The sequence below is a fragment of the Thermobia domestica genome, chromosome 9 (genome assembly GCF_964235325.1).
Source record: "Thermobia domestica chromosome 9, izTheDome1.hap1.1, whole genome shotgun sequence".
In the NCBI taxonomy this organism is placed as follows: Eukaryota; Metazoa; Arthropoda; class Insecta; order Zygentoma; family Lepismatidae; genus Thermobia; species Thermobia domestica.
In genome coordinates this window covers 259,787,529-259,859,617 of record NC_137462.1, presented here as the reverse complement: position 1 = coordinate 259,859,617, position 72,089 = coordinate 259,787,529, and the positions used below count along the sequence as shown (strand labels likewise).

At 37.4% G+C, this 72,089-nt stretch overlaps 3 pseudogenes; 1 reads left to right on the top strand and 2 right to left on the bottom strand.

Annotated features, from left to right (window-relative positions):
• Window positions 1-8,478: 8,478 nt before the first annotated feature.
• LOC145661203 (NADH-ubiquinone oxidoreductase chain 5 pseudogene) lies at window positions 8,479-9,951 on the top strand (annotated as a pseudogene).
• A 2,842-nt stretch (window positions 9,952-12,793) lies between these two features.
• On the bottom strand, window positions 12,794-13,471 carry LOC145694254 (cytochrome c oxidase subunit 2 pseudogene; annotated as a pseudogene).
• Window positions 13,472-13,485: 14 nt separating this feature from the next.
• LOC145661202 (cytochrome c oxidase subunit 1 pseudogene) lies at window positions 13,486-64,947 on the bottom strand (annotated as a pseudogene).
• Window positions 64,948-72,089: the final 7,142 nt, after the last annotated feature.

Genomic DNA, 72,089 nt, shown 5'->3' with positions numbered 1-72,089 from the left:
AGTCAATATTTATGATGTCGGACTGCAATTCCGGAGTAGTAGTTAATATATACTAAGACCTAAAAGGTTGCCTTTTATTTATAGCTTTGAAGGCCATTAGTTTTTTTAACTTAAAGTCTTTGTTTAAAGGATGTTGACAGTTAGAGGTAAAATAATTATGCCTCTTAATGAGATAATAATAAATATTGATCTAATTGATGTTTCTAGGCTTTTTTTCATTAAAGATGTTCATGTTTGATTATAATGATTAATGATGAAAGCAGCATAGGCAATTCGTATATAATAGAAAAGAGTAATTAGTGCTGTTATTACTATTAGGGTGAGAATAATAAATGATATTTGCTCAGCAGTTTTTATAATGATAATTCACTTAGGTAAGAATCCTAAAAATGGCGGAAGACCTCCCAAAGATAAGAGGCTAGTAAAGATAGCTAATTTTGTTGTTACAATGATTTTATTAGAGAAAGTTTGATTAATATGGAATATTTTGTTTATTGCAAAAAGGGTGACTGCTATTATTGAAAGTAAAGTGTAGAATAGGAAGTAGAGAGATCATGCTATGTCACTTAGTAGAAGGGCCATGAGTATTCATCCAGTGTGGTTAATAGATGAAAATGCTATAATTTTGCGTAGTGATGTTTGATTTAAGCCTCCGATTGAGCCTACTACTAGAGATAAGATTAAGGTTAGATAGATTAGATTTGTAGGATTTAAGCTGTAGGATAATAGACCGAGGGGCGCTAGTTTTTGTCATGTTATTAAAATAATGCAGTCTATTCAGAGTATAGCCTCTATTACTTCGGGCATTCAGAAGTGAAGAGGGGCTGCTCCTATTTTAAAAAGTAAGGAAATAGTGATTAAGTAATATGTAGTTTGGAGTCCTATATAGAGTAAGATAATTGCTATTAAAAGTAAGGATCTTGCAATGGCTTGTACTAAAAAGTATTTTAAAGCAGATTCGGTGTGACGTTGATTGTTGGTCTTTGAAATTAGGGGGATGAATGATAGAAGATTAATTTCGAGACCAATTCAAGTACCAAATCATGATGAGGAAGTTAAGGAAATAAGGGTTCCTAACACAAGTGTTGTAGAGAATAAGAGAGTTTTAGGGTTAGTGAGCATTAGAAAAAGAAGAGTAATCTTCATATGCGGGGTATGAGCCCACTAGCTTATCTTAGCTTATCTTTCTACGCTTTAGTGTATGATGCACGTTGATTTTTGATATCGAAGGTGAAAGTTTAATTCTTTTAGGTGTAATAAGAGTATATTGAAATACTTGATTTATCCTATCACGATAATCCTTTAATCAGGCATCTTATTATTTAATAATTATTTATAAAAGTATTTGAGAATTTAAATAGATGAGTATTGTGTTATAATAATTAAATTTAGAAATATTATATATTAATAATAATTAAAACTTGAAAATCTATTAAATCCTCTTAATTAGCCTGAGATACCGGCTAAAGGTATATTAATAAGCTTAACGTATCCAGAATATGCTAGTTTTTACAGCATATGTGTAAGGAGAAAATAAATATACTTGTATAGGATACAATTTTGTTTGAAGGGGGAAAAAAACAAAATTGTATCCTAGACAAGGGGGAGACAGGTTTTAATTAATACTAATTTTTATCAATTGGATTAAATACATAACTAATAATTATTTATTTTAGCGTTATAAGTTAATAATAAAGTATTATCCTGGCTTTTCTTCTCTTGTTTATCTAGTTGTACATGTAATCTTTTGAATAAGAAGTAAGTATTATTTATCTTAAAGGTAAATAATGAGGTATAATTGGTCGCAGTACTTGGTTTTGTTTATTAATTAGTGTTTGAAACAGTTAAGGTTTAGTAAGACCCGGCGAAATTCGTGCCAGCTGCCGCGGTGAGACGAGGGGGCCGAAGGGAAGAGTATTGACGGTTAAGGTGTAGTTATAAATTTGAGCTATAGGATTTTGTCTTTTTATTTTTAGGTGAAATTATTATTTAATAATAATGAATTCTATGTTTGAAGCTATGAAATTATTTGTTAAACTAGGATTAGATACCCTATTATTTTTAATGTAAAATGTAATACCTGGGTAATAGTAGTTATGTTCTTGAAACTCAAAGGATTTGACGGTATTTTAGACTGTTCAGAGGAATCTGTCCCGTAATCGACAATCCACGATATATTTTACTTACTATTGTTGGCAGTTTGTATACCGCCGTAGTTGAAGGTATTAAGGAGAGGTCATAAACCTTCATTATCTTTATTGAGAAAGACTTCAGGTCAAGGTGCAGCTTATTGGTAAGAGGAGATGGATTACAATAGAATGTTTATACGAATTTTATTATGAAATGATTTAAATGAAGGTGGATTTGAATGTAATATTGGTTATATTGCTATTATGAGTAGGGCTCTAGGATATGTACACATCGCCCGTCGCTCTCATTTGTTTAGGTGAGATAAGTCGTAACATAGTGGGTGTACCGGAAGGTGTGCCTAGATTGAATTGATAGCAAAATAGAGCTTGTTAGTTGAGCTATTCGTTTACATCGAGGAGGTTTCTGTGCAATTCAGATTATTTTGATTGAAGGATATACTTATTTATATAAATTTAATTTTTATTGGAATTAAGTGAATCAACTTTAATTGGTGTTATTGTATAGGGTATAGAGTTAATATGTTGATATTATAGTTAATTAGTACCGTAAGGGAATGTTTAAATAAGTGAAATTTTATTTGAGGAGAAGAAGATATGGAATGTTGTACCTTTTGTATCAGGGAACACTAAATAATATTATTATATAATTATTTCCCGAAATGGAAAGAGCTAAAATATTATGGTATTATAGGTAGCATATTATTTGTAAATTTTATTTTAGCGGTGAGATGCCTTTCGGTTTCCATTATATCTGGTTGTATAGGAATTGAATTTAATTCAGCCGCGGCTAGACTTGTTGTAGACTTAATTTTTGTAGTTTTGCCGTGAGTAATAGTAAGGGGGATTTGCTCTTTACTTGTACTATTTATAATGTGGTTTTATATTAAATGAAAGATGTGGGCTTAGAAGTAGCCATCATTTGTAATTTTGTTATAACTTATTTGAGTTATTTATCATATTTTACTACATTTAATTTATTACTGTACTTTTGCTTTGAATTAGTTAAGGCGATTTATAATGGTGTTATTAGTATATTAGAGAGGATGATTAAAGGAATTCGGCAAAGATTTCCTCCGCCTGTTTATCAAAAACATGTCCTTTTGTTAAAATAAAAGGTCTGACCTGCCCAGTGAGGTTTTAAACGGCCGCGGTATCTTGACCGTGCGAAGGTAGCATAATCATTAGTCCTTTAATTGTGGGCTTGTATGAAAGGTTGGACGAGTGGAAGACTGTCTTTATTCGTAATATTGAATTTTACTTTTGAGTGAAAAGGCTTAAATAATTTAAAAGGACGATAAGACCCTGTAGATCTTTATATTTAGGTAGTAATTTTTGTAGTTGACAATGAATGAATTTGCTATTTAATTGTTGCGTTGGGGCGACGAGAAGATAAAATAAACTCTTTTTTATATAATTACTTTTAAGTATTTTTATGATCCTTTATTAATGATTGTTAGACTAAGTTACCTCAGGGATAACAGCGTAATTTTTTTTGAGAGTTCATATCGACAAGAGAGATTGCGACCTCGATGTTGGATTAAGATTTTATCTAGGTGCAGAAGCTTGGTGTATAGGTCTGTTCGACCTTTGAAATCTTACATGATCTGAGTTCAGATCGGCGTGAGCCAGATCGGTTTCTATCCTTTATTAACAATAGTATTTTAGTACGAAAGGACCAAGTACTAGTAATATTTATTTTTAGGGAATAAAAGTAAATGAGGATTACTTTGGCAGATAAGTGCATTAGATTTAGGATCTAATAATGGATGAATTGAGTCCAGGTAATAATGTATTATGATTATATTATAGGTGTGGTTTCTTATTTGATTTTGATTATTTGTGTTTTAATTGGTGTTGCATTTCTAACTTTATTAGAACGAAAGGTTTTAGGATATATTCAAATTCGCCGGGGGCCTAATAAGGTGGGTATTTGTGGCTTGCCTCAGCCTTTTGCAGATGCAATTAAGCTGTTTACTAAGGAGCAGGTTTTCCCTACTATATCTAATTATTATCCTTATTATCTAGCTCCTGTTTTTAGTTTGTTTTTATCCTTGTTAGTATGATTAAGAATTCCTTATTTAAGTGTTATGTTGACTTTTTCTTTAGGTTTATTATTTTTTTTATGTTGTACGAGTATGGGTGTGTATACTGTAATAATTGCTGGTTGATCTTCTAATTCTTCATATTCTTTGTTAGGAGGTCTCCGAGCAGTAGCACAAACTATTTCTTATGAGGTTAGTTTGGCTTTAATTTTGTTATCTTTTGTATTTTTAGCTGAGAGATATAGATTGCTGAATTTTGGTTATTATCAAGAAGAGTTATGGTTTTTATGAATCACGTTTCCTTTGGCATTAGTTTGATTTGCTTCTTGTTTAGCTGAAACTAATCGTACTCCTTTTGATTTTGCAGAAGGTGAGTCAGAACTTGTCTCTGGGTTTAATATTGAGTATAGAGCAGGGGGATTTGCTCTTATTTTTATAGCTGAATATGCTAGTATTTTGTTTATGAGAGCCTTATTTAGCGTTTTGTTTTTAGGGTATGATATTTTTTCTGTTTTATTTTTTTGTAAGGTAGTATTTATTTCTTTTGGGTTTATTTGGGTACGAGGGACGTTACCACGGTTTCGGTATGACAAATTAATATACCTTGCTTGAAAGTGTTTTTTGCCCTTGTCCCTTAATTATCTTTTATTTCTAGGGGGCATAAAGCTTCTTTTTATTTCTCTTTTAATTTAAGTGTATTAAATTGAGAATAAGTTCTTAGAGCTTTGCTCTGTTGTATGTTTTCAAAACATATGCTTATTCTCAGCCAAAGAACTAAGTTTTATTTAGTAAGAAATCTCATAAGGAGGAGAGATATGGAACAAATAAGAAGTAAGCGAAGTAGATAACTGTAAGAATTTGACCTGTTAGAATGTAAGGATCTTCGACTGGTCGAGCTCCAATTCAAGTTAAAAGTATTACAGTGCTAACTATAATTCAGAATATAATTTGGTTAATAGGATAAAATTGTAGTCCTCGTATTTTTCTAGTATGAAAAAATGGCATAATTATTAGAATGAGGATTGATATTACTAAGGCAATAACCCCCCCAAGCTTATTAGGAATGGAACGAAGAATGGCATAAGCAAATAGAAAGTATCATTCTGGTTGAATATGTACTGGTGTGACTAATGGATTTGCAGGCGTGAAATTTTCAGGATCTCCTAGTATATAAGGATTTCAAAGGGTAAGTAATATTAAGGCTGTTATTATTGTTAAAAATCCAATAGTGTCCTTAGTCGAAAAGTAGGGGTGGAAGGGAATTTTATCTTGGTTTCTGTTAAGGCCAAGAGGGTTGTTAGATCCTGTTTGGTGGAGAAATAGAAGGTGTACCATGGACATGGCAGCTACAATAAAAGGTAAGAGAAAATGGAAGGCAAAGAATCGATTTAAAGTGGCATTATCTACAGCAAACCCCCCTCAAATTCATTGTACTAACATTGTTCCTAAGTAGGGAATAGCTGATAATAGATTCGTAATAACTGTTGCTCCTCAAAAAGATATTTGACCTCAAGGTAGGACATAACCCACAAAAGCAGTTGCTATTACTAGCAGTAAAATGGCAACTCCTACTCTTCAAGTATGAAGGTAAAGGTAAGAGCCATAGTATATTCCTCGACCAACATGTAGATAAAGACAAATGAAAAAAAAAGATGCTCCATTAGCATGCAAAGTACGTAAAAGCCACCCAAAGTTTACATCTCGACAGATGTGAATTACTCTGTTGAAAGCTAATTCAATACTTGATACATAGTGTATTGCTAGAAATAGTCCAGTAGCAATTTGAATAATTAAGCATAAGCCGAGAAGAGAACCAAAATTTCATCAATATGAAATGTTGATAGGAGCTGGAAGGTCTACCAAAGCGTTATTAGCAATTTTAAAAAGAGGGTGATGTAAGCGAATTGGTGTTGACATATGACTTAGAGGGCCGAAGAGGGCCTTGGTATAGTGAAGTGATCTTTACTACTGCAATTAGTGTAATAAATAGATATGTTGCTAATATAATAGTATTTATTAAGATTGATGTTATATAAAATTTTATGCCGGGAATTTCTTGATAATTAGTTGTGTAGTGCTGTGGGTCTGGTAATGAAATTATATTTGGAAGTATAAGAGGGTCAATAATTATTATAAGAATTAGGAGGAGAGGAGCTAAAGAAATTAGTAAGAAAAGGTTAGGTGTTAGAGTAAATATTTCATTTGATGCTAGTCTTGTAACATAAATAAATAAAACTAATATACCTCCTAAAAACACTAGAAATAGGATGTAAGAAAATCAAGGGGATTCTCTTATGGTTGAAATAATTAAGCAAGTAGTAATGGTGTTAATAATAAGCATTAGTCCTATTGAGAGGGGGTGAGATATTTGAATTAGAATGAATCTTAAAACTACTAAAATTATTAGTAATATTCAGGTTATTTTAATTTCAAGAGGTAGTTTATTAAAATATTAGTTTTGGGGACTAAAGATAGGTTTGTACTTTCTCTTGATGCTTTTAGAATTTTGTTCATTAATGGTTTACAAGACCAACGTTTTAATTAAACTATAAAAGCTTATGAAAATATTATTTATTTTATTTTCTTGTTTTCTAGTTATTTTAGGAATAGCTTGTTTTGTTATTCAACGTAAGCATTTATTGATGGTTTTATTAAGACTTGAATTTATTGTGTTGATAAGTTTTTTACTTCTATCTTATTCTTTAGGTAGCCTGTATGTTGAAAATTATTTTTGTTTATTGTTTCTAACTTTTAGTGTTTGTGAGGGTAGTTTGGGTCTATCAATTTTGGTATCTATTGTGCGAACTCATGGAGGTGATTATTTGAATTCTTTAGTTGTGTTACGATGCTAAAATATTTAATATTTATATTGTTTTTGATACCTTTAGGTTTTAATTTTAAATTATGGTGAGTTGTTCAGTTTTGTCTTATTGGAGTTTGTTTTTTATTTATAATAAGAAATAGTATAGGATTAGTTCCTTGGCAGGTGGGCTATTATTTGTGAAGTGATAGTTTGAGCTATTCATTGATTTTATTAAGTATTTGAATCGTTATTCTTATAATTATGGCTAGAGAAGGTGTCTTGAGAAGTTCATTTTATAGTGCAAGCTTTATCAGTTTAGTTTTATTACTACTTATTTTACTTTACTTGAGATTTTCTTCTTCTAGATTGTTTATATTTTATTTTTTTTTTGAGGGTTCTTTAATTCCTACATTATTTTTAATTTTGGGCTGAGGCTATCAGCCCGAACGAGTACAGGCAGGTATATATTTATTATTTTATACCCTGTTTGCTTCACTTCCACTTTTGATTGGTATTTTCTATTTAGAATATATTAAGGGTAGTTTATTAATAATTAATATGAGAAGTGTAATAGATTTAGGAATTACATATTATATGTGATATTTTGCTTTAGTTATTGCTTTTTTAATTAAAATGCCTATATTTTTAGTTCATCTTTGGCTACCTAAAGCACATGTTGAAGCACCTGTAAGTGGTTCAATAATTTTGGCTGGGGTCTTATTGAAGCTAGGAGGGTACGGGCTATTGCGTATTATGTATTTTATAGAAAATGTAGCTGTAAGCATAAATTTAATTTGATTTGGTATTAGAGTTGTGGGTATTTGATCAGTTAGATTAGTATGTTTACGACAAGTTGATGTAAAGTCTTTAATTGCTTATTCTTCTGTTGCCCATATAGGCTTAGTGTTGATAGGCTTACTAACGATGGGATTATGAGGATTTAGAGGTGCTCTTACATTAATAATTGCTCACGGCCTGTGTTCTTCAGGATTATTTTGTCTTGCTAATATTTCTTATGAGCGTTTAGGAAGTCGAAGACTGTTAATTAATCGAGGAATACTATCTTTTATACCGAGTTTAGGGTTGTGATGATTTTTATTAAGAATTGCTAATATAGCTGCACCACCAACATTAAATTTATTAGGAGAAATTAGTTTGTTAAATAGAATTGTTGGTTGATCTTGATTGAGTATGTTAGGATTAGCTTTGCTTTCTTTTTTTAGAGCTGCCTATAGACTATATTTATATTCATATACCCAACATGGAATACCTTATTCTAATTTATATTCTTGTTGAGGAGGGAGTGTGCGAGAATATTTGTTATTGATATTACATTGGTTGCCTTTAAATTTATTAATTTTTTTTGCAGGACCAAGATTCTTATGACTGTAACTGCTTGAGTAGTTTAGAATAAAATTTTAGTTTGTGGAACTAAAGAAGGTTTAGTTGCCCTTAGGCCATGGTTTGACCTTTTTCAATTTGTATGACTAGATTTGTCTTTTTAAATAGAATAAGTATTCTTTTATTCATAATGGGCTTGAGTTTTTTAATCAATAGATATAGTGTATTTATTGAATGAGAAGTTATTTCTTTTAATAGAAATAAAATTATTATAACTTTTCTATTTGACTGAATGTCATTTATATTTATAAGATTTGTACTTTATATTTCTAGAATAGTAATTTATTACAGTGAACAGTATATGGGATCCGAGCGATATCTTAATCGGTTTATTATGCTCGTATTAATATTTGTTCTTTCAATAGTTTTATTAATTGTTTCCCCTAATCTAATTAGAATCCTACTTGGTTGGGACGGGCTAGGGTTAGTATCATACTGTTTAGTAATTTATTATGAAAATGTGCGGTCTTATAATGCAGGTATGTTGACTGCCCTTTCTAATCGTATTGGAGACGTAGCAATTTTATTAGCTATTGCTTGAATATTAAATTATGGAAGTTGAAATTATGTTTTTTATTTGCATAGAGTTTTAAATAAAAATGAGATAGTAATTATTTCTAGTTTGATTATTTTGGCAGCAATAACGAAAAGTGCACAAATCCCTTTTTCTGCGTGATTACCAGCAGCAATAGCTGCTCCTACACCAGTATCAGCATTAGTTCACTCTTCCACACTTGTAACTGCTGGAGTTTATTTGTTAATTCGTTTTAGAGATGTTTTATTGAGTGTTTATATAGGAGATGTATTGCTTTTATTGTCAGGATTGACAATGTTTATAGCCGGCATTGGTGCTAATTACGAGTATGACTTAAAGAAGATTATTGCTTTATCTACTTTAAGCCAGCTTGGTCTTATAATAATAATTTTGTCTATGGGATTTCCTGTATTAGCTTTTTTTCACTTATTGACACATGCCTTATTTAAGGCGTTACTTTTTTTATGTGCGGGAGCAATTATTCATGGTGTGGGTGATACACAAGATATTCGTAGAATAGGAGCACTTGTAAGTCAGATACCACTCACTTTATCTTGTTTAAATGTAGCTAATTTAGCTTTATGTGGCATACCATTTTTAGCTGGATTTTATTCTAAGGACTTAATTTTGGAAATTTCTTCTTTGTCTTTAATTAATGTAGTCAGCTTTTTCTTATTGTTTTTTTCTACGGGCCTAACTGTATGTTATTCAGTACGTTTAAGATTTTATTTAACGGGAAAGGGCTTTGGAGGTGCTAATATTCATTCTATTAGTGATAATGAAGGTTGAGTGATATGTAAGGGAATATTAGGATTGGTAGTAATAGCAATTTTAGGAGGTGCGACATTAAGTTGACTAATTTTTCCTGGTGTTAATTGTGTTGTTCTACCTTTACATCTAAAAATGGGTGCTCTACTTGTGAGTGTAGTAGGTTTGTGGGTTGGTATTTTATTATCAAGCTATTCTATCGGACAGTCTTTAGTGTGTATGAAATTTTATCTTAGTTCTACGATAATAGGAAGCATGTGATTTTTACCTTATTTATCAACAAATTATATTATTAAATTACCTTTATATATAGGGGGTGCATATTATAATAGTATTGATCAAGGGTGGAGAGAATGTCTTGGTGCTCAAGGAATGTATAGTAGTTTTAAGGACGGTTCAATATTAATTCAACATTCACAAGATAATTTATTTAAAATGTATTTATTAATTTTTTTAATCTTTACAATTTTCCTTTGTTTCTTTATATTTGTGTATTTGGGTAGCTTATACTGAAAGCATAGTATTGAAGATACTAAGAAGAATTATATTCCCTAAATATACTCCCTGAGAAAGAGCACTCTCTTTTTTACCCCGAAAAGGTAATGTAATATTTATACTAAGGGGGCTATAATTATTTATATTAAGAGATGTTAACGGTACAATCCGCTAAAGATAAAGTTAGCAGCTTCTTCTTGATTATTCACATCTCCTTAGTTGGGGTGATGAAATACCCAATGGTATCATTAACAGTGAAATGCCTCTTTTTGGCTTCAACTAACAAGCAGGGGTCAAGAGACCAGAGGTTCAGGTCGAAACTGAGTGCAATTGTTTGCTTCCTACTTATGAGATAAGTTGACAGCAACACCTTTTGGATGCAAACCAAATATTATATTTAACTATTATCCCATTTTATTAATCGGCTCATGTTAGTGATCCTTGATTTCATTCATGGTAAAGGCCCACTAAGAGAATTACTAGGAATGTTAATCTAACGAGAGATCAAGATAATGTATTAGTATTGTTAATAGTAATTGTTATTGGGAGTAGAAGGGCAATTTCTACATCAAAGATGAGGAAGATTACAGCAATAAGGAAGAATCGTAATGAGAAAGGAATTCGGGCCGATGATTTAGGGTCGAATCCGCATTCAAAAGGGGAATTTTTTTCTCGGTCATTAATAACTTTTTTGGAAAGGAGGGTTGAAATAGTTATAACGATTAGGGAAATAATGATAGTTAATAGACCTGTTGTTAGAACTGTATTAATTGCCTATTTCATTTAAATGATCTTTTTGATTGGAAGTCAAATATACTATATATATTAAATAGGCTAACCTCCTCATCAATAAATAGAAATATAAAGGAATAGTCACACTACATCTACAAAATGTCAGTATCAGGCAGCAGCTTCAAATCCAAAATGGTGCGTAGGAGAAAAATGTGATAAGAGGTGACGTAATAAACAAGTGGCTAGGAATGTAGAACCAATGATGACGTGAAGACCGTGGAAGCCTGTTGCTATAAAGAATGTTGAGCCGTAAACAGCGTCTGCAATAGTGAATGGGGCTTCATAATATTCGTATGCTTGTAGTGCAGTAAAATATAGGCCAAGGAGGATTGTGAGTAGTAGACCTTGAGTGGCTTGAGTGTGATTACCTTCTATTAATCTGTGATGTGCTCATGTTACAGTAACTCCTGAGGCGAGTAGGATTGCAGTGTTGAGTAAGGGAATATGTATTGGGTTGAATGGGACGATGCCTGTTGGAGGTCAGAAAGATCCAATTTCTACTGTTGGTGCTAATCTACTATGAAAGAAGGCCCAAAAAAATGAAATGAAAAAGAATACCTCAGAAATAATAAATAGGATTATGCCTCACCGAAGTCCTAATGTGACTTGCATAGTGTGTAATCCTTGATATGTTCCTTCTCGAGTCACATCCCGTCATCATTGAATTATGGTTAATAGTGTAATTAGTATCCCTAGGAAAAATAGGGAAGGGTCATATTGATGAAATCACTTAGTGAGACCTGTGGTTGTAATTAAGGCCCCTAGAGCTCCAGTAAGTGGTCAGGGGCTTTGATCAACAAGGTGGTAAGGGTGATTTTGTGGTGCTGACATAAGTAACTTCTCTTGAATATAGTGTGACTAGAACGGCGAATACATATGATTGGATTACTGCGACAGCAGATTCTAGTATTAGAAGAGTAATTTGTCCAATTATTAGTAATGAAAGCATGGAGAGAGATAAAGAAGGGCCTGTATTACCTAGTAAAGTTAAGAGGAGATGTCCCGCAATTATATTTGCTATTAATCGAACAGCTAGGGTGCCAGGTCGAATGATGTTACTAATCATTTCAATGCATACTATAAAGGGTATGAGAGGGGCTGGAGTCCCAGAAGGAACGAGATGTGCAAATATATGTTGGGTGTGGTTAATTCAACCATAGATTATGAAGCTTATTCAAAGGGGCAGGCCGAGAGTTAACGTAAAAGTTAAATGTCTAGAGCTGGTAAATACATAAGGGAATAGACCTATAAAATTATTAAATAGAATGAAGGAGAATAAAGAAATGAATAGGAAGGTTCTTCCCTGATGACTAGTAGGACCAAGAATAGTCTTGAATTCCTTATGAAGGGTTAGGGTAATTTTATTTCATAAAATGTTTGGACGTCCTGGCAGAAATCAAAATGGGATTGGAATAATTAGAAGTCCAATTACTGTTCTAAGTCAATTAAATGACATATTTATAATTGAAGTAGAGGGGTCAAATGTTGAAAAAAGATTTGTTATCACTTTCAGTTTATAGTTGTTTTTTTAATGTTAGTGCTATCTAAGGAAGGATGAGGGGTGTTTGAATTAAAATATATAATAGATGCAAATAAGAGGTAGCACAAGGAAAATATAATAAATAAGATGAGTCATTTTAGGGGAGATATTTGTGGAATAGAAAAATACTATTAAGTAGTAATTTAAGCTTGACATGCTTATGTTATAATTTAACTAATTTTTCCATTAGGAGTAATTGTTAGTTTACTATTTTTTGGTTTAAGAGACCATTGCTTACTTTCAGCCACCTAATGAAAGTTCTTGTATTATTTTTGTTATTCAGTTAATAAATACTGAGTGAGGGCAGGCCTCAACAACAATTGGTATGAAACTATGATTTGCACCACAAATTTCTGAGCATTGACCGAAAAATAAGCCTGTGCGTGTAATATTAGCTGCTACTTGATTTAAACGTCCTGGGGTGGCATCTGCTTTAATGCCAAAGGCAGGTATAGCTCATGAGTGAAGAACATCAGCAGCGGTAATTAGAATACGAATGTCAATATTAATAGGCAATACGATGCGATTGTCTACATCTAGAAGACGAAATGAATTAGGATTTATTTCATTGATGGGTACCATGTAAGAATCAAATTCTGTTAAGGAGAAGTCGGAATATTCATAACTTCAGTATCATTGGTGTCCAATTGTTTTAAGGGTAATTGCTGGCTGGTGAATTTCGTCTAGTAAGTATAAGAGTCGTAAAGATGGGAGGGCGATAAAGATTAGTGTAATAGCAGGCAAAATTGTTCAAATAGTTTCTAGGGTTTGGCCTTCTAATAAATTACGGTTAATATATGTATTTGGTAGGAGAGAGGCTAGTAGATAGCCTACGAGGACTGTAATTATAGTTACAATGAGTATTGTATGATCATGAAAAAATACTATTTGTTCTATTACAGGGGACGCTGCATCTTGAAGTCCTAGTTGATTTCAAATGGCCATTTCTAAAGAAGATGTTTATTCTTATGTTTGGGGCTTAGGCCCAATGCACTTATCTGCCACCTTAGAAGTTTGTTAATAAGGGAAGTTCTGCATAACTATGCTCTGCTGGCGGCAAGTTCTGGAATCATTCTAAGGATGTTGTTTGTTGGTCCGAGAAGACTACTGGTCGAGCTCTCGCAAAGGCTTCTCACATAATAATTACAAGTACTAATACGGCGACGAAGGAAAGGAATGAGCCAATACTTGATACTATATTTCATGTAGTGTAGGCATCTGGATAATCTGAGTACCGGCGAGGTATCCCACTTAAACCTAAGAAATGTTGAGGAAAGAATGTGATGTTTACTCCTATGAATATTACTAAAAATTGAATTTTTAGTCATGTAGGATTTATTGTTGTTCCTCTGAATAGGGGGAATCAATGGATAAGTCCTGCTATGATAGCAAATACAGCACCCATAGATAGTACATAATGAAAGTGTGCTACTACATAATAAGTGTCATGGAGAACAATGTCTAAGGATGAATTTGCCAATACAACTCCCGTGAGGCCTCCAACAGTAAATAGGAAAATAAAACCTAAAGTTCATAAGATTGAAGGTGAGTAGGTTATTTGTGCTCCATGAAGTGTGGCAATTCATCTGAATACCTTAATTCCTGTAGGAACAGCAATGATTATTGTGGCAGCAGTAAAGTAGGCGCGAGTATCAACGTCTATACCAACAGTGAATATATGATGAGCCCAGACAATAAATCCTAGGAATCCAATTGCCAGTATTGCATAAATTATTCCTAAACATGGAAAATGTCGCCTTTTTCGTGATATCGGAATTTTCCCATTACTCACATCCCATGACGAACAAGTATGCAAAATTTGGTGTTTGTATGTTTTGTGGAAGTACGCAAACAATTAAGTGTGTTTCCGATTATAGAGGTATATAATTCCAGAGACGCGGGCCCGCTACGTACCAGTACTATGTGAGCAGTAGGTAGGAAATCCAGAATCTAAGGAATTGAGTAGTGTAGGGGAACGACGTGAGCCTACTAGGCGGGAGACCTGGGTTCGATTCACAACAAGTTTTTCTGTCACTTTTTCTTTCTTTGAAAGTTTAGTTTTATAGCATAGGTGATTAAGGAAATGACACTCACCTATGTATATGATAAGCTTGACTCTATCATATACGGCATTTCATTCCAACCGGACCCGCAACTAAAACTATTAAATCGAAAAGGGCACTTTCCCACGTATCTTATATATTATAAATATGTACGCTGCCGACGAGACAATTTTCAAGAGGGGCCCATTTGTGTGTGTGTATGAGCGTGTGTGTGCAGTGGCGTACGCAGGAATTTATTTCGGGAGGGGTCCAAACTCAATATCTGTGTATTTTATATTGAAATTCCTAAACTTGTCCCAAAAATTAGGCTACATTTACACAAAAGTTGGAATTTCGGGGGTGGTCCGGACCCCCAGGAACCACCCCCTGCGTACGTCCCTGTATGTGTGTGTATTTCCTTAAAATTAATATTTTATACTTTCCATTTGTGGTATTCACTCCAAATTTGGTATACGCAGGTATCTTAACGAGGGACATAAAAGGGGAGAGAGATATTTTGCAATCGTTTCCGGTTTGAAGTAGACACTGTTGTCGCGAGACAAAATGTATTGTTGTCTTGTATGGACACTATATCGTGAAAAAGATGCCCATTGTTTCTTTCAGACTCTTTTTGGGGAACACCGCCTCCTCAGAGCGCCCCTGGCGAGATCAAAATAATACGTATATAATACAATAACAAATAGAATGTTATCAGCAGTGCCCCCGGGGTAATACTCCCCCCCCCGAACATTGCTTCCGATAGAGACACTGGTGATGCTCCATTTCCAATGCTACATATGTTTGATTTTAAATAATTCAGTATCGTCTCGAAACTTTACACGAACATACTGCCTAGTTTCGAGACCATCTCAACAGTTAGCGTATAAATATATCCTTTCCGTCTATGTCTGTAATAACGAAAATATTTTGTTCACGCAATGCCAACAGAAATTATTTTGATAAAACAAAGCAACGTGATAAGAAAAAAAAACGCAAGATAAAACAAGGTCGGCGGGGATTCGAACCCAGACCTGCTACTCAGAAACCAGACACTTTACCGCGGAGCTAACTTACTACGTTGAATTCTACTTGTTCTATTCTCCTCAATATACCACATAAGAGGCCAAATGAAGGCAATTCAAAAATATGGCAATTTTGAATTCAAGATGGCGACTTCTCCAATGATTTGTTTCTTCACTTAAACTGAACTACGTCCTTAATAACATAGCGAAACCTGGCTTACCTACCAAGAGCACAACTTACAATTTTCATGGTTAACAATTTTTGAGCCGCCATTTTGAATCGAAGATGACGACTTTTCCAACATGTCGGAATTTTCCCCTCACATGCGCTGTACTATACACACTTGAACGCAATTTCGTGATTCCACCATATCTACAAATTGTGTAGAATTAGACGCACCCTTATAATATTCCTAGCACTTTCTTACACCGAACGTGACTATTTTTTTCAACTTTAAGGGCGGATTCGCAAACTACGCATCAGAATAAACATCACCTCGAAATTTCTACCTCCTAGATACAGCCATTACAAATTTCACATTTTTACGATTTGCGTCGCGAAACAAAAACGAATTTTAATGCTCTTTTTTCTATCATAAACTATGTTCCTAGCTTCACTGCCTGACAAAATATGAAGTTTCTATGGTGTGCGGAACTACTCTAAAAACTAGCATTTCAAACCGACGAAAAATTTCAACACTTCATTTACATGGAAAATGTCGCCTTTTTCGTGATATCGGAATTTTCCCATTACTCACATCCCATGACGAACAAGTATGCAAAATTTGGTGTTTGTATGTTTTGTGGAAGTACGCAAACAATTAAGTGTGTTTCCGATTATAGAGGTATATAATTCCAGAGACGCGGGCCCGCTACGTACCAGTACTATGTGAGCAGTAGGTAGGAAATCCAGAATCTAAGGAATTGAGTAGTGTAGGGGAACGACGTGAGCCTACTAGGCGGGAGACCTGGGTTCGATTCCCAACAAGTTTTTCTGTCACTTTTTCTTTCTTTGAAAGTTTAGTTTTATAGCATAGGTGATTAAGGAAATGACACTCACCTATGTATATGATAAGCTTGACTCTATCATATACGGCATTTCATTCCAACCGGACCCGCAACTAAAACTATTAAATCGAAAAATGCACTTTCCCACGTATCTTATATATTATAAATATGTACGCTGCCGACGAGACAATTTTCAAGAGGGGCCCATTTGTGTGTGTGTATGAGCGTGTGTGTGCAGTGGCGTACGCAGGAATTTATTTCGGGAGGGGTCCAAACTCAATATCTGTGTATTTTATATTGAAATTCCTAAACTTGTCCCAAAAATTAGGCTACATTTACACAAAAGTTGGAATTTCGGGGGTGGTCCGGACCCCCAGGAACCACCCCCTGCGTACGTCCCTGTATGTGTGTGTATTTCCTTAAAATTAATATTTTATACTTTCCATTTGTGGTATTCACTCCAAATTTTGTATACGCAGGTATCTTAACGAGGGACATAAAAGGGGAGAGAGATATTTTGCAATCGTTTCCGGTTTGAAGTAGACACTGTTGTCGCGAGACAAAATGTATTGTTGTCTTGTATGGACACTATATCGTGAAAAAGATGCCCATTGTTTCTTTCAGACTCTTTTTGGGGAACACCGCCTCCTCAGAGCGCCCCTGGCGAGATCAAAATAATACGTATATAATACAATAACAAATAGAATGTTATCAGCAGTGCCCCCGGGCTAATACTCCCCCCCCCGAACATTGCTTCCGATAGAGACACTGGTGATGCTCCATTTCCAATGCTACATATGTTTGATTTTAAATAATTCAGTATCGTCTCGAAACTTTACACGAACATACTGCCTAGTTTCGAGACCATCTCAACAGTTAGCGTATAAATATATCCTTTCCGTCTATGTCTGTAATAACGAAAATATTTTGTTCACGCAATGCCAACAGAAATTATTTTGATAAAACAAAGCAACGTGATAAGAAAAAAAACGCAAGATAAAACAAGGTCGGCGGGGATTCGAACCCAGACCTGCTACTCAGAAACCAGACACTTTACCGCGGAGCTAACTTACTACGTTGAATTCTGCTTGTTCTATTCTCCTCAATATACCACATAAGAGGCCAAATGAAGGCAATTCAAAAATATGGCAATTTTGAATTCAAGATGGCGACTTCTCCAATGATTTGTTTCTTCACTTAAACTGAACTACGTCCTTAATAACATAGCGAAACCTGGCTTACCTACCAAGAGCACAACTTACAATTTTCATGGTTAACAATTTTTGAGCCGCCATTTTGAATCGAAGATGACGACTTTTCCAACATGTCGGAATTTTCCCCTCACATGCGCTGTACTATACACACTTGAACGCAATTTCGTGATTCCACCATATCTACAAATTGTGTAGAATTAGACGCCCCCTTATAATATTCCTAGCACTTTCTTACACCGAACGTGACTATTTTTTTCAACTTTAAGGGCGGATTCGCAAACTACGCATCAGAATAAACATCACCTCGAAATTTCTACCTCCTAGATACAGCCATTACAAATTTCACATTTTTACGATTTGCGTCGCGAAACAAAAACGAATTTTAATGCTCTTTTTTCTATCATAAACTATGTTCCTAGCTTCACTGCCTGACAAAATATGAAGTTTCTATGGTGTGCGGAACTACTCTAAAAACTAGCATTTCAAACGGACGAAAAATTTCAACACTTCATTTACATGGAAAATGTCGCCTTTTTCGTGATATCGGAATTTTCCCATTACTCACATCCCATGACGAACAAGTATGCAAAATTTGGTGTTTGTATGTTTTGTGGAAGTACGCAAACAATTAAGTGTGTTTCCGATTATAGAGGTATATAATTCCAGAGACGCGGGCCCGCTACGTACCAGTACTATGTGAGCAGTAGGTAGGAAATCCAGAATCTAAGGAATTGAGTAGTGTAGGGGAACGACGTGAGCCTACTAGGCGGGAGACCTGGGTTCGATTCACAACAAGTTTTTCTGTCACTTTTTCTTTCTTTGAAAGTTTAGTTTTATAGCATAGGTGATTAAGGAAATGACACTCACCTATGTATATGATAAGCTTGACTCTATCATATACGGCATTTCATTCCAACCGGACCCGCAACTAAAACTATTAAATCGAAAAGGGCACTTTCCCACGTATCTTATATATTATAAATATGTACGCTGCCGACGAGACAATTTTCAAGAGGGGCCCATTTGTGTGTGTGTATGAGCGTGTGTGTGCAGTGGCGTACGCAGGAATTTATTTCGGGAGAGGTCCAAACTCAATATCTGTGTATTTTATATTGAAATTCCTAAACTTGTCCCAAAAATTAGGCTACATTTACACAAAAGTTGGAATTTCGGGGGTGGTCCGGACCCCCAGGAACCACCCCCTGCGTACGTCCCTGTATGTGTGTGTATTTCCTTAAAATTAATATTTTATACTTTCCATTTGTGGTATTCACTCCAAATTTGGTATACGCAGGTATCTTAACGAGGGACATAAAAGGGGAGAGAGATATTTTGCAATCGTTTCCGGTTTGAAGTAGACACTGTTGTCGCGAGACAAAATGTACTGTTGTCTTGTATGGACACTATATCGTGAAAAAGATGCCCATTGTTTCTTTCAGACTCTTTCTGGGGAACACCGCCTCCTCAGAGCGCCCCTGGCGAGATCAAAATAATACGTATATAATACAATAACAAATAGAATGTTATCAGCAGTGCCCCCGGGGTAATACTCCCCCCCCCGAACATTGCTTCCGATAGAGACACTGGTGATGCTCCATTTCCAATGCTACATATGTTTGATTTTAAATAATTCAGTATCGTCTCGAAACTTTACACGAACATACTGCCTAGTTTCGAGACCATCTCAACAGTTAGCGTATAAATATATCCTTTCCGTCTATGTCTGTAATAACGAAAATATTTTGTTCACGCAATGCCAACAGAAATTATTTTGATAAAACAAAGCAACGTGATAAGAAAAAAAAACGCAAGATAAAACAAGGTCGGCGGGGATTCGAACCCAGACCTGCTACTCAGAAACCAGACACTTTACCGCGGAGCTAACTTACTACGTTGAATTCTGCTTGTTCTATTCTCCTCAATATACCACATAAGAGGCCAAATGAAGGCAATTCAAAAATATGGCAATTTTGAATTCAAGATGGCGACTTCTCCAATGATTTGTTTCTTCACTTAAACTGAACTACGTCCTTAATAACATAGCGAAACCTGGCTTACCGACCAAGAGCACAACTTACAATTTTCATGGTTAACAATTTTTGAGCCGCCATTTTGAATCGAAGATGACGACTTTTCCAACATGTCGGAATTTTCCCCTCACATGCGCTGTACTATACACACTTGAACGCAATTTCGTGATTCCACCATATCTACAAATTGTGTAGAATTAGACGCCCCCTTATAATATTCCTAGCACTTTCTTACACCGAACGTGACTATTTTTTTCAACTTTAAGGGCGGATTCGCAAACTACGCATCAGAATAAACATCACCTCGAAATTTCTACCTCCTAGATACAGCCATTACAAATTTCACATTTTTACGATTTGCGTCGCGAAACAAAAACGAATTTTAATGCTCTTTTTTCTATCATAAACTATGTTCCTAGCTTCACTGCCTGACAAAATATGAAGTTTCTATGGTGTGCGGAACTACTCTAAAAACTAGCATTTCAAACCGACGAAAAATTTCAACACTTCATTTACATGGAAAATGTCGCCTTTTTCGTGATATCGGAATTTTCCCATTACTCACATCCCATGACGAACAAGTATGCAAAATTTGGTGTTTGTATGTTTTGTGGAAGTACGCAAACAATTAAGTGTGTTTCCGATTATAGAGGTATATAATTCCAGAGACGCGGGCCCGCTACGTACCAGTACTATGTGAGCAGTAGGTAGGAAATCCAGAATCTAAGGAATTGAGTAGTGTAGGGGAACGACGTGAGCCTACTAGGCGGGAGACCTGGGTTCGATTCCCAACAAGTTTTTCTGTCACTTTTTCTTTCTTTGAAAGTTTACTTTTATAGCATAGGTGATTAAGGAAATGACACTCACCTATGTATATGATAAGCTTGACTCTATCATATACGGCATTTCATTCCAACCGGACCCGCAACTAAAACTATTAAATCGAAAAGGGCACTTTCCCACGTATCTTATATATTATAAATATGTACGCTGCCGACGAGACAATTTTCAAGAGGGGCCCATTTGTGTGTGTGTATGAGCGTGTGTGTGCAGTGGCGTACGCAGGAATTTATTTCGGGAGGGGTCCAAACTCAATATCTGTGTATTTTATATTGAAATTCCTAAACTTGTCCCAAAAATTAGGCTACATTTACACAAAAGTTGGAATTTCGGGGGTGGTCCGGACCCCCAGGAACCACCCCCTGCGTACGTCCCTGTATGTGTGTGTATTTCCTTAAAATTAATATTTTATACTTTCCATTTGTGGTATTCACTCCAAATTTGGTATACGCAGGTATCTTAACGAGGGACATAAAAGGGGAGAGAGATATTTTGCAATCGTTTCCGGTTTGAAGTAGACACTGTTGTCGCGAGACAAAATGTATTGTTGTCTTGTATGGACACTATATCGTGAAAAAGATGCCCATTGTTTCTTTCAGACTCTTTTTGGGGAACACCGCCTCCTCAGAGCGCCCCTGGCGAGATCAAAATAATACGTATATAATACAATAACAAATAGAATGTTATCAGCAGTGCCCCCGGGCTAATACTCCCCCCCCCGAACATTGCTTCCGATAGAGACACTGGTGATGCTCCATTTCCAATGCTACATATGTTTGATTTTAAATAATTCAGTATCGTCTCGAAACTTTACACGAACATACTGCCTAGTTTCGAGACCATCTCAACAGTTAGCGTATAAATATATCCTTTCCGTCTATGTCTGTAATAACGAAAATATTTTGTTCACGCAATGCCAACAGAAATTATTTTGATAAAACAAAGCAACGTGATAAGAAAAAAAACGCAAGATAAAACAAGGTCGGCGGGGATTCGAACCCAGACCTGCTACTCAGAAACCAGACACTTTACCGCGGAGCTAACTTACTACGTTGAATTCTGCTTGTTCTATTCTCCTCAATATACCACATAAGAGGCCAAATGAAGGCAATTCAAAAATATGGCAATTTTGAATTCAAGATGGCGACTTCTCCAATGATTTGTTTCTTCACTTAAACTGAACTACGTCCTTAATAACATAGCGAAACCTGGCTTACCTACCAAGAGCACAACTTACAATTTTCATGGTTAACAATTTTTGAGCCGCCATTTTGAATTGAAGATGACGACTTTTCCAACATGTCGGAATTTTCCCCTCACATGCGCTGTACTATACACACTTGAACGCAATTTCGTGATTCCACCATATCTACAAATTGTGTAGAATTAGACGCCCCCTTATAATATTCCTAGCACTTTCTTACACCGAACGTGACTATTTTTTTCAACTTTAAGGGCGGATTCGCAAACTACGCATCAGAATAAACATCACCTCGAAATTTCTACCTCCTAGATACAGCCATTACAAATTTCACATTTTTACGATTTGCGTCGCGAAACAAAAACGAATTTTAATGCTCTTTTTTCTATCATAAACTATGTTCCTAGCTTCACTGCCTGACAAAATATGAAGTTTCTATGGTGTGCGGAACTACTCTAAAAACTAGCATTTCAAACCGACGAAAAATTTCAACACTTCATTTACATGGAAAATGTCGCCTTTTTCGTGATATCGGAATTTTCCCATTACTCACATCCCATGACGAACAAGTATGCAAAATTTGGTGTTTGTATGTTTTGTGGAAGTACGCAAACAATTAAGTGTGTTTCCGATTATAGAGGTATATAATAATTCCAGAGACGCGGGCCCGCTACGTACCAGTACTATGTGAGCAGTAGGTAGGAAATCCAGAATCTAAGGAATTGAGTAGTGTAGGGGAACGACGTGAGCCTACTAGGCGGGAGACCTGGGTTCGATTCCCAACAAGTTTTTCTGTCACTTTTTCTTTCTTTGAAAGTTTAGTTTTATAGCATAGGTGATTAAGGAAATGACACTCACCTATGTATATGATAAGCTTGACTCTATCATATACGGCATTTCATTCCAACCGGACCCGCAACTAAAACTATTAAATCGAAAAGGGCACTTTCCCACATATCTTATATATTATAAATATATACGCTGCCGACGAGACAATTTTCAAGAGGGGCCCATTTGTGTGTGTGTATGAGCGTGTGTGTGCAGTGGCGTACGCAGGAATTTATTTCGGGAGGGGTCCAAACTCAATATCTGTGTATTTTATATTGAAATTCCTAAACTTGTCCCAAAAATTAGGCTACATTTACACAAAAGTTGGAATTTCGGGGGTGGTCCGGACCCCCAGGAACCACCCCCTGCGTACGTCCCTGTATGTGTGTGTATTTCCTTAAAATTAATATTTTATACTTTCCATTTGTGGTATTCACTCCAAATTTGGTATACGCAGGTATCTTAACGAGGAACATAAAAGGGGAGAGAGATATTTTGCAATCGTTTCCGGTTTGAAGTAGACACTGTTGTCGCGAGACAAAATGTATTGTTGTCTTGTATGGACACTATATCGTGAAAAAGATGCCCATTGTTTCTTTCAGACTCTTTTTGGGGAACACCGCCTCCTCAGAGCGCCCCTGGCGAGATCAAAATAATACGTATATAATACAATAACAAATAGAATGTTATCAGCAGTGCCCCCGGGCTAATACTCCCCCCCCCCCGAACATTGCTTCCGATAGAGACACTGGTGATGCTCCATTTCCAATGCTACATATGTTTGATTTTAAATAATTCAGTATCGTCTCGAAACTTTACACGAACATACTGCCTAGTTTCGAGACCATCTCAACAGTTAGCGTATAAATATATCCTTTCCGTCTATGTCTGTAATAACGAAAATATTTTGTTCACGCAATGCCAACAGAAATTATTTTGATAAAACAAAGCAACGTGATAAGAAAAAAAACGCAAGATAAAACAAGGTCGGCGGGGATTCGAACCCAGACCTGCTACTCAGAAACCAGACACTTTACCGCGGAGCTAACTTACTACGTTGAATTCTGCTTGTTCTATTCTCCTCAATATACCACATAAGAGGCCAAATGAAGGCAATTCAAAAATATGGCAATTTTGAATTCAAGATGGCGACTTCTCCAATGATTTGTTTCTTCACTTAAACTGAACTACGTCCTTAATAACATAGCGAAACCTGGCTTACCTACCAAGAGCACAACTTACAATTTTCATGGTTAACAATTTTTGAGCCGCCATTTTGAATCGAAGATGACGACTTTTCCAACATGTCGGAATTTTCCCCTCACATGCGCTGTACTATACACACTTGAACGCAATTTCGTGATTCCACCATATCTACAAATTGTGTAGAATTAGACGCCCCCTTATAATATTCCTAGCACTTTCTTACACCGAACGTGACTATTTTTTTCAACTTTAAGGGCGGATTCGCAAACTACGCATCAGAATAAACATCACCTCGAAATTTCTACCTCCTAGATACAGCCATTACAAATTTCACATTTTTACGATTTGCGTCGCGAAACAAAAACGAATTTTAATGCTCTTTTTTCTATCATAAACTATGTTCCTAGCTTCACTGCCTGACAAAATATGAAGTTTCTATGGTGTGCGGAACTACTCTAAAAACTAGCATTTCAAACCGACGAAAAATTTCAACACTTCATTTACATGGAAAATGTCGCCTTTTTCGTGATATCGGAATTTTCCCATTACTCACATCCCATGACGAACAAGTATGCAAAATTTGGTGTTTGTATGTTTTGTGGAAGTACGCAAACAATTAAGTGTGTTTCCGATTATAGAGGTATATAATTCCAGAGACGCGGGCCCGCTACGTACCAGTACTATGTGAGCAGTAGGTAGGAAATCCAGAATCTAAGGAATTGAGTAGTGTAGGGGAACGACGTGAGCCTACTAGGCGGGAGACCTGGGTTCGATTCCCAACAAGTTTTTCTGTCACTTTTTCTTTCTTTGAAAGTTTAGTTTTATAGCATAGGTGATTAAGGAAATGACACTCACCTATGTATATGATAAGCTTGACTCTATCATATACGGCATTTCATTCCAACCGGACCCGCAACTAAAACTATTAAATCGAAAAGGGCACTTTCCCACGTATCTTATATATTATAAATATGTACGCTGCCGACGAGACAATTTTCAAGAGGGGCCCATTTGTGTGTGTGTATGAGCGTGTGTGTGCAGTGGCGTACGCAGGAATTTATTTCGGGAGGGGTCCAAACTCAATATCTGTGTATTTTATATTGAAATTCCTAAACTTGTCCCAAAAATTAGGCTACATTTACACAAAAGTTGGAATTTCGGGGGTGGTCCGGACCCCCAGGAACCACCCCCTGCGTACGTCCCTGTATGTGTGTGTATTTCCTTAAAATTAATATTTTATACTTTCCATTTGTGGTATTCACTCCAAATTTGGTATACGCAGGTATCTTAACGAGGGACATAAAAGGGGAGAGAGATATTTTGCAATCGTTTCCGGTTTGAAGTAGACACTGTTGTCGCGAGACAAAATGTATTGTTGTCTTGTATGGACACTATATCGTGAAAAAGATGCCCATTGTTTCTTTCAGACTCTTTCTGGGGAACACCGCCTCCTCAGAGCGCCCCTGGCGAGATCAAAATAATACGTATATAATACAATAACAAATAGAATATTATCAGCAGTGCCCCCGGGCTAATACTCCCCCCCCCCGAACATTGCTTCCGATAGAGACACTGGTGATGCTCCATTTCCAATGCTACATATGTTTGATTTTAAATAATTCAGTATCGTCTCGAAACTTTACACGAACATACTGCCTAGTTTCGAGACCATCTCAACAGTTAGCGTATAAATATATCCTTTCCGTCTATGTCTGTAATAACGAAAATATTTTGTTCACGCAATGCCAACAGAAATTATTTTGATAAAACAAAGCAACGTGATAAGAAAAAAAACGCAAGATAAAACAAGGTCGGCGGGGATTCGAACCCAGACCTGCTACTCAGAAACCAGACACTTTACCGCGGAGCTAACTTACTACGTTGAATTCTGCTTGTTCTATTCTCCTCAATATACCACATAAGAGGCCAAATGAAGGCAATTCAAAAATATGGCAATTTTGAATTCAAGATGGCGACTTCTCCAATGATTTGTTTCTTCACTTAAACTGAACTACGTCCTTAATAACATAGCGAAACCTGGCTTACCTACCAAGAGCACAACTTACAATTTTCATGGTTAACAATTTTTGAGCCGCCATTTTGAATCGAAGATGACGACTTTTCCAACATGTCGGAATTTTCCCCTCACATGCGCTGTACTATACACACTTGAACGCAATTTCGTGATTCCACCATATCTACAAATTGTGTAGAATTAGACGCCCCCTTATAATATTCCTAGCACTTTCTTACACCGAACGTGACTATTTTTTTCAACTTTAAGGGCGGATTCGCAAACTACGCATCAGAATAAACATCACCTCGAAATTTCTACCTCCTAGATACAGCCATTACAAATTTCACATTTTTACGATTTGCGTCGCGAAACAAAAACGAATTTTAATGCTCTTTTTTCTATCATAAACTATGTTCCTAGCTTCACTGCCTGACAAAATATGAAGTTTCTATGGTGTGCGGAACTACTCTAAAAACTAGCATTTCAAACCGACGAAAAATTTCAACACTTCATTTACATGGAAAATGTCGCCTTTTTCGTGATATCGGAATTTTCCCATTACTCACATCCCATGACGAACAAGTATGCAAAATTTGGTGTTTGTATGTTTTGTGGAAGTACGCAAACAATTAAGTGTGTTTCCGATTATAGAGGTATATAATTCCAGAGACGCGGGCCCGCTACGTACCAGTACTATGTGAGCAGTAGGTAGGAAATCCAGAATCTAAGGAATTGAGTAGTGTAGGGGAACGACGTGAGCCTACTAGGCGGGAGACCTGGGTTCGATTCCCAACAAGTTTTTCTGTCACTTTTTCTTTCTTTGAAAGTTTACTTTTATAGCATAGGTGATTAAGGAAATGACACTCACCTATGTATATGATAAGCTTGACTCTATCATATACGGCATTTCATTCCAACCGGACCCGCAACTAAAGCTATTAAATCGAAAAGGGCACTTTCCCACGTATCTTATATATTATAAATATGTACGCTGCCGACGAGACAATTTTCAAGAGGGGCCCATTTGTGTGTGTGTATGAGCGTGTGTGTGCAGTGGCGTACGCAGGAATTTATTTCGGGAGGGGTCCAAACTCAATATCTGTGTATTTTATATTGAAATTCCTAAACTTGTCCCAAAAATTAGGCTACATTTACACAAAAGTTGGAATTTCGGGGGTGGTCCGGACCCCCAGGAACCACCCCCTGCGTACGTCCCTGTATGTGTGTGTATTTCCTTAAAATTAATATTTTATACTTTCCATTTGTGGTATTCACTCCAAATTTGGTATACGCAGGTATCTTAACGAGGGACATAAAAGGGGAGAGAGATATTTTGCAATCGTTTCCGGTTTGAAGTAGACACTGTTGTCGCGAGACAAAATGTATTGTTGTCTTGTATGGACACTATATCGTGAAAAAGATGCCCATTGTTTCTTTCAGACTCTTTTTGGGGAACACCGCCTCCTCAGAGCGCCCCTGGCGAGATCAAAATAATACGTATATAATACAATAACAAATAGAATGTTATCAGCAGTGCCCCCGGGCTAATACTCCCCCCCCCCCGAACATTGCTTCCGATAGAGACACTGGTGATGCTCCATTTCCAATGCTACATATGTTTGATTTTAAATAATTCAGTATCGTCTCGAAACTTTACACGAACATACTGCCTAGTTTCGAGACCATCTCAACAGTTAGCGTATAAATATATCCTTTCCGTCTATGTCTGTAATAACGAAAATATTTTGTTCACGCAATGCCAACAGAAATTATTTTGATAAAACAAAGCAACGTGATAAGAAAAAAAACGCAAGATAAAACAAGGTCGGCGGGGATTCGAACCCAGACCTGCTACTCAGAAACCAGACACTTTACCGCGGAGCTAACTTACTACGTTGAATTCTGCTTGTTCTATTCTCCTCAATATACCACATAAGAGGCCAAATGAAGGCAATTCAAAAATATGGCAATTTTGAATTCAAGATGGCGACTTCTCCAATGATTTGTTTCTTCACTTAAACTGAACTACGTCCTTAATAACATAGCGAAACCTGGCTTACCGACCAAGAGCACAACTTACAATTTTCATGGTTAACAATTTTTGAGCCGCCATTTTGAATCGAAGATGACGACTTTTCCAACATGTCGGAATTTTCCCCTCACATGCGCTGTACTATACACACTTGAACGCAATTTCGTGATTCCACCATATCTACAAATTGTGTAGAATTAGACGCCCCCTTATAATATTCCTAGCACTTTCTTACACCGAACGTGACTATTTTTTTCAACTTTAAGGGCGGATTCGCAAACTACGCATCAGAATAAACATCACCTCGAAATTTCTACCTCCTAGATACAGCCATTACAAATTTCACATTTTTACGATTTGCGTCGCGAAACAAAAACGAATTTTAATGCTCTTTTTTCTATCATAAACTATGTTCCTAGCTTCACTGCCTGACAAAATATGAAGTTTCTATGGTGTGCGGAACTACTCTAAAAACTAGCATTTCAAACCGACGAAAAATTTCAACACTTCATTTACATGGAAAATGTCGCCTTTTTCGTGATATCGGAATTTTCCCATTACTCACATCCCATGACGAACAAGTATGCAAAATTTGGTGTTTGTATGTTTTGTGGAAGTACGCAAACAATTAAGTGTGTTTCCGATTATAGAGGTATATAATTCCAGAGACGCGGGCCCGCTACGTACCAGTACTATGTGAGCAGTAGGTAGGAAATCCAGAATCTAAGGAATTGAGTAGTGTAGGGGAACGACGTGAGCCTACTAGGCGGGAGACCTGGGTTCGATTCCCAACAAGTTTTTCTGTCACTTTTTCTTTCTTTGAAAGTTTACTTTTATAGCATAGGTGATTAAGGAAATGACACTCACCTATGTATATGATAAGCTTGACTCTATCATATACGGCATTTCATTCCAACCGGACCCGCAACTAAAACTATTAAATCGAAAAGGGCACTTTCCCACGTATCTTATATATTATAAATATGTACGCTGCCGACGAGACAATTTTCAAGAGGGGCCCATTTGTGTGTGTGTATGAGCGTGTGTGTGCAGTGGCGTACGCAGGAATTTATTTCGGGAGGGGTCCAAACTCAATATCTGTGTATTTTATATTGAAATTCCTAAACTTGTCCCAAAAATTAGGCTACATTTACACAAAAGTTGGAATTTCGGGGGTGGTCCGGACCCCCAGGAACCACCCCCTGCGTACGTCCCTGTATGTGTGTGTATTTCCTTAAAATTAATATTTTATACTTTCCATTTGTGGTATTCACTCCAAATTTGGTATACGCAGGTATCTTAACGAGGGACATAAAAGGGGAGAGAGATATTTTGCAATCGTTTCCGGTTTGAAGTAGACACTGTTGTCGCGAGACAAAATGTATTGTTGTCTTGTATGGACACTATATCGTGAAAAAGATGCCCATTGTTTCTTTCAGACTCTTTTTGGGGAACACCGCCTCCTCAGAGCGCCCCTGGCGAGATCAAAATAATACGTATATAATACAATAACAAATAGAATGTTATCAGCAGTGCCCCCGGGCTAATACTCCCCCCCCCCCCGAACATTGCTTCCGATAGAGACACTGGTGATGCTCCATTTCCAATGCTACATATGTTTGATTTTAAATAATTCAGTATCGTCTCGAAACTTTACACGAACATACTGCCTAGTTTCGAGACCATCTCAACAGTTAGCGTATAAATATATCCTTTCCGTCTATGTCTGTAATAACGAAAATATTTTGTTCACGCAATGCCAACAGAAATTATTTTGATAAAACAAAGCAACGTGATAAGAAAAAAAACGCAAGATAAAACAAGGTCGGCGGGGATTCGAACCCAGACCTGCTACTCAGAAACCAGACACTTTACCGCGGAGCTAACTTACTACGTTGAATTCTGCTTGTTCTATTCTCCTCAATATACCACATAAGAGGCCAAATGAAGGCAATTCAAAAATATGGCAATTTTGAATTCAAGATGGCGACTTCTCCAATGATTTGTTTCTTCACTTAAACTGAACTACGTCCTTAATAACATAGCGAAACCTGGCTTACCTACCAAGAGCACAACTTACAATTTTCATGGTTAACAATTTTTGAGCCGCCATTTTGAATTGAAGATGACGACTTTTCCAACATGTCGGAATTTTCCCCTCACATGCGCTGTACTATACACACTTGAACGCAATTTCGTGATTCCACCATATCTACAAATTGTGTAGAATTAGACGCCCCCTTATAATATTCCTAGCACTTTCTTACACCGAACGTGACTATTTTTTTCAACTTTAAGGGCGGATTCGCAAACTACGCATCAGAATAAACATCACCTCGAAATTTCTACCTCCTAGATACAGCCATTACAAATTTCACATTTTTACGATTTGCGTCGCGAAACAAAAACGAATTTTAATGCTCTTTTTTCTATCATAAACTATGTTCCTAGCTTCACTGCCTGACAAAATATGAAGTTTCTATGGTGTGCGGAACTACTCTAAAAACTAGCATTTCAAACCGACGAAAAATTTCAACACTTCATTTACATGGAAAATGTCGCCTTTTTCGTGATATCGGAATTTTCCCATTACTCACATCCCATGACGAACAAGTATGCAAAATTTGGTGTTTGTATGTTTTGTGGAAGTACGCAAACAATTAAGTGTGTTTCCGATTATAGAGGTATATAATAATTCCAGAGACGCGGGCCCGCTACGTACCAGTACTATGTGAGCAGTAGGTAGGAAATCCAGAATCTAAGGAATTGAGTAGTGTAGGGGAACGACGTGAGCCTACTAGGCGGGAGACCTGGGTTCGATTCCCAACAAGTTTTTCTGTCACTTTTTCTTTCTTTGAAAGTTTAGTTTTATAGCATAGGTGATTAAGGAAATGACACTCACCTATGTATATGATAAGCTTGACTCTATCATATACGGCATTTCATTCCAACCGGACCCGCAACTAAAACTATTAAATCGAAAAGGGCACTTTCCCACATATCTTATATATTATAAATATATACGCTGCCGACGAGACAATTTTCAAGAGGGGCCCATTTGTGTGTGTGTATGAGCGTGTGTGTGCAGTGGCGTACGCAGGAATTTATTTCGGGAGGGGTCCAAACTCAATATCTGTGTATTTTATATTGAAATTCCTAAACTTGTCCCAAAAATTAGGCTACATTTACACAAAAGTTGGAATTTCGGGGGTGGTCCGGACCCCCAGGAACCACCCCCTGCGTACGTCCCTGTATGTGTGTGTATTTCCTTAAAATTAATATTTTATACTTTCCATTTGTGGTATTCACTCCAAATTTGGTATACGCAGGTATCTTAACGAGGAACATAAAAGGGGAGAGAGATATTTTGCAATCGTTTCCGGTTTGAAGTAGACACTGTTGTCGCGAGACAAAATGTATTGTTGTCTTGTATGGACACTATATCGTGAAAAAGATGCCCATTGTTTCTTTCAGACTCTTTTTGGGGAACACCGCCTCCTCAGAGCGCCCCTGGCGAGATCAAAATAATACGTATATAATACAATAACAAATAGAATGTTATCAGCAGTGCCCCCGGGCTAATACTCCCCCCCCCCCCGAACATTGCTTCCGATAGAGACACTGGTGATGCTCCATTTCCAATGCTACATATGTTTGATTTTAAATAATTCAGTATCGTCTCGAAACTTTACACGAACATACTGCCTAGTTTCGAGACCATCTCAACAGTTAGCGTATAAATATATCCTTTCCGTCTATGTCTGTAATAACGAAAATATTTTGTTCACGCAATGCCAACAGAAATTATTTTGATAAAACAAAGCAACGTGATAAGAAAAAAAACGCAAGATAAAACAAGGTCGGCGGGGATTCGAACCCAGACCTGCTACTCAGAAACCAGACACTTTACCGCGGAGCTAACTTACTACGTTGAATTCTGCTTGTTCTATTCTCCTCAATATACCACATAAGAGGCCAAATGAAGGCAATTCAAAAATATGGCAATTTTGAATTCAAGATGGCGACTTCTCCAATGATTTGTTTCTTCACTTAAACTGAACTACGTCCTTAATAACATAGCGAAACCTGGCTTACCTACCAAGAGCACAACTTACAATTTTCATGGTTAACAATTTTTGAGCCGCCATTTTGAATTGAAGATGACGACTTTTCCAACATGTCGGAATTTTCCCCTCACATGCGCTGTACTATACACACTTGAACGCAATTTCGTGATTCCACCATATCTACAAATTGTGTAGAATTAGACGCCCCCTTATAATATTCCTAGCACTTTCTTACACCGAACGTGACTATTTTTTTCAACTTTAAGGGCGGATTCGCAAACTACGCATCAGAATAAACATCACCTCGAAATTTCTACCTCCTAGATACAGCCATTACAAATTTCACATTTTTACGATTTGCGTCGCGAAACAAAAACGAATTTTAATGCTCTTTTTTCTATCATAAACTATGTTCCTAGCTTCACTGCCTGACAAAATATGAAGTTTCTATGGTGTGCGGAACTACTCTAAAAACTAGCATTTCAAACCGACGAAAAATTTCAACACTTCATTTACATGGAAAATGTCGCCTTTTTCGTGATATCGGAATTTTCCCATTACTCACATCCCATGACGAACAAGTATGCAAAATTTGGTGTTTGTATGTTTTGTGGAAGTACGCAAACAATTAAGTGTGTTTCCGATTATAGAGGTATATAATAATTCCAGAGACGCGGGCCCGCTACGTACCAGTACTATGTGAGCAGTAGGTAGGAAATCCAGAATCTAAGGAATTGAGTAGTGTAGGGGAACGACGTGAGCCTACTAGGCGGGAGACCTGGGTTCGATTCCCAACAAGTTTTTCTGTCACTTTTTCTTTCTTTGAAAGTTTAGTTTTATAGCATAGGTGATTAAGGAAATGACACTCACCTATGTATATGATAAGCTTGACTCTATCATATACGGCATTTCATTCCAACCGGACCCGCAACTAAAACTATTAAATCGAAAAGGGCACTTTCCCACATATCTTATATATTATAAATATATACGCTGCCGACGAGACAATTTTCAAGAGGGGCCCATTTGTGTGTGTGTATGAGCGTGTGTGTGCAGTGGCGTACGCAGGAATTTATTTCGGGAGGGGTCCAAACTCAATATCTGTGTATTTTATATTGAAATTCCTAAACTTGTCCCAAAAATTAGGCTACATTTACACAAAAGTTGGAATTTCGGGGGTGGTCCGGACCCCCAGGAACCACCCCCTGCGTACGTCCCTGTATGTGTGTGTATTTCCTTAAAATTAATATTTTATACTTTCCATTTGTGGTATTCACTCCAAATTTGGTATACGCAGGTATCTTAACGAGGAACATAAAAGGGGAGAGAGATATTTTGCAATCGTTTCCGGTTTGAAGTAGACACTGTTGTCGCGAGACAAAATGTATTGTTGTCTTGTATGGACACTATATCGTGAAAAAGATGCCCATTGTTTCTTTCAGACTCTTTTTGGGGAACACCGCCTCCTCAGAGCGCCCCTGGCGAGATCAAAATAATACGTATATAATACAATAACAAATAGAATGTTATCAGCAGTGCCCCCGGGCTAATACTCCCCCCCCCCCGAACATTGCTTCCGATAGAGACACTGGTGATGCTCCATTTCCAATGCTACATATGTTTGATTTTAAATAATTCAGTATCGTCTCGAAACTTTACACGAACATACTGCCTAGTTTCGAGACCATCTCAACAGTTAGCGTATAAATATATCCTTTCCGTCTATGTCTGTAATAACGAAAATATTTTGTTCACGCAATGCCAACAGAAATTATTTTGATAAAACAAAGCAACGTGATAAGAAAAAAAACGCAAGATAAAACAAGGTCGGCGGGGATTCGAACCCAGACCTGCTACTCAGAAACCAGACACTTTACCGCGGAGCTAACTTACTACGTTGAATTCTGCTTGTTCTATTCTCCTCAATATACCACATAAGAGGCCAAATGAAGGCAATTCAAAAATATGGCAATTTTGAATTCAAGATGGCGACTTCTCCAATGATTTGTTTCTTCACTTAAACTGAACTACGTCCTTAATAACATAGCGAAACCTGGCTTACCTACCAAGAGCACAACTTACAATTTTCATGGTTAACAATTTTTGAGCCGCCATTTTGAATCGAAGATGACGACTTTTCCAACATGTCGGAATTTTCCCCTCACATGCGCTGTACTATACACACTTGAACGCAATTTCGTGATTCCACCATATCTACAAATTGTGTAGAATTAGACGCCCCCTTATAATATTCCTAGCACTTTCTTACACCGAACGTGACTATTTTTTTCAACTTTAAGGGCGGATTCGCAAACTACGCATCAGAATAAACATCACCTCGAAATTTCTACCTCCTAGATACAGCCATTACAAATTTCACATTTTTACGATTTGCGTCGCGAAACAAAAACGAATTTTAATGCTCTTTTTTCTATCATAAACTATGTTCCTAGCTTCACTGCCTGACAAAATATGAAGTTTCTATGGTGTGCGGAACTACTCTAAAAACTAGCATTTCAAACCGACGAAAAATTTCAACACTTCATTTACATGGAAAATGTCGCCTTTTTCGTGATATCGGAATTTTCCCATTACTCACATCCCATGACGAACAAGTATGCAAAATTTGGTGTTTGTATGTTTTGTGGAAGTACGCAAACAATTAAGTGTGTTTCCGATTATAGAGGTATATAATTCCAGAGACGCGGGCCCGCTACGTACCAGTACTATGTGAGCAGTAGGTAGGAAATCCAGAATCTAAGGAATTGAGTAGTGTAGGGGAACGACGTGAGCCTACTAGGCGGGAGACCTGGGTTCGATTCCCAACAAGTTTTTCTGTCACTTTTTCTTTCTTTGAAAGTTTAGTTTTATAGCATAGGTGATTAAGGAAATGACACTCACCTATGTATATGATAAGCTTGACTCTATCATATACGGCATTTCATTCCAACCGGACCCGCAACTAAAACTATTAAATCGAAAAGGGCACTTTCCCACGTATCTTATATATTATAAATATGTACGCTGCCGACGAGACAATTTTCAAGAGGGGCCCATTTGTGTGTGTGTATGAGCGTGTGTGTGCAGTGGCGTACGCAGGAATTTATTTCGGGAGGGGTCCAAACTCAATATCTGTGTATTTTATATTGAAATTCCTAAACTTGTCCCAAAAATTAGGCTACATTTACACAAAAGTTGGAATTTCGGGGGTGGTCCGGACCCCCAGGAACCACCCCCTGCGTACGTCCCTGTATGTGTGTGTATTTCCTTAAAATTAATATTTTATACTTTCCATTTGTGGTATTCACTCCAAATTTGGTATACGCAGGTATCTTAACGAGGGACATAAAAGGGGAGAGAGATATTTTGCAATCGTTTCCGGTTTGAAGTAGACACTGTTGTCGCGAGACAAAATGTATTGTTGTCTTGTATGGACACTATATCGTGAAAAAGATGCCCATTGTTTCTTTCAGACTCTTTCTGGGGAACACCGCCTCCTCAGAGCGCCCCTGGCGAGATCAAAATAATACGTATATAATACAATAACAAATAGAATATTATCAGCAGTGCCCCCGGGCTAATACTCCCCCCCCCCGAACATTGCTTCCGATAGAGACACTGGTGATGCTCCATTTCCAATGCTACATATGTTTGATTTTAAATAATTCAGTATCGTCTCGAAACTTTACACGAACATACTGCCTAGTTTCGAGACCATCTCAACAGTTAGCGTATAAATATATCCTTTCCGTCTATGTCTGTAATAACGAAAATATTTTGTTCACGCAATGCCAACAGAAATTATTTTGATAAAACAAAGCAACGTGATAAGAAAAAAAACGCAAGATAAAACAAGGTCGGCGGGGATTCGAACCCAGACCTGCTACTCAGAAACCAGACACTTTACCGCGGAGCTAACTTACTACGTTGAATTCTGCTTGTTCTATTCTCCTCAATATACCACATAAGAGGCCAAATGAAGGCAATTCAAAAATATGGCAATTTTGAATTCAAGATGGCGACTTCTCCAATGATTTGTTTCTTCACTTAAACTGAACTACGTCCTTAATAACATAGCGAAACCTGGCTTACCTACCAAGAGCACAACTTACAATTTTCATGGTTAACAATTTTTGAGCCGCCATTTTGAATCGAAGATGACGACTTTTCCAACATGTCGGAATTTTCCCCTCACATGCGCTGTACTATACACACTTGAACGCAATTTCGTGATTCCACCATATCTACAAATTGTGTAGAATTAGACGCCCCCTTATAATATTCCTAGCACTTTCTTACACCGAACGTGACTATTTTTTTCAACTTTAAGGGCGGATTCGCAAACTACGCATCAGAATAAACATCACCTCGAAATTTCTACCTCCTAGATACAGCCATTACAAATTTCACATTTTTACGATTTGCGTCGCGAAACAAAAACGAATTTTAATGCTCTTTTTTCTATCATAAACTATGTTCCTAGCTTCACTGCCTGACAAAATATGAAGTTTCTATGGTGTGCGGAACTACTCTAAAAACTAGCATTTCAAACCGACGAAAAATTTCAACACTTCATTTACATGGAAAATGTCGCCTTTTTCGTGATATCGGAATTTTCCCATTACTCACATCCCATGACGAACAAGTATGCAAAATTTGGTGTTTGTATGTTTTGTGGAAGTACGCAAACAATTAAGTGTGTTTCCGATTATAGAGGTATATAATTCCAGAGACGCGGGCCCGCTACGTACCAGTACTATGTGAGCAGTAGGTAGGAAATCCAGAATCTAAGGAATTGAGTAGTGTAGGGGAACGACGTGAGCCTACTAGGCGGGAGACCTGGGTTCGATTCCCAACAAGTTTTTCTGTCACTTTTTCTTTCTTTGAAAGTTTAGTTTTATAGCATAGGTGATTAAGGAAATGACACTCACCTATGTATATGATAAGCTTGACTCTATCATATACGGCATTTCATTCCAACCGGACCCGCAACTAAAACTATTAAATCGAAAAGGGCACTTTCCCACGTATCTTATATATTATAAATATGTACGCTGCCGACGAGACAATTTTCAAGAGGGGCCCATTTGTGTGTGTGTATGAGCGTGTGTGTGCAGTGGCGTACGCAGGAATTTATTTCGGGAGGGGTCCAAACTCAATATCTGTGTATTTTATATTGAAATTCCTAAACTTGTCCCAAAAATTAGGCTACATTTACACAAAAGTTGGAATTTCGGGGGTGGTCCGGACCCCCAGGAACCACCCCCTGCGTACGTCCCTGTATGTGTGTGTATTTCCTTAAAATTAATATTTTATACTTTCCATTTGTGGTATTCACTCCAAATTTGGTATACGCAGGTATCTTAACGAGGGACATAAAAGGGGAGAGAGATATTTTGCAATCGTTTCCGGTTTGAAGTAGACACTGTTGTCGCGAGACAAAATGTATTGTTGTCTTGTATGGACACTATATCGTGAAAAAGATGCCCATTGTTTCTTTCAGACTCTTTTTGGGGAACACCGCCTCCTCAGAGCGCCCCTGGCGAGATCAAAATAATACGTATATAATACAATAACAAATAGAATGTTATCAGCAGTGCCCCCGGGCTAATACTCCCCCCCCCCGAACATTGCTTCCGATAGAGACACTGGTGATGCTCCATTTCCAATGCTACATATGTTTGATTTTAAATAATTCAGTATCGTCTCGAAACTTTACACGAACATACTGCCTAGTTTCGAGACCATCTCAACAGTTAGCGTATAAATATATCCTTTCCGTCTATGTCTGTAATAACGAAAATATTTTGTTCACGCAATGCCAACAGAAATTATTTTGATAAAACAAAGCAACGTGATAAGAAAAAAAACGCAAGATAAAACAAGGTCGGCGGGGATTCGAACCCAGACCTGCTACTCAGAAACCAGACACTTTACCGCGGAGCTAACTTACTACGTTGAATTCTGCTTGTTCTATTCTCCTCAATATACCACATAAGAGGCCAAATGAAGGCAATTCAAAAATATGGCAATTTTGAATTCAAGATGGCGACTTCTCCAATGATTTGTTTCTTCACTTAAACTGAACTACGTCCTTAATAACATAGCGAAACCTGGCTTACCGACCAAGAGCACAACTTACAATTTTCATGGTTAACAATTTTTGAGCCGCCATTTTGAATCGAAGATGACGACTTTTCCAACATGTCGGAATTTTCCCCTCACATGCGCTGTACTATACACACTTGAACGCAATTTCGTGATTCCACCATATCTACAAATTGTGTAGAATTAGACGCCCCCTTATAATATTCCTAGCACTTTCTTACACCGAACGTGACTATTTTTTTCAACTTTAAGGGCGGATTCGCAAACTACGCATCAGAATAAACATCACCTCGAAATTTCTACCTCCTAGATACAGCCATTACAAATTTCACATTTTTACGATTTGCGTCGCGAAACAAAAACGAATTTTAATGCTCTTTTTTCTATCATAAACTATGTTCCTAGCTTCACTGCCTGACAAAATATGAAGTTTCTATGGTGTGCGGAACTACTCTAAAAACTAGCATTTCAAACGGACGAAAAATTTCAACACTTCATTTACATGGAAAATGTCGCCTTTTTCGTGATATCGGAATTTTCCCATTACTCACATCCCATGAGGAACAAGTATGCAAAATTTGGTGTTTGTATGTTTTGTGGAAGTACGCAAACAATTAAGTGTGTTTCCGATTATAGAGGTATATAATTCCAGAGACGCGGGCCCGCTACGTACCAGTACTATGTGAGCAGTAGGTAGGAAATCCAGAATCTAAGGAATTGAGTAGTGTAGGGGAACGACGTGAGCCTACTAGGCGGGAGACCTGGGTTCGATTCCCAACAAGTTTTTCTGTCACTTTTTCTTTCTTTGAAAGTTTAGTTTTATAGCATAGGTGATTAAGGAAATGACACTCACCTATGTATATGATAAGCTTGACTCTATCATATACGGCATTTCATTCCAACCGGACCCGCAACTAAAACTATTAAATCGAAAAGGGCACTTTCCCACGTATCTTATATATTATAAATATGTACGCTGCCGACGAGACAATTTTCAAGAGGGGCCCATTTGTGTGTGTGTATGAGCGTGTGTGTGCAGTGGCGTACGCAGGAATTTATTTCGGGAGGGGTCCAAACTCAATATCTGTGTATTTTATATTGAAATTCCTAAACTTGTCCCAAAAATTAGGCTACATTTACACAAAAGTTGGAATTTCGGGGGTGGTCCGGACCCCCAGGAACCACCCCCTGCGTACGTCCCTGTATGTGTGTGTATTTCCTTAAAATTAATATTTTATACTTTCCATTTGTGGTATTCACTCCAAATTTGGTATACGCAGGTATCTTAACGAGGGACATAAAAGGGGAGAGAGATATTTTGCAATCGTTTCCGGTTTGAAGTAGACACTGTTGTCGCGAGACAAAATGTATTGTTGTCTTGTATGGACACTATATCGTGAAAAAGATGCCCATTGTTTCTTTCAGACTCTTTTTGGGGAACACCGCCTCCTCAGAGCGCCCCTGGCGAGATCAAAATAATACGTATATAATACAATAACAAATAGAATGTTATCAGCAGTGCCCCCGGGCTAATACTCCCCCCCCCGAACATTGCTTCCGATAGAGACACTGGTGATGCTCCATTTCCAATGCTACATATGTTTGATTTTAAATAATTCAGTATCGTCTCGAAACTTTACACGAACATACTGCCTAGTTTCGAGACCATCTCAACAGTTAGCGTATAAATATATCCTTTCCGTCTATGTCTGTAATAATGAAAATATTTTGTTCACGCAATGCCAACAGAAATTATTTTGATAAAACAAAGCAACGTGATAAGAAGAAAAACGCAAGATAAAACAAGGTCGGCGGGGATTCGAACCCAGACCTGCTACTCAGAAACCAGACACTTTACCGCGGAGCTAACTTACTACGTTGAATTCTGCTTGTTCTATTCTCCTCAATATACCACATAAGAGGCCAAATGAAGGCAATTCAAAAATATGGCAATTTTGAATTCAAGATGGCGACTTCTCCAATGATTTGTTTCTTCACTTAAACTGAACTACGTCCTTAATAACATAGCGAAACCTGGCCTACCTACCAAGAGCACAACTTACAATTTTCATGGTTAACAATTTTTGAGCCGCCATTTTGAATCGAAGATGACGACTTTTCCAACATGTCGGAATTTTCCCCTCACATGCGCTGTACTATACACACTTGAACGCAATTTCGTGATTCCACCATATCTACAAATTGTGTAGAATTAGACGCCCCCTTATAATATTTCTAGCACTTTCTTACACCGAACGTGACTATTTTTTTCAACTTTAAGGGCGGATGCGCAAACTACGCATCAGAATAAACATCACCTCGAAATTTCTACCTCCTAGATACAGCCATTACAAATTTCACATTTCTACGATTTGCGTCGCGAAACAAAAACGAATTTTAATGCTCTTTTTTCTATCATAAACTATGTTCCTAGCTTCACTGCCTGACAAAATATGAAGTTTCTATGGTGTGCGGAACTACTCTAAAAACTAGCATTTCAAACCGACGAAAAATTTCAACACTTCATTTACATGGAAAATGTCGCCTTTTTCGTGATATCGGAATTTTCCCATTACTCGCATCCCATGAGGAACAAGTATGCAAAATTTGGTGTTTGTATGTTTTGTGGAAGTACGCAAACAATTAAGTGTGTTTCCGATTATAGAGGTATATAATTCCAGAGACGCGGGCCCGCTACGTACCAGTACTATGTGAGCAGTAGGTAGGAAATCCAGAATCTAAGGAATTGAGTAGTGTAGGGGAACGACGTGAGCCTACTAGGCGGGAGACCTGGGTTCGATTCCCAACAAGTTTTTCTGTCACTTTTTCTTTCTTTGAAAGTTTAGTTTTATAGCATAGGTGATTAAGGAAATGACACTCACCTATGTATATGATAAGCTTGACTCTATCATATACGGCATTTCATTCCAACCGGACCCGCAACTAAAACTATTAAATCGAAAAGGGCACTTTCCCACGTATCTTATATATTATAAATATGTACGCTGCCGACGAGACAATTTTCAAGAGGGGCCCATTTGTGTGTGTGTATGAGCGTGTGTGTGCAGTGGCGTACGCAGGAATTTATTTCGGGAGGGGTCCAAACTCAATATCTGTGTATTTTATATTGAAATTCCTAAACTTGTCCCAAAAATTAGGCTACATTTACACAAAAGTTGGAATTTCGGGGGTGGTCCGGACCCCCAGGAACCACCCCCTGCGTACGTCCCTGTATGTGTGTGTATTTCCTTAAAATTAATATTTTATACTTTCCATTTGTGGTATTCACTCCAAATTTGGTATACGCAGGTATCTTAACGAGGGACATAAAAGGGGAGAGAGATATTTTGCAATCGTTTCCGGTTTGAAGTAGACACTGTTGTCGCGAGACAAAATGTATTGTTGTCTTGTATGGACATTATATCGTGAAAAAGATGCCCATTGTTTCTTTCAGACTCTTTTTGGGGAACACCGCCTCCTCAGAGCGCCCCTGGCGAGATCAAAATAATACGTATATAATACAATAACAAATAGAATGTTATCAGCAGTGCCCCCGGGCTAATACTCCCCCCCCCCGAACATTGCTTCCGATAGAGACACTGGTGATGCTCCATTTCCAATGCTACATATGTTTGATTTTAAATAATTCAGTATCGTCTCGAAACTTTACACGAACATACTGCCTAGTTTCGAGACCATCTCAACAGTTAGCGTATAAATATATCCTTTCCGTCTATGTCTGTAATAATGAAAATATTTTGTTCACGCAATGCCAACAGAAATTATTTTGATAAAACAAAGCAACGTGATAAGAAAAAAACGCAAGATAAAACAAGGTCGGCGGGGATTCGAACCCAGACCTGCTACTCAGAAACCAGACACTTTACCGCGGAGCTAACTTACTACGTTGAATTCTGCTTGTTCTATTCTCCTCAATATACTACATAAGAGGCCAAATGAAGGCAATTCAAAAATATGGCAATTTTGAATTCAAGATGGCGACTTCTCCAATGATTTGTTTCTTCACTTAAACTGAACTACGTCCTTAATAACATAGCGAAACCTGGCTTACCTACCAAGAGCACAACTTACAATTTTCATGGTTAACAATTTTTGAGCCGCCATTTTGAATCGAAGATGACGACTTTTCCAACATGTCGGAATTTTCCCCTCACATGCGCTGTACTATACACACTTGAACGCAATTTCGTGATTCCACCATATCTACAAATTGTGTAGAATTAGACGCCCCCTTATAATATTTCTAGCACTTTCTTACACCGAACGTGACTATTTTTTTCAACTTTAAGGGCGGATGCGCAAACTACGCATCAGAATAAACATCACCTCGAAATTTCTACCTCCTAGATACAGCCATTACAAATTTCACATTTTTACGATTTGCGTCGCGAAACAAAAACGAATTTTAATGCTCTTTTTTCTATCATAAACTATGTTCCTAGCTTCACTGCCTGACAAAATATGAAGTTTCTATGGTGTGCGGAACTACTCTAAAAACTAGCATTTCAAACCGACGAAAAATTTCAACACTTCATTTACATGGAAAATGTCGCCTTTTTCGTGATATCGGAATTTTCCCATTACTCACATCCCATGAGGAACAAGTATGCAAAATTTGGTGTTTGTATGTTTTGTGGAAGTACGCAAACAATTAAGTGTGTTTCCGATTATAGAGGTATATAATTCCAGAGACGCGGGCCCGCTACGTACCAGTACTATGTGAGCAGTAGGTAGGAAATCCAGAATCTAAGGAATTGAGTAGTGTAGGGGAACGACGTGAGCCTACTAGGCGGGAGACCTGGGTTCGATTCCCAACAAGTTTTTCTGTCACTTTTTCTTTCTTTGAAAGTTTACTTTTATAGCATAGGTGATTAAGGAAATGACACTCACCTATGTATATGATAAGCTTGACTCTATCATATACGGCATTTCATTCCAACCGGACCCGCAACTAAAACTACTAAATCGAAAGGGGCACTTTCCCACGTATCTTATATATTATAAATATGTACGCTGCCGACGAGACAATTTTCAAGAGGGGCCCATTTGTGTGTGTGTATGAGCGTGTGTGTGCAGTGGCGTACGCAGGAATTTATTTCGGGAGGGGTCCAAACTCAATATCTATGTATTTTATATTGAAATTCCTAAACTTGTCCCAAAAATTAGGCTACATTTACACAAAAGTTGGAATTTCGGGGGTGGTAAGGACCCACAGGAACCACCCCCTGCGTACGTCCCTGTATGTGTGTGTATTTCCTTAAAATTAATATTTTATACTTTCCATTTGTGGTATTCACTCCAAATTTGGTATACGCAGGTATCTTAACGAGGGACATAAAAGGGGAGAGAGATATTTTGCAATCGTTTCCGGTTTGAAGTAGACACTGTTGTCGCGGCACAAAATGTATTGTTGTCTTGTATGGACACTATATCGTGAAAAAGATGCCCATTGTTTCTTTCAGACTCTTTTTGGGGAACACCGCCTCCTCAGAGCGCCCCTGGCGAGATCAAAATAATACGTATATAATACAATAACAAATAGAATGTTATCAGCAGTGGCCCCGGGGTAATACTCCCCCCCCGAACATTGCTTCCGATAGAGACACTGGTGATGCTCCATTTCCAATGCTACATATGTTTGATTTTAAATACTTCAGTATCGTCTCGAAACTTTACACGAACATACTGCCTAGTTTCGAGACCATCTCAACAGTTAGCGTATAAATATATCCTTTCCGTCTATGTCTGTAATAACGAAAATATTTTGTTCACGCAATGCCAACAGAAATTTTGATAAAACAAAGCAACGTGATAAGAAAAAAAACGCAAGATAAAACAAGGTCGGCGGGGATTCGAACCCAGACCTGCTACTCAGAAACCAGACACTTTACCGCGGAGCTAATTTACTACGTTGAATTCTGCTTTTCTATTCTCCTCAATATACCACATAAGAGGCCAAATGAAGGCAATTCAAAAATATGGCAATTTTGAATTCAAGATGGCGACTTCTCCAATGATTTGTTTCTTCACTTAAACTGAACTACGTCCTTAATAACATAGCGAAACCTGGCTTACCTACCAATAGCACAACTTACAATTTTTATGGTTAACAATTTTTGAGCCGCCATTTTGAATCGAAGATGACGACTTTTCCAACATGTCGGAATTTTCCCCTCACATGCGCTGTACTATACACACTTCAACGCAATTTCGTGATTCCACCATATCTACAAATTGTGTAGAATTAGACGCCCCCTTATAATATTTCTAGCACTTTCTTACACCGAACGTGACTATTTTTTTCAACTTTAAGGGCGGATTCGCAAACTACGCATCAGAATAAACATCACCTCGAAATTTCTACCTCCTAGATACAGCCATTACAAATTTCACATTTTTACGATTTGCGTCGCGAAACAAGAACGAATTTTAATGCTCTTTTTTCTATCATAAACTATGTTCCTAGCTTCACTGCCTGACAAAATATGAAGTTTCTATGGTGTGCGGAACTACTCTAAAAACTAGCATTTCAAACCGACGAAAAATTTCAACACTTCATTTACATGGAAAATGTCGCCTTTTTCGTGATATCGGAATTTTCCCATTACTCACATCCCATGACGAACAAGTATGCAAAATTTGGTGTTTGTATGTTTTGTGGAAGTACGCAAACAATTAAGTGTGTTTCCGATTATAGAGGTATATAATTCCAGAGACGCGGGCCCGCTACGTACCAGTACTATGTGAGCAGTAGGTAGGAAATCCAGAATCTAAGGAATTGAGTAGTGTAGGGGAACGACGTGAGCCTACTAGGCGGGAGACCTGGGTTCGATTCCCAACAAGTTTTTCTGTCACTTTTTCTTTCTTTGAAAGTTTAGTTTTATAGCATAGGTGATTAAGGAAATGACACTCACCTATGTATATGATAAGCTTGACTCTATCATATACGGCATTTCATTCCAACCGGACCCGCAACTAAAACTATTAAATCGAAAAGGGCACTTTCCCACGTATCTTATATATTATAAATATGTACGCTGCCGACGAGACAATTTTCAAGAGGGGCCCATTTGTGTGTGTGTATGAGCGTGTGTGTGCAGTGGCGTACGCAGGAATTTATTTCGGGAGGGGTCCAAACTCAATATCTGTGTATTTTATATTGAAATTCCTAAACTTGTCCCAAAAATTAGGCTACATTTACACAAAAGTTGGAATTTCGGGGGTGGTCCGGACCCCCAGGAACCACCCCCTGCGTACGTCCCTGTATGTGTGTGTATTTCCTTAAAATTAATATTTTATACTTTCCATTTGTGGTATTCACTCCAAATTTGGTATACGCAGGTATCTTAACGAGGGACATAAAAGGGGAGAGAGATATTTTGCAATCGTTTCCGGTTTGAAGTAGACACTGTTGTCGCGAGACAAAATGTATTGTTGTCTTGTATGGACACTATATCGTGAAAAAGATGCCCATTGTTTCTTTCAGACTCTTTCTGGGGAACACCGCCTCCTCAGAGCGCCCCTGGCGAGATCAAAATAATACGTATATAATACAATAACAAATAGAATGTTATCAGCAGTGCCCCCGGGGTAATACTCCCCCCCCCCCGAACATTGCTTCCGATAGAGACACTGGTGATGCTCCATTTCCAATGCTACATATGTTTGATTTTAAATAATTCAGTATCGTCTCGAAACTTTACACGAACATACTGCCTAGTTTCGAGACCATCTCAACAGTTAGCGTATAAATATATCCTTTCCGTCTATGTCTGTAATAACGAAAATATTTTGTTCACGCAATGCCAACAGAAATTATTTTGATAAAACAAAGCAACGTGATAAGAAAAAAAACGCAAGATAAAACAAGGTCGGCGGGGATTCGAACCCAGACCTGCTACTCAGAAACCAGACACTTTACCGCGGAGCTAACTTACTACATTGAATTCTGCTTGTTCTATTCTCCTCAATATACCACATAAGAGGCCAAATGAAGGCAATTCAAAAATATGGCAATTTTGAATTCAAGATGGCGACTTCTCCAATGATTTGTTTCTTCACTTAAACTGAACTACGTCCTTAATAACATAGCGAAACCTGGCTTACCGACCAAGAGCACAACTTACAATTTTCATGGTTAACAATTTTTGAGCCGCCATTTTGAATCGAAGATGACGACTTTTCCAACATGTCGGAATTTTCCCCTCACATGCGCTGTACTATACACACTTGAACGCAATTTCGTGATTCCACCATATCTACAAATTGTGTAGAATTAGACGCCCCCTTATAATATTCCTAGCACTTTCTTACACCGAACGTGACTATTTTTTTCAACTTTAAGGGCGGATTCGCAAACTACGCATCAGAATAAACATCACCTCGAAATTTCTACCTCCTAGATACAGCCATTACAAATTTCACATTTTTACGATTTGCGTCGCGAAACAAAAACGAATTTTAATGCTCTTTTTTCTATCATAAACTATGTTCCTAGCTTCACTGCCTGACAAAATATGAAGTTTCTATGGTGTGCGGAACTACTCTAAAAACTAGCATTTCAAACCGACGAAAAATTTCAACACTTCATTTACATGGAAAATGTCGCCTTTTTCGTGATATCGGAATTTTCCCATTACTCACATCCCATGACGAACAAGTATGCAAAATTTGGTGTTTGTATGTTTTGTGGAAGTACGCAAACAATTAAGTGTGTTTCCGATTATAGAGGTATATAATTCCAGAGACGCGGGCCCGCTACGTACCAGTACTATGTGAGCAGTAGGTAGGAAATCCAGAATCTAAGGAATTGAGTAGTGTAGGGGAACGACGTGAGCCTACTAGGCGGGAGACCTGGGTTCGATTCCCAACAAGTTTTTCTGTCACTTTTTCTTTCTTTGAAAGTTTACTTTTATAGCATAGGTGATTAAGGAAATGACACTCACCTATGTATATGATAAGCTTGACTCTATCATATACGGCATTTCATTCCAACCGGACCCGCAACTAAAACTATTAAATCGAAAAGGGCACTTTCCCACGTATCTTATATATTATAAATATGTACGCTGCCGACGAGACAATTTTCAAGAGGGGCCCATTTGTGTGTGTATATGAGCGTGTGTGTGCAGTGGCGTACGCAGGAATTTATTTCGGGAGGGGTCCAAACTCAATATCTGTGTATTTTATATTGAAATTCCTAAACTTGTCCCAAAAATTAGGCTACATTTACACAAAAGTTGGAATTTCGGGGGTGGTCCGGACCCCCAGGAACCACCCCCTGCGTACGTCCCTGTATGTGTGTGTATTTCCTTAAAATTAATATTTTATACTTTCCATTTGTGGTATTCACTCCAAATTTGGTATACGCAGGTATCTTAACGAGGAACATAAAAGGGGAGAGAGATATTTTGCAATCGTTTCCGGTTTGAAGTAGACACTGTTGTCGCGAGACAAAATGTATTGTTGTCTTGTATGGACACTATATCGTGAAAAAGATGCCCATTGTTTCTTTCAGACTCTTTTTGGGGAACACCGCCTCCTCAGAGCGCCCCTGGCGAGATCAAAATAATACGTATATAATACAATAACAAATAGAATGTTATCAGCAGTGCCCCCGGGGTAATACTCCCCCCCCCCGAACATTGCTTCCGATAGAGACACTGGTGATGCTCCATTTCCAATGCTACATATGTTTGATTTTAAATAATTCAGTATCGTCTCGAAACTTTACACGAACATACTGCCTAGTTTCGAGACCATCTCAACAGTTAGCGTATAGATATATCCTTTCCGTCTATGTCTGTAATAACGAAAATATTTTGTTCACGCAATGCCAACAGAAATTATTTTGATAAAACAAAGCAACGTGATAAGAAAAAAAACGCAAGATAAAACAAGGTCGGCGGGGATTCGAACCCAGACCTGCTACTCAGAAACCAGACACTTTACCGCGGAGCTAACTTACTACGTTGAATTCTGCTTGTTCTATTCTCCTCAATATACCACATAAGAGGCCAAATGAAGGCAATTCAAAAATATGGCAATTTTGAATTCAAGATGGCGACTTCTCCAATGATTTGTTTCTTCACTTAAACTGAACTACGTCCTTAATAACATAGCGAAACCTGGCTTACCTACCAAGAGCACAACTTACAATTTTCATGGTTAACAATTTTTGAGCCGCCATTTTGAATCGAAGATGACGACTTTTCCAACATGTCGGAATTTTCCCCTCACATGCGCTGTACTATACACACTTGAACGCAATTTCGTGATTCCACCATATCTACAAATTGTGTAGAATTAGACGCCCCCTTATAATATTCCTAGCACTTTCTTACACCGAACGTGACTATTTTTTTCAACTTTAAGGGCGGATTCGCAAACTACGCATCAGAATAAACATCACCTCGAAATTTCTACCTCCTAGATACAGCCATTACAAATTTCACATTTTTACGATTTGCGTCGCGAAACAAAAACGAATTTTAATGCTCTTTTTTCTATCATAAACTATGTTCCTAGCTTCACTGCCTGACAAAATATGAAGTTTCTATGGTGTGCGGAACTACTCTAAAAACTAGCATTTCAAACCGACGAAAAATTTCAACACTTCATTTACATGGAAAATGTCGCCTTTTTCGTGATATCGGAATTTTCCCATTACTCACATCCCATGACGAACAAGTATGCAAAATTTGGTGTTTGTATGTTTTGTGGAAGTACGCAAACAATTAAGTGTGTTTCCGATTATAGAGGTATATAATTCCAGAGACGCGGGCCCGCTACGTACCAGTACTATGTGAGCAGTAGGTAGGAAATCCAGAATCTAAGGAATTGAGTAGTGTAGGGGAACGACGTGAGCCTACTAGGCGGGAGACCTGGGTTCGATTCCCAACAAGTTTTTCTGTCACTTTTTCTTTCTTTGAAAGTTTAGTTTTATAGCATAGGTGATTAAGGAAATGACACTCACCTATGTATATGATAAGCTTGACTCTATCATATACGGCATTTCATTCCAACCGGACCCGCAACTAAAACTATTAAATCGAAAAGGGCACTTTCCCACGTATCTTATATATTATAAATATGTACGCTGCCGACGAGACAATTTTCAAGAGGGGCCCATTTGTGTGTGTGTATGAGCGTGTGTGTGCAGTGGCGTACGCAGGAATTTATTTCGGGAGGGGTCCAAACTCAATATCTGTGTATTTTATATTGAAATTCCTAAACTTGTCCCAAAAATTAGGCTACATTTACACAAAAGTTGGAATTTCGGGGGTGGTCCGGACCCCCAGGAACCACCCCCTGCGTACGTCCCTGTATGTGTGTGTATTTCCTTAAAATTAATATTTTATACTTTCCATTTGTGGTATTCACTCCAAATTTGGTATACGCAGGTATCTTAACGAGGGACATAAAAGGGGAGAGAGATATTTTGCAATCGTTTCCGGTTTGAAGTAGACACTGTTGTCGCGAGACAAAATGTATTGTTGTCTTGTATGGACACTATATCGTGAAAAAGATGCCCATTGTTTCTTTCAGACTCTTTTTGGGGAACACCGCCTCCTCAGAGCGCCCCTGGCGAGATCAAAATAATACGTATATAATACAATAACAAATAGAATGTTATCAGCAGTGCCCCCGGGCTAATACTCCCCCCCCCCGAACATTGCTTCCGATAGAGACACTGGTGATGCTCCATTTCCAATGCTACATATGTTTGATTTTAAATAATTCAGTATCGTCTCGAAACTTTACACGAACATACTGCCTAGTTTCGAGACCATCTCAACAGTTAGCGTATAAATATATCCTTTCCGTCTATGTCTGTAATAACGAAAATATTTTGTTCACGCAATGCCAACAGAAATTATTTTGATAAAACAAAGCAACGTGATAAGAAAAAAAACGCAAGATAAAACAAGGTCGGCGGGGATTCGAACCCAGACCTGCTACTCAGAAACCAGACACTTTACCGCGGAGCTAACTTACTACGTTGAATTCTGCTTGTTCTATTCTCCTCAATATACCACATAAGAGGCCAAATGAAGGCAATTCAAAAATATGGCAATTTTGAATTCAAGATGGCGACTTCTCCAATGATTTGTTTCTTCACTTAAACTGAACTACGTCCTTAATAACATAGCGAAACCTGGCTTACCTACCAAGAGCACAACTTACAATTTTCATGGTTAACAATTTTTGAGCCGCCATTTTGAATCGAAGATGACGACTTTTCCAACATGTCGGAATTTTCCCCTCACATGCGCTGTACTATACACACTTGAACGCAATTTCGTGATTCCACCATATCTACAAATTGTGTAGAATTAGACGCCCCCTTATAATATTCCTAGCACTTTCTTACACCGAACGTGACTATTTTTTTCAACTTTAAGGGCGGATTCGCAAACTACGCATCAGAATAAACATCACCTCGAAATTTCTACCTCCTAGATACAGCCATTACAAATTTCACATTTTTACGATTTGCGTCGCGAAACAAAAACGAATTTTAATGCTCTTTTTTCTATCATAAACTATGTTCCTAGCTTCACTGCCTGACAAAATATGAAGTTTCTATGGTGTGCGGAACTACTCTAAAAACTAGCATTTCAAACCGACGAAAAATTTCAACACTTCATTTACATGGAAAATGTCGCCTTTTTCGTGATATCGGAATTTTCCCATTACTCACATCCCATGACGAACAAGTATGCAAAATTTGGTGTTTGTATGTTTTGTGGAAGTACGCAAACAATTAAGTGTGTTTCCGATTATAGAGGTATATAATTCCAGAGACGCGGGCCCGCTACGTACCAGTACTATGTGAGCAGTAGGTAGGAAATCCAGAATCTAAGGAATTGAGTAGTGTAGGGGAACGACGTGAGCCTACTAGGCGGGAGACCTGGGTTCGATTCCCAACAAGTTTTTCTGTCACTTTTTCTTTCTTTGAAAGTTTACTTTTATAGCATAGGTGATTAAGGAAATGACACTCACCTATGTATATGATAAGCTTGACTCTATCATATACGGCATTTCATTCCAACCGGACCCGCAACTAAAACTATTAAATCGAAAAGGGCACTTTCCCACGTATCTTATATATTATAAATATGTACGCTGCCGACGAGACAATTTTCAAGAGGGGCCCATTTGTGTGTGTGTATGAGCGTGTGTGTGCAGTGGCGTACGCAGGAATTTATTTCGGGAGGGGTCCAAACTCAATATCTGTGTATTTTATATTGAAATTCCTGAACTTGTCCCAAAAATTAGGCTACATTTACACAAAAGTTGGAATTTCGGGGGTGGTCCGGACCCCCAGGAACCACCCCCTGCGTACGTCCCTGTATGTGTGTGTATTTCCTTAAAATTAATATTTTATACTTTCCATTTGTGGTATTCACTCCAAATTTGGTATACGCAGGTATCTTAACGAGGAACATAAAAGGGGAGAGAGATATTTTGCAATCGTTTCCGGTTTGAAGTAGACACTGTTGTCGCGAGACAAAATGTATTGTTGTCTTGTATGGACACTATATCGTGAAAAAGATGCCCATTGTTTCTTTCAGACTCTTTTTGGGGAACACCGCCTCCTCAGAGCGCCCCTGGCGAGATCAAAATAATACGTATATAATACAATAACAAATAGAATGTTATCAGCAGTGCCCCCGGGCTAATACTCCCCCCCCCCCGAACATTGCTTCCGATAGAGACACTGGTGATGCTCCATTTCCAATGCTACATATGTTTGATTTTAAATAATTCAGTATCGTCTCGAAACTTTACACGAACATACTGCCTAGTTTCGAGACCATCTCAACAGTTAGCGTATAAATATATCCTTTCCGTCTATGTCTGTAATAACGAAAATATTTTGTTCACGCAATGCCAACAGAAATTATTTTGATAAAACAAAGCAACGTGATAAGAAAAAAAACGCAAGATAAAACAAGGTCGGCGGGGATTCGAACCCAGACCTGCTACTCAGAAACCAGACACTTTACCGCGGAGCTAACTTACTACGTTGAATTCTGCTTGTTCTATTCTCCTCAATATACCACATAAGAGGCCAAATGAAGGCAATTCAAAAATATGGCAATTTTGAATTCAAGATGGCGACTTCTCCAATGATTTGTTTCTTCACTTAAACTGAACTACGTCCTTAATAACATAGCGAAACCTGGCTTACCTACCAAGAGCACAACTTACAATTTTCATGGTTAACAATTTTTGAGCCGCCATTTTGAATCGAAGATGACGACTTTTCCAACATGTCGGAATTTTCCCCTCACATGCGCTGTACTATACACACTTGAACGCAATTTCGTGATTCCACCATATCTACAAATTGTGTAGAATTAGACGCCCCCTTATAATATTCCTAGCACTTTCTTACACCGAACGTGACTATTTTTTTCAACTTTAAGGGCGGATTCGCAAACTACGCATCAGAATAAACATCACCTCGAAATTTCTACCTCCTAGATACAGCCATTACAAATTTCACATTTTTACGATTTGCGTCGCGAAACAAAAACGAATTTTAATGCTCTTTTTTCTATCATAAACTATGTTCCTAGCTTCACTGCCTGACAAAATATGAAGTTTCTATGGTGTGCGGAACTACTCTAAAAACTAGCATTTCAAACCGACGAAAAATTTCAACACTTCATTTACATGGAAAATGTCGCCTTTTTCGTGATATCGGAATTTTCCCATTACTCACATCCCATGACGAACAAGTATGCAAAATTTGGTGTTTGTATGTTTTGTGGAAGTACGCAAACAATTAAGTGTGTTTCCGATTATAGAGGTATATAATTCCAGAGACGCGGGCCCGCTACGTACCAGTACTATGTGAGCAGTAGGTAGGAAATCCAGAATCTAAGGAATTGAGTAGTGTAGGGGAACGACGTGAGCCTACTAGGCGGGAGACCTGGGTTCGATTCCCAACAAGTTTTTCTGTCACTTTTTCTTTCTTTGAAAGTTTACTTTTATAGCATAGGTGATTAAGGAAATGACACTCACCTATGTATATGATAAGCTTGACTCTATCATATACGGCATTTCATTCCAACCGGACCCGCAACTAAAACTATTAAATCGAAAAGGGCACTTTCCCACGTATCTTATATATTATAAATATGTACGCTGCCGACGAGACAATTTTCAAGAGGGGCCCATTTGTGTGTGTGTATGAGCGTGTGTGTGCAGTGGCGTACGCAGGAATTTATTTCGGGAGGGGTCCAAACTCAATATCTGTGTATTTTATATTGAAATTCCTGAACTTGTCCCAAAAATTAGGCTACATTTACACAAAAGTTGGAATTTCGGGGGTGGTCCGGACCCCCAGGAACCACCCCCTGCGTACGTCCCTGTATGTGTGTGTATTTCCTTAAAATTAATATTTTATACTTTCCATTTGTGGTATTCACTCCAAATTTGGTATACGCAGGTATCTTAACGAGGAACATAAAAGGGGAGAGAGATATTTTGCAATCGTTTCCGGTTTGAAGTAGACACTGTTGTCGCGAGACAAAATGTATTGTTGTCTTGTATGGACACTATATCGTGAAAAAGATGCCCATTGTTTCTTTCAGACTCTTTTTGGGGAACACCGCCTCCTCAGAGCGCCCCTGGCGAGATCAAAATAATACGTATATAATACAATAACAAATAGAATGTTATCAGCAGTGCCCCCGGGCTAATACTCCCCCCCCCCGAACATTGCTTCCGATAGAGACACTGGTGATGCTCCATTTCCAATGCTACATATGTTTGATTTTAAATAATTCAGTATCGTCTCGAAACTTTACACGAACATACTGCCTAGTTTCGAGACCATCTCAACAGTTAGCGTATAAATATATCCTTTCCGTCTATGTCTGTAATAACGAAAATATTTTGTTCACGCAATGCCAACAGAAATTATTTTGATAAAACAAAGCAACGTGATAAGAAAAAAAACGCAAGATAAAACAAGGTCGGCGGGGATTCGAACCCAGACCTGCTACTCAGAAACCAGACACTTTACCGCGGAGCTAACTTACTACGTTGAATTCTGCTTGTTCTATTCTCCTCAATATACCACATAAGAGGCCAAATGAAGGCAATTCAAAAATATGGCAATTTTGAATTCAAGATGGCGACTTCTCCAATGATTTGTTTCTTCACTTAAACTGAACTACGTCCTTAATAACATAGCGAAACCTGGCTTACCTACCAAGAGCACAACTTACAATTTTCATGGTTAACAATTTTTGAGCCGCCATTTTGAATCGAAGATGACGACTTTTCCAACATGTCGGAATTTTCCCCTCACATGCGCTGTACTATACACACTTGAACGCAATTTCGTGATTCCACCATATCTACAAATTGTGTAGAATTAGACGCCCCCTTATAATATTCCTAGCACTTTCTTACACCGAACGTGACTATTTTTTTCAACTTTAAGGGCGGATTCGCAAACTACGCATCAGAATAAACATCACCTCGAAATTTCTACCTCCTAGATACAGCCATTACAAATTTCACATTTTTACGATTTGCGTCGCGAAACAAAAACGAATTTTAATGCTCTTTTTTCTATCATAAACTATGTTCCTAGCTTCACTGCCTGACAAAATATGAAGTTTCTATGGTGTGCGGAACTACTCTAAAAACTAGCATTTCAAACGGACGAAAAATTTCAACACTTCATTTACATGGAAAATGTCGCCTTTTTCGTGATATCGGAATTTTCCCATTACTCACATCCCATGAGGAACAAGTATGCAAAATTTGGTGTTTGTATGTTTTGTGGAAGTACGCAAACAATTAAGTGTGTTTCCGATTATAGAGGTATATAATTCCAGAGACGCGGGCCCGCTACGTACCAGTACTATGTGAGCAGTAGGTAGGAAATCCAGAATCTAAGGAATTGAGTAGTGTAGGGGAACGACGTGAGCCTACTAGGCGGGAGACCTGGGTTCGATTCCCAACAAGTTTTTCTGTCACTTTTTCTTTCTTTGAAAGTTTAGTTTTATAGCATAGGTGATTAAGGAAATGACACTCACCTATGTATATGATAAGCTTGACTCTATCATATACGGCATTTCATTCCAACCGGACCCGCAACTAAAACTATTAAATCGAAAAGGGCACTTTCCCACGTATCTTATATATTATAAATATGTACGCTGCCGACGAGACAATTTTCAAGAGGGGCCCATTTGTGTGTGTGTATGAGCGTGTGTGTGCAGTGGCGTACGCAGGAATTTATTTCGGGAGGGGTCCAAACTCAATATCTGTGTATTTTATATTGAAATTCCTAAACTTGTCCCAAAAATTAGGCTACATTTACACAAAAGTTGGAATTTCGGGGGTGGTCCGGACCCCCAGGAACCACCCCCTGCGTACGTCCCTGTATGTGTGTGTATTTCCTTAAAATTAATATTTTATACTTTCCATTTGTGGTATTCACTCCAAATTTGGTATACGCAGGTATCTTAACGAGGGACATAAAAGGGGAGAGAGATATTTTGCAATCGTTTCCGGTTTGAAGTAGACACTGTTGTCGCGAGACAAAATGTATTGTTGTCTTGTATGGACACTATATCGTGAAAAAGATGCCCATTGTTTCTTTCAGACTCTTTTTGGGGAACACCGCCTCCTCAGAGCGCCCCTGGCGAGATCAAAATAATACGTATATAATACAATAACAAATAGAATGTTATCAGCAGTGCCCCCGGGCTAATACTCCCCCCCCCCGAACATTGCTTCCGATAGAGACACTGGTGATGCTCCATTTCCAATGCTACATATGTTTGATTTTAAATAATTCAGTATCGTCTCGAAACTTTACACGAACATACTGCCTAGTTTCGAGACCATCTCAACAGTTAGCGTATAAATATATCCTTTCCGTCTATGTCTGTAATAACGAAAATATTTTGTTCACGCAATGCCAACAGAAATTATTTTGATAAAACAAAGCAACGTGATAAGAAAAAAAACGCAAGATAAAACAAGGTCGGCGGGGATTCGAACCCAGACCTGCTACTCAGAAACCAGACACTTTACCGCGGAGCTAACTTACTACGTTGAATTCTGCTTGTTCTATTCTCCTCAATATACCACATAAGAGGCCAAATGAAGGCAATTCAAAAATATGGCAATTTTGAATTCAAGATGGCGACTTCTCCAATGATTTGTTTCTTCACTTAAACTGAACTACGTCCTTAATAACATAGCGAAACCTGGCTTACCTACCAAGAGCACAACTTACAATTTTCATGGTTAACAATTTTTGAGCCGCCATTTTGAATCGAAGATGACGACTTTTCCAACATGTCGGAATTTTCCCCTCACATGCGCTGTACTATACACACTTGAACGCAATTTCGTGATTCCACCATATCTACAAATTGTGTAGAATTAGACGCCCCCTTATAATATTCCTAGCACTTTCTTACACCGAACGTGACTATTTTTTTCAACTTTAAGGGCGGATTCGCAAACTACGCATCAGAATAAACATCACCTCGAAATTTCTACCTCCTAGATACAGCCATTACAAATTTCACATTTTTACGATTTGCGTCGCGAAACAAAAACGAATTTTAATGCTCTTTTTTCTATCATAAACTATGTTCCTAGCTTCACTGCCTGACAAAATATGAAGTTTCTATGGTGTGCGGAACTACTCTAAAAACTAGCATTTCAAACCGACGAAAAATTTCAACACTTCATTTACATGGAAAATGTCGCCTTTTTCGTGATATCGGAATTTTCCCATTACTCACATCCCATGACGAACAAGTATGCAAAATTTGGTGTTTGTATGTTTTGTGGAAGTACGCAAACAATTAAGTGTGTTTCCGATTATAGAGGTATATAATTCCAGAGACGCGGGCCCGCTACGTACCAGTACTATGTGAGCAGTAGGTAGGAAATCCAGAATCTAAGGAATTGAGTAGTGTAGGGGAACGACGTGAGCCTACTAGGCGGGAGACCTGGGTTCGATTCCCAACAAGTTTTTCTGTCACTTTTTCTTTCTTTGAAAGTTTACTTTTATAGCATAGGTGATTAAGGAAATGACACTCACCTATGTATATGATAAGCTTGACTCTATCATATACGGCATTTCATTCCAACCGGACCCGCAACTAAAACTATTAAATCGAAAAGGGCACTTTCCCACGTATCTTATATATTATAAATATGTACGCTGCCGACGAGACAATTTTCAAGAGGGGCCCATTTGTGTGTGTGTGTGAGCGTGTGTGTGCAGTGGCGTACGCAGGAATTTATTTCGGGAGGGGTCCAAACTCAATATCTGTGTATTTTATATTGAAATTCCTAAACTTGTCCCAAAAATTAGGCTACATTTACACAAAAGTTGGAATTTCGGGGGTGGTCCGGACCCCCAGGAACCACCCCCTGCGTACGTCCCTGTATGTGTGTGTATTTCCTTAAAATTAATATTTTATACTTTCCATTTGTGGTATTCACTCCAAATTTGGTATACGCAGGTATCTTAACGAGGGACATAAAAGGGGAGAGAGATATTTTGCAATCGTTTCCGGTTTGAAGTAGACACTGTTGTCGCGAGACAAAATGTATTGTTGTCTTGTATGGACACTATATCGTGAAAAAGATGCCCATTGTTTCTTTCAGACTCTTTCTGGGGAACACCGCCTCCTCAGAGCGCCCCTGGCGAGATCAAAATAATACGTATATAATACAATAACAAATAGAATGTTATCAGCAGTGCCCCCGGGGTAATACTCCCCCCCCGAACATTGCTTCCGATAGAGACACTGGTGATGCTCCATTTCCAATGCTACATATGTTTGATTTTAAATAATTCAGTATCGTCTCGAAACTTTACACGAACATACTGCCTAGTTTCGAGACCATCTCAACAGTTAGCGTATAAATATATCCTTTCCGTCTATGTCTGTAATAACGAAAATATTTTGTTCACGCAATGCCAACAGAAATTATTTTGATAAAACAAAGCAACGTGATAAGAAAAAAAACGCAAGATAAAACAAGGTCGGCGGGGATTCGAACCCAGACCTGCTACTCAGAAACCAGACACTTTACCGCGGAGCTAACTTACTACGTTGAATTCTGCTTGTTCTATTCTCCTCAATATACCACATAAGAGGCCAAATGAAGGCAATTCAAAAATATGGCAATTTTGAATTCAAGATGGCGACTTCTCCAATGATTTGTTTCTTCACTTAAACTGAACTACGTCCTTAATAACATAGCGAAACCTGGCTTACCGACCAAGAGCACAACTTACAATTTTCATGGTTAACAATTTTTGAGCCGCCATTTTGAATCGAAGATGACGACTTTTCCAACATGTCGGAATTTTCCCCTCACATGCGCTGTACTATACACACTTGAACGCAATTTCGTGATTCCACCATATCTACAAATTGTGTAGAATTAGACGCCCCCTTATAATATTCCTAGCACTTTCTTACACCGAACGTGACTATTTTTTTCAACTTTAAGGGCGGATTCGCAAACTACGCATCAGAATAAACATCACCTCGAAATTTCTACCTCCTAGATACAGCCATTACAAATTTCACATTTTTACGATTTGCGTCGCGAAACAAAAACGAATTTTAATGCTCTTTTTTCTATCATAAACTATGTTCCTAGCTTCACTGCCTGACAAAATATGAAGTTTCTATGGTGTGCGGAACTACTCTAAAAACTAGCATTTCAAACCGACGAAAAATTTCAACACTTCATTTACATGGAAAATGTCGCCTTTTTCGTGATATCGGAATTTTCCCATTACTCACATCCCATGACGAACAAGTATGCAAAATTTGGTGTTTGTATGTTTTGTGGAAGTACGCAAACAATTAAGTGTGTTTCCGATTATAGAGGTATATAATTCCAGAGACGCGGGCCCGCTACGTACCAGTACTATGTGAGCAGTAGGTAGGAAATCCAGAATCTAAGGAATTGAGTAGTGTAGGGGAACGACGTGAGCCTACTAGGCGGGAGACCTGGGTTCGATTCCCAACAAGTTTTTCTGTCACTTTTTCTTTCTTTGAAAGTTTAGTTTTATAGCATAGGTGATTAAGGAAATGACACTCACCTATGTATATGATAAGCTTGACTCTATCATATACGGCATTTCATTCCAACCGGACCCGCAACTAAAACTATTAAATCGAAAAGGGCACTTTCCCACGTATCTTATATATTATAAATATGTACGCTGCCGACGAGACAATTTTCAAGAGGGGCCCATTTGTGTGTGTGTATGAGCGTGTGTGTGCAGTGGCGTACGCAGGAATTTATTTCGGGAGGGGTCCAAACTCAATATCTGTGTATTTTATATTGAAATTCCTAAACTTGTCCCAAAAATTAGGCTACATTTACACAAAAGTTGGAATTTCGGGGGTGGTCCGGACCCCCAGGAACCACCCCCTGCGTACGTCCCTGTATGTGTGTGTATTTCCTTAAAATTAATATTTTATACTTTCCATTTGTGGTATTCACTCCAAATTTGGTATACGCAGGTATCTTAACGAGGGACATAAAAGGGGAGAGAGATATTTTGCAATCGTTTCCGGTTTGAAGTAGACACTGTTGTCGCGAGACAAAATGTATTGTTGTCTTGTATGGACACTATATCGTGAAAAAGATGCCCATTGTTTCTTTCAGACTCTTTTTGGGGAACACCGCCTCCTCAGAGCGCCCCTGGCGAGATCAAAATAATACGTATATAATACAATAACAAATAGAATGTTATCAGCAGTGCCCCCGGGCTAATACTCCCCCCCCGAACATTGCTTCCGATAGAGACACTGGTGATGCTCCATTTCCAATGCTACATATGTTTGATTTTAAATAATTCAGTATCGTCTCGAAACTTTACACGAACATACTGCCTAGTTTCGAGACCATCTCAACAGTTAGCGTATAAATATATCCTTTCCGTCTATGTCTGTAATAACGAAAATATTTTGTTCACGCAATGCCAACAGAAATTATTTTGATAAAACAAAGCAACGTGATAAGAAAAAAAACGCAAGATAAAACAAGGTCGGCGGGGATTCGAACCCAGACCTGCTACTCAGAAACCAGACACTTTACCGCGGAGCTAACTTACTACGTTGAATTCTGCTTGTTCTATTCTCCTCAATATACCACATAAGAGGCCAAATGAAGGCAATTCAAAAATATGGCAATTTTGAATTCAAGATGGCGACTTCTCCAATGATTTGTTTCTTCACTTAAACTGAACTACGTCCTTAATAACATAGCGAAACCTGGCTTACCGACCAAGAGCACAACTTACAATTTTCATGGTTAACAATTTTTGAGCCGCCATTTTGAATCGAAGATGACGACTTTTCCAACATGTCGGAATTTTCCCCTCACATGCGCTGTACTATACACACTTGAACGCAATTTCGTGATTCCACCATATCTACAAATTGTGTAGAATTAGACGCCCCCTTATAATATTCCTAGCACTTTCTTACACCGAACGTGACTATTTTTTTCAACTTTAAGGGCGGATTCGCAAACTACGCATCAGAATAAACATCACCTCGAAATTTCTACCTCCTAGATACAGCCATTACAAATTTCACATTTTTACGATTTGCGTCGCGAAACAAAAACGAATTTTAATGCTCTTTTTTCTATCATAAACTATGTTCCTAGCTTCACTGCCTGACAAAATATGAAGTTTCTATGGTGTGCGGAACTACTCTAAAAACTAGCATTTCAAACGGACGAAAAATTTCAACACTTCATTTACATGGAAAATGTCGCCTTTTTCGTGATATCGGAATTTTCCCATTACTCACATCCCATGACGAACAAGTATGCAAAATTTGGTGTTTGTATGTTTTGTGGAAGTACGCAAACAATTAAGTGTGTTTCCGATTATAGAGGTATATAATTCCAGAGACGCGGGCCCGCTACGTACCAGTACTATGTGAGCAGTAGGTAGGAAATCCAGAATCTAAGGAATTGAGTAGTGTAGGGGAACGACGTGAGCCTACTAGGCGGGAGACCTGGGTTCGATTCCCAACAAGTTTTTCTGTCACTTTTTCTTTCTTTGAAAGTTTAGTTTTATAGCATAGGTGATTAAGGAAATGACACTCACCTATGTATATGATAAGCTTGACTCTATCATATACGGCATTTCATTCCAACCGGACCCGCAACTAAAACTATTAAATCGAAAAGGGCACTTTCCCACGTATCTTATATATTATAAATATGTACGCTGCCGACGAGACAATTTTCAAGAGGGGCCCATTTGTGTGTGTGTATGAGCGTGTGTGTGCAGTGGCGTACGCAGGAATTTATTTCGGGAGGGGTCCAAACTCAATATCTGTGTATTTTATATTGAAATTCCTAAACTTGTCCCAAAAATTAGGCTACATTTACACAAAAGTTGGAATTTCGGGGGTGGTCCGGACCCCCAGGAACCACCCCCTGCGTACGTCCCTGTATGTGTGTGTATTTCCTTAAAATTAATATTTTATACTTTCCATTTGTGGTATTCACTCCAAATTTGGTATACGCAGGTATCTTAACGAGGGACATAAAAGGGGAGAGAGATATTTTGCAATCGTTTCCGGTTTGAAGTAGACACTGTTGTCGCGAGACAAAATGTATTGTTGTCTTGTATGGACACTATATCGTGAAAAAGATGCCCATTGTTTCTTTCAGACTCTTTTTGGGGAACACCGCCTCCTCAGAGCGCCCCTGGCGAGATCAAAATAATACGTATATAATACAATAACAAATAGAATGTTATCAGCAGTGCCCCCGGGCTAATACTCCCCCCCCGAACATTGCTTCCGATAGAGACACTGGTGATGCTCCATTTCCAATGCTACATATGTTTGATTTTAAATAATTCAGTATCGTCTCGAAACTTTACACGAACATACTGCCTAGTTTCGAGACCATCTCAACAGTTAGCGTATAAATATATCCTTTCCGTCTATGTCTGTAATAACGAAAATATTTTGTTCACGCAATGCCAACAGAAATTATTTTGATAAAACAAAGCAACGTGATAAGAAAAAAAACGCAAGATAAAACAAGGTCGGCGGGGATTCGAACCCAGACCTGCTACTCAGAAACCAGACACTTTACCGCGGAGCTAACTTACTACGTTGAATTCTGCTTGTTCTATTCTCCTCAATATACCACATAAGAGGCCAAATGAAGGCAATTCAAAAATATGGCAATTTTGAATTCAAGATGGCGACTTCTCCAATGATTTGTTTCTTCACTTAAACTGAACTACGTCCTTAATAACATAGCGAAACCTGGCTTACCTACCAAGAGCACAACTTACAATTTTCATGGTTAACAATTTTTGAGCCGCCATTTTGAATCGAAGATGACGACTTTTCCAACATGTCGGAATTTTCCCCTCACATGCGCTGTACTATACACACTTGAACGCAATTTCGTGATTCCACCATATCTACAAATTGTGTAGAATTAGACGCCCCCTTATAATATTCCTAGCACTTTCTTACACCGAACGTGACTATTTTTTTCAACTTTAAGGGCGGATTCGCAAACTACGCATCAGAATAAACATCACCTCGAAATTTCTACCTCCTAGATACAGCCATTACAAATTTCACATTTTTACGATTTGCGTCGCGAAACAAAAACGAATTTTAATGCTCTTTTTTCTATCATAAACTATGTTCCTAGCTTCACTGCCTGACAAAATATGAAGTTTCTATGGTGTGCGGAACTACTCTAAAAACTAGCATTTCAAACGGACGAAAAATTTCAACACTTCATTTACATGGAAAATGTCGCCTTTTTCGTGATATCGGAATTTTCCCATTACTCACATCCCATGACGAACAAGTATGCAAAATTTGGTGTTTGTATGTTTTGTGGAAGTACGCAAACAATTAAGTGTGTTTCCGATTATAGAGGTATATAATTCCATGAGATGCTGACCCCTTATCTACCCTCTGAGTACTAAGTAGAAACCTGAACGTGTAAAATTTTAAGCAGTTCAGTAGTCCAGTGGAAACATGTCAGACTACTGCGGGCGAGACCTGGGTTCGATCCCCATCGATTTCTTCTTATTATTTTCTTTCTTCAAACTTATATTTCGTTAACATATATTGATTGTCAATAAGGTTGAGTCTATTATACACATCATTTCATTCGCACCTTGTCCACCAGAGAAACTATTGAATCGAAAGAAGCCCTTTTCCACGTATCTCATATATTATAACTATTTACGCTGCCGACCCCACAACAGCCAAAAGACGTTTTTGAGCATCTATTATGACTATTTTCCAAACCGTTTTTCCGATACTAATGTACTTCCGATTTGCAGGCTAGATGTGTGGTATACATAGTAAACTTGTTATACGAAGATCAACTACGAGAATAAACGGGGAGATTTTGTGCGATCATTTTTCCGATTTCTTACATCGTTTCGGGGATATCAGCTAATTTCCGGTTTGAAGAACACACATTTTAATCGCGAGACACAATATCGTACAAGTGATGCCCAGTGTTACTTCCAGACCTGTATTTCTTTGGGGGGGGGGGAAGACCGCCGGAGCTTTAAGAGTGCCTCTCGGAGCACATCGAATTAATACCTCTTATAATACAAAACGTGGAACTTCTGAACAGAAGACCTGCGTTCGATCCCCGTCAAATTCTTTTCTGATTTTTTTTTCTTTTTCGAAAATTTATTTTTATAGCATAGGTGATTGCCAATAAGCTTGACTGTATTATACACGGTATTTCATTCCAACCGGAACCGCCACACAAACTATTAAATCGAAAGGGGCACTTTTCCATGTATCTTATATATTATAACTATCTGCGCTGCCGACGAGACAATTTTCAAGAGGTGCCCATTTGTGTGTGTGTGTGTGTGTGTGTATTTCCTTAAAATTAATATTTTATACTTTCCAGTTGTGGCATTGACTTCAAACTTGCTATACGCATGTATCTTAACGAGGGACATAAAAGGTGAGAGAGATATTTTGCAATCATTTCCGGTTTAAAGCAGAAACTGTTGTCGCTAGACAAAATGTATTATTGTCTTGTATGGACACTATATCGTGAAAATGATGCCCAATGTTTCTTTCAGACACTTTTTGGAGGACACTGCCTCCTCAGAGCGCTCCTGGAGTTGATCAAAATAACATGTTTATAATACAATAACAATAGAATATTACCAGCAGTGCATCCGTCCTAATAAATCTCCCCCCTCCCGGGACATTGCTTTCGAAAGACATACTGGTGATGCACCATTTCCAAAGCTACATATGTTTGAATTTAAATCCTTCAGTATCGTCTCGAAACTACACACGAACATACCAGGGGCGGATCCAGCGGGAGGCGATCGGGGGGATCGCCCCCCAAAAAGAGGAAACTTTCTTATTTTATATATAAATAAAATATATAGTTTATTTTTTGACGCTCTTAAAAGTAGCTCTAAGTAGCAATATTATAACCCCCCCCCCGAAATCCGTCCTGGATCCGCCCCTGGAACATACTGCCTCGTTTCGGGACCATCTCAAAAGTTGCCGTATAAATATACCTTTTCCCTCTACGTATGTAATAATGAAAATATTTCGTTCCCGCAATACGAACAGACAGTAGTTTGCTAATACGAAGAAATGGAGATAAGAAAAAATACAAAACCGTTTAGTCGGGAATAGAACCCAGACCTGTTACTTAGAGAGCCCAAACGTTACCTATGAGCTAAGCTCATACGTTGATTCATGTTTGTTCTATTATGCTTAGCATAGCTCATAACAAGGCAGCTCAAGCCAATTCAACAACATGGCAACTTTACATTCAAGATTGCGACTTCTCGAATGATTTGTTTCTTCCTTGAAACTGCACTTCATCGTTAAGAGTATAGCTAAACATGACTGTCCTACCGTGAGAACAACTTACAATTTTCATGGTTACAAACTTTTGAACCACTATTTTACCGTTTACAGCACTTCGATATCTCAAACCGTACCGGATATATAATCATTGATAAAGTTGTTAACACTGTTCAAAATGGCTAAACTAGCTAGCGCGAGCTACCCACTTAAACAACGTACCAAATTTCACAGAAGTAAATCCCCACGCTGAGCGGGTTTGCATATCCAGGCTCCTAACTATGAAAATATTTACGATCACTCCAACCCCAATCATTTCACAGATTCAACCTGTTGTATAAAAGTTATTAGGACATAAAATTGAATGTAATTTATACGAAAAACCCTTTTATGCATTGCAAGATCTGTAACGTCCAAATATTCACCACAAACTTATAGTTGTATCGACATAAACAAAACAAAAAAGTGTGGAGCAGGAAACCACTTTACAACACAAAAGTCAAAAGAGGTCACTATAGACATACGAACTGGTCGAGCGGTTTGGGTGACTAGTCTGTCATTCAGAAGTTTATGTGTTCAAACCCTGTAGAAAATATTCGTTCTGTTTTTTTTTTCTTAAAAGTGTGTTCCTATTTTCATCAGAGGACTGAGAACATTTCTTTGAATAAATCTTTGCAAACTACTTTTCTCTCAAATTCGATTAGAAGCGAACATTATATGAATTGCTAATCTAAAATCCACAGCTGAGAACAAAATATTAAGTATGTTCAATATGTCATTATTATCATTTGATTTGTAATTAAAAACTAATTATAAGCATTGACGATTTCAGAAGATTCTCCCCGGTAATGGTCAAGATATGAATGAGAAAAAACTGATAAAACATTATTAGTCTACTTTGAGCATGATCGAAAATAACTTATGGCCACGAAGGGGAAATTTATGTCGACAGGGTCTCAAATTCTCCGACGGGTCATGACCTGAAATTATCATTGTTTGAAAGGTTTCCTTAACAAATAGAATATTATATTTATTTCTCCTTCTACGTTTTGAAATGGAAAAATCATAATTTTAAATAGAATTATAATACGATAAGCATAAAGATTTATACAACTAATGAAGTAAATATCCTTGTGTAAGTTATCGATTTCTATTCGGATTAAAACTCGAATATTCGTTTGCATCACACTTTAAAGTAAATCCTCTCTATATATAGTTCCTACTGGAAAGCATGTTTAACTCCAATTACTTAATCAATATTTTTAATAATATATTTTTATTGTAATACTCTTACTATTCAATGTTGTATGCACTTAATTTCACAAAGCAAAACCTCACAAATGTATAATTGACTAGTAAATATTATCAAATAAATTATCATTTAGTTTACGTAAACATTGCATCGCCTGATTTGAAACTTCGTATTTTAAATAATGATAATAACAATAATAATAATAATAATAATAATAATAATAATAATAATAATAATAATAATAGTAATAATAATAATAATAATAATAATAATAATAATAATAATAATAATAATAGTAGTAGTAGTAGTAGTAGTAATAAAATCATAGCCATATCTTTATCAGAATTTCAGGCTTAGTCAATAAATGAATTCAACATAGTCTCTATTCGAAGCTCTATTTAATCGAATCAGATAGAAATACGAAGAGGAACTTCGAGAACAGATAAAAGAAAAATGTTACTTTGGTGGGTTTGGAAGTAACTTTTAAGTTAGTTTTTTTTTTTTTTTTTTTTTTTTGCAAATTACAGACAAATGCCTTGGACACTTTTTTCTTTTCTTTAAGTTAACTGATTCACCGAACGTATCTGACATATGAGTAACTTGTCTCTATTTTCTACTCGGTTATACACGTTTTACAATCTTTTCCATTAACCTTGAACGCCAAGAACACGAACACAAAAACATTCACATAGGTATGACAGTTAAAATTCCAAACTTCCCCCACGGGGAATCGAACCCGGGACCACATACACCTGAGGCACACGTGCTAGCCACTAGACCAGCGGGAAGAGCAAATAAAATGTATTTTGTAGTGTCTGAAGTTTATAGCTATTTCACCCTGTTGTAGTATGTTTATTGATTTTTTTAATGTTTGCCGTATTCGTTACTTTGAGGAATGATATATATTATTGATATAGGTTTTATTACATATTCGGCCATAAATATTATATAAATTATCAGAATTATTCATGATCTTCCATGGAAATTCACTGGTGCATGCACAGTAGACAGACAGTGTAATTGGAAGATGAGTTCAACAGAGATTATAGGGCTATATTCCGCCGATTATATTTTATTTAATAACTATTTAGAAGAGATAACGAAAACGAGTCTACATAAGGAAGATGGAATTTCCGTAGAAGATAGAATGGTGAGGTGTATACGGTTTGGGGTTGATATGGTTGTTGTTGTAGAATCTAAAAAGAAAATTAATAAGATGTAGAAAACTTGAGAAAGGCTTGTGAAGAATATGGGATGAAAATAAATGTTAGAAAGACAAAATCCATGGTGATTGAAACGAAGCGATCGGTGTGAAATATAGAAGTAGGAGCGGGAAAAAACAACAAGTGATTAGTTTTCGATATCTGAGTACTATTACTAGTGATGATATGACATGCGAACGTGAAATAAAAGCAAGGATAGAAATGGCGAAAAGAGCCTTTAGGATGGAGGAAATAGTATTTTGAGGGGACCACGAATAGAGTTGTAAAGAAAAAGACTCATAAAATGCTTCGTTTACTGTATTTTACTGTATTTATAGGACATAAACATGGACGAAACTGTAGAAACTGTTAAGAAGGAACTGTATCATGAGGGATGTGCTAGAGGGTATGGTGGCAGGGAAGAGAGGGAGAGGACGAATTAGACTATATAGAAACAGAATTAGGCTATTGGCGATATCAAAACAGAAAAATCGTATGTGAAGATGGAGAGGTTAACAGAAGATCGTGGAGCATGGCAGCTTCTCAGCTGCGGTAAGTGACCCGCTGGTAATGGCGGAATACTTCTGATATAATGATACTGATGATGCACAGTAGGAACAGAAATATCCACTTTACTGTCATTGCTAATACGAATCACAATGCAGATTTCTACAGGTTGTCAAAATACCTCGCTCTAAAAGCTGTAGAAAACTATCTGTTACTATGCGAGGGAAAATCATAGGTCGAGCAACAATTAGACAAATTGCCATTCAGATAGCTAGGGGTATGAGCTGTGACGAGAAAACAGTGAAGAAATTGATTTAGCGGTATGGAGAAGGTAGTGAATATTTCACATCTTGGCCAAGAAGTAGGAGACCAATAATAATAATAATAATAATAATAATAATAATAATAATAATAATAATAATAATAATAATAATAATAATAATAATAATAATAATAATAATAATCCCAGGAATTTATATTTATTTCCAGCAAAACTTTTGCATACCCTCCTAGTGCAATATGATGTTTTTGTAAAACGGCAATTATAAAATTGTCAAGCTGAATTTGAAAGTCATAATAAGTAGTGCTTTATTTATTTATTGCACAATTCTTTTATGCCAGTAGCTTTCGCCACCTTACTCGCTCTTCATGCTTACTCAGGAGGAAGCTGCGGGTCCCTAGGTTGGGAACTACTGCTTTCCACCAAGGAATTCAGACAGCCTGTTAGAAATTTGCGTTCTGACCAACATCAGAAAATTGTGTTCTTCTGTTTCTACTGCGCATGCACCAGTGAATTTCCATGGAAGATCATGAATAATTCTGATAATTTATATAATATTTATGGCCGAATATGTAATAAAACCTATATCAATAATATATATCATTCCTCAAAGTAACGAATACGGTAAACATTAAAAAATCAATCGACATACTACAACAAGGTGAAATAGCTATAAACTTCAGACACTACAAAATACATTTTATTTGTTCTTCCCGCTGGTCTAGTGGCTAGCAAGTGTGCCTCAGGTGTATGTGGTCCCGGGTTCGATTCCCCGTGGGGGAAGTTAGGAATTTTAACTGTCATACCTATGTGGATGTTTTTGTGTTCGTGTTCTTGGCGTTCAAGGTTAATGGAAAAGATTGTAAAACGTGTATAACCGAGTAGAAAATAGAGACAAGTTACTCATATGTCAGATACGTTCGGTGAATCAGTTAACTTAAAGAAAAGAAAAAAGTGTCCAAGGCATTTGTCTGTAATTGTAAAAAAAAAAAAAAAAAACTCTTAAAAGTTACTTCCAAACCCACCAAAGTAACATTTTTCTTTTATCTGTTCTCGAAGTTCCTCTTCGTATTTCTATCTGATTCGATTAAATAGAGCTTCGAATAGAGACTATGTTGAATTCATTTATTGACTAAGCCTGAAATTCTGATAAAGATATGGCTATGATTTTACTACTACTACTACTACTACTACTATTATTATTATTATTATTATTATTATTATTATTATTATTATTATTATTATTATTATTATTATTATTATTATTATTATTATTATTATTATTATTATTATTATTATTTAAAATACGAAGTTTCAAATCAGGCGATGCAATGTTTACGTAAACTAAATGATAATTTATTTGATAATATTTACTAGTCAATTATACATTTGTGAGGTTTTGCTTTGTGAAATTAAGTGCATACAACATTGAATAGTAAGAGTATTACAATAAAAATATATTATTAAAAATATTGATTAAGTAATTGGAGTTAAACATGCTTTCCAGTAGGAACTATATATAGAGAGGATTTACTTTAAAGTGTGATGCAAACGAATATTCGAGTTTTAATCCGAATAGAAATCGATAACTTACACAAGGATATTTACTTCATTAGTTGTATAAATCTTTATGCTTATCGTATTATAATTCTATTTAAAATTATGATTTTTCCATTTCAAAACGTAGAAGGAGAAATAAATATAATATTCTATTTGTTAAGGATACCTTTCAAACAGTGAAGATTTCAGGGCATGACCTGTCGGAGAATTTGAGATCCTGTCGACATAAATTTCCCCTTCGTGGCCATAAGTTATCTTCGATCATGCTCAAATGGACTAATAATGTTTTATCAGTTTTTTCTCATTCATATCTTGACCATTACCGGGGGAGAATCTTCTGAAATTGTCAATGCTTATAATTAGTTTTTCACTACAAATCAAAGGATAATAATGACATATTGAACATACTTAATATTTTGTTCTCAGCTGTGGATGTTAGATTTGCAATTCATATAATGTTCGCTTCTAATCGAATTTGAGAGAAAAGTAGTTTCCAAAGATTTATTCAAAGAAATGTTCTCAGTCCTCTGATGAAAATAGGAACACACTTTTAAGAAAAGAAAAAAAAAACGAATATTTTCTACAGGGTTTGAACACATAAACTTCTGATTGACAGACTAGTCACCCAAACCGCTCGACCAGTTCGTATGCCTTCAATGACCTCTTTTGACTTTTGTGTAAAGTGGTTTCCTGCTCCACACTTTTTTTTTATTTTGTTTGTTTGTTTATGTCGATAGAACTATAAGTTTGTGGTGAATATTTGGGCGTTACAGGTCTTGCAATGCATAAAAGGGTTTTTCGTATAAATTACATTCAATTTTATGTCCTAATAACTTATATACAACAGGTTGAATCTGTGAAATGATTGGGGTTGGAGTGATCGTAAATATTTTCATAGTTAGGAGCCTGGATATGCAAACCCGCTTAGCGTGGGGATTTACTTCTGTGAAATTTGGTACAAGGCTTGTAAAAAGAAGATTCTCAAGTCCTACCAGTTGGAAACTTATGCTTAGTCAGTACGTAGGATCTGAGACGTAAGATACCAAAAACAAACGATTTTTGGAATTTCGAAGTGGAAGCGAAAAATACGGGTGAAAATCATCTTATAAAAACGTGTACATTTTCGGGCTCTATTTAACTCCATTCATCTAATTTTGTATTGCAACATTTCATTAAAAATAAAAATAAGTTTAGCTTTCTTTATATATCATCTTCCTATGAACTTTCCGAAAATAAAACCAACCTTTATAGTCCACAAAGTGAGTGCGTATGTTAGGACATAAAACGATATAACATCAATTTATAATGTACAAATTTGACCTTATTCTTGAAATAGCACAGAAACAATGCAAGAGTATAAATTTCCTGGGGTAAAAGCACCCCCTATAAAATTTCTGATATAAAAACATCTTGCCGACAATCAGTGTGTCTGTTAAGAGACACCAGGGTATAATACCAATTTATAAAGTAACATTACATTTTGTCTTAGAAATAATTAAGAACGGATAAGGGGGGATAAATTCCCTATGAAAATATTACCCCCTCTAAAATTTTCGGATACAAAGCCATCTTGGCCAAAGTGAGTGCGTCTATTAAGACATAACACGAAATAATAAAAATTTATAATGTAACATTTCAATTGGTCTTGAAGTAATCAACAACCGACAGAGCGTATAAATATCTCAGGCAATTATTACCCTCCTATCAAATCTTAAGATATTAAGTCATCTTGACCAAAGTGAGTCCCTTCGTTAACAGATAACATGGAATGATAGCAATTTATAATGTAACATTTGAGTTTGTCTTTGAAGTAACCAATAGCCGACAGGGAGGTAATACTTTCCTAGGAAATTTTTACCCCCTACCAAATCTTCGTATTTAAAGCCATCTTGGCCAAAGTGACTGTGTCTGTTAAGAGATACTACAGAGTGCTTTCAATTTATAATGTAACATTTGAGTTTGTCCTTGAAGTAACCAATAGCCGACAGAGAGATAATAATTTCCTAGGAAATTTTTACCCCCCTACCAAATCTTCGGATTTAAAGCCATCTTGGCCAAAGTGACTGTGTCTCTTAAGAGATACTACAGAGTGGTATCAATTTATAATGTAACATTTGAGTTTGTCTTTGAAGTAACCAATAACCGTCAGGGGGGTAATAATTTCCTGGGAAATTTTTACCCCCTACCAAATCTTCGGATTTAAAGCCATCTTGGCCAAAGTGACTGTGTCTG